Genomic DNA, 72089 nt, shown 5'->3' with positions numbered 1-72089 from the left:
TAAAATCATATAATTTCCTCAAAAATGCTATTTGATTTTGATTAAAACTCTGAAAAGTCAAAAGTCAATTTATCAATGCTAATTGAATTAGGAATGAAAAGAACCTTCTAAAAGATTCTAGAAAACTAAAACCATTCCTAATTGAATTAGGAATGATAAATCATATTAGGCCCTCCCCTAGATCATTGGGCCGTATATAAAGCTCAAATCGGGCCCAGTTTAGTAAATTGGCCATAACTTCCTCAATATTCATCGGAATTGGGCTTATAATATATCGTTGGAAAGGTCTTTGCAAGCCCCATCCAACTACACTACTATTGGACCCATATCATGGACCAACCAAACTGGATTGGCTGTTTTCTTAAAATAAGTTTTCAAAAACAGAGAGAAGAGAAAAGAAATAAAACTTTCCGCAACACTAGACTTTCCACACTTTCACTTCATTCGATTATGATTCGACGTGAAAGGTATTCATCACTGGGTTTGGTTTTGGGGAGACACAAATGGGTTTCAACAACGAGGTGAAGGTTACACCCCTTAACGATCCAAGAGATCGTCAACTTCAATAGAGACTAGTAGTTCAGGGATGAAGGTAGAAACCCAACCTAAAAGAGATTGAACCTGCCCCAAAAAATAGGCCTCTACTTTATTCTTCTCATATTCATGTCCGCTTTCTGACTAACATACAATCAATAAGTTAATCCTAAACCTTTTTAAACTATATTGGTTGAATATTAATGCACAAACAAATCTATTATTGGCGATTACGTGAATTATAATCATGTTAGCCAAAACAAGATTATTAATTATCTTATTAAGCGTGATTACAAGTACAAATTCCCTTTAAATATGAATAAAAGGTCTCTTCAAGCAATAACAATAATAATAATATATCAAGCAACATAACAACAATCATCATCATCATAATATTCTCAATCTGATGAAAGCATAATAATATTAGCAAGATCCTAGGCATGATACTAATAAGATTAATAACAAATCCTAGTATGTCACTAAGCAATAAAAATCAAAGCTTTAGCCTTAACATGATACTAACATGATATTAGAAAGAAATAAATAATAAGAAGCACCCTAAACATGATACTAGAAAGCAATAAAAAACATCCTAACATGACACTAGGAATTAATAAAATAATCTAAGCATGATTTTTATATCAAAAGAATAATTAGAGTAATTACTTACTTCGATGCCTCATATCTATAACAAAGTACACACATTAGTAACTTCAAGGAAAATATTAAATCAAACAATTAAATTAAATAATTGAAATAGGGATTTGGGACCAAACCCTCATAAATTATCAACCTTTCACGTCTAGGGCGAAGGCAACTTCGAACTTGGCTAGGTGTGTCTAGAACTTGTGAATGAGGAATTTTGTAAAAGGGAAGGTTTAGAAAAAGAATAGAGAGAGAATAAGCTTCTAGCTTTTAGAGAGAGAATAGATGATTGTTAATGATTGTTGATTGTTGGTGAATAAAAACGGGGAAATATGACCCCTATTTATAATAAAATAGTCCGAACTTGATAGAAATAAATCAGAATTTGGATCGGAATAAACTGTTCCCTGTTGCGAGTGACAGAGTCTATCGCCATGCGAAAGGAATCACGCATGGCGACAAGCTCTGTCGTTTGGCGACAAGCTTGTCGTTTTGTGACAATTAAAAGATAAAATGTTGTTTTAGCACGAAATCCTTTTCTTAATATAATTAAGCAATTAAAACTCCGTTTTAATCAATTTTAATACATATTTTATTATAATAAAACACTTGTTTAATTTCAAACCAAATTCATTATTTTTCTAAGATATTAATTATGAATCCTAATGCTATTAGAACTCAAAATAACCTTCTAGACTATTCTAGAAGACTATAATCAACCCTAATAATTTTAGGAATAATAATTAATAGGCCCTCCACTAGATCATTGAGCCATAAATCCATTTCAGACCCAAATTAGTATTTGGATAATAACTTCTGCATTATTCATCGGAATTGTGCTTATAATATATAATTAGAAAGCTCTTTACGAGCCCGACTCAACTTCACTATTAATGGACCCTTATCACGGACTAATTAAATGTGACTGACTATTTTCATAAATAGAGAAGATTTTCGAAAACAGAAAGAAAGATTTTTATTACAACTAACACATCACAAGATCTTTCACACTTTCACTTCATTCGATAATTAAGCAACGTGGAAAGTATTCATCACTGGGTTTGGTTTTTGGGGAGACACAATTGGGTGTCTACAGAAGCCCCCACTTTGATTGAGTTTGGAGAAACTAATAAAATAATCTAAGCATGAATTCTATATCAAAAGAATAATTAGAGTAATTGCTTACTTCGATGCCTCGTCTCTATAACAAAATACTCACGTTAGTAACTTCAAGTAAAATATTAAACCAAAAAATTAAATTAAATAATTTATATAGGGATTTGGGACAAAACCCTCATAAATTATCAACCTTTCACGTCTAGGGAGAAGGTAACTTCGAACTTGGCTAGGTGTGTCTAGAACTTGTGAATGAGGAATTTGTAAAAGGGAAGGTTTAGAAAAAGAATAGAGAGAGAATAAACTTCTAGCTTTTAGAGAGAGAATAGATGATTGTTAATGATGGTTGATTGTTGGTGAACAAAAACGAAGAAATACGACCCTATTTATAAGAAAATAGTCCAGAATCGATAGAAACAAATCAGAATTTGGATCGGAATAAAACTGTTCCCTGTCGCGAGCGACAGAGTTTGTCTTTATGCGACAGGAATCACGCATGGTGACAAGCTCTGTCGTTTGGCGACAGGCTTATCGTTTTGCGACAATTAAAAGATAAAGCGCGTTTATAGTACGGAATTCTTTTCTTAATATAATTAGGCAATTAAAACTCTGTTTAAATCAATTTTAATACTGATTTTATCATAAGAAAACACTTGTTTTATTTCAAACCAAATTCTCTATTTTTCTAAAATATTAATCATCAATCCTAATGCTATTAGAATTCAAAATAACCTTTTAGACTAATGCTATTAGAACTCAAAATAACCTTCTAGACTATTTTAGAAGACTATAATTAATCCTAATAAATTTAGGAATAATAATTAATAGGCCCTCCACTAGATCATTGGGCCATAAAACCATTTCAGACCCAAATTAGTATTTGGACCATAAGTTCCTCATTATTCATCGGAATTGGGCTTATAATATATCATTAGAAAGCTCTTTACGAGCCCGACCCAACTACACTATTTAATGGACCCTTATCACAGACTATATTAAATTGGACTTGCTATTTTCATTAATAGAGATGATTTTCTAAAATAGAAAGAAAGGTTTTTATTAAAACTAACACATCACAAGACTTTTCATACTTTCACTTCATTCGATAATCAAGCGACGTGAAAAGTATTCATCAGTGGGTTTGGTCTTGGGGAGACACAATTGGGTGTCTGCACAAACCAAACCAAACATAAACCAAACCAAACCAATCCATACAAACAAAATTAAACAAGTCTTAACCTTATTTCACCACCCCTAACCCAGATCCGCACCCACCCTAACCCACAACAACCATCAACCCACCTTATTTCACCACCCTTCATCTCTTCCAGTCTTCCACCCAAACTCTAACCTTAGATTAATCCAAAAATACCTACCACCACTACAATTCAATCACACACCACCATAAAAATAAATTAGAATAAAAACCTCAAACCAAATTAAAAGAAAGAAAAAGAGGGCATACCTCACATTCCCCCGAAAAACCTCAAATTTGGGTTTTAAAAGTCAAATTCGACCATGAAAACTCTAGATATAGTGTTTTCATGGTTGAATTTGACATGAAAAGCCTTTAGTTGATGGTTTTTGAAATAAAATTTCATTTAGCTATTTAGTTGATGGCGTTTGAAAAACCTCGATCGAAAGGTTCATTGATGGTGATGCAGGCTGGTGGGGAAAAGAGGAGAGGAGAGGAGAGTGAAAGTGGAGAAGAGATCAAAGAGGAGAGACAAAGGGCAGAGTAGACAAGAGGAAAGGAGATAGAGTGAGAACTGAGAAGTGGAGAGAGAAAGGGCGGAGAAGAGAAGAGGAAAGGAGAGGTGAGAGGAGGAAGTTAGGTTAGGGTTTTTTTAATTTTATTTAAATTTTTTTTTATTTATATACTTTGGCTAAAACTAGAGTTGGGCTAGGGTTAATAGGGGTTTGGACTGAAAATTTGGTTTGGTTTTGGTTTTTTAATTCCTTTTTTAAACCGCACCAAAACCGCACTTAAGGAAAAAAAGGGAACCACATTTCTAATATGGTTCGGTTTTAAACCAAATTAGTTTCACCCCTAAGCACGAAGCCCATATATTTGATTATTAAAAAACCACATAAAAACTTTTTTAAATCTACTAACTCAATGGAAAAGGTAGTTCACAAAAAAAAAAAACTGTACAATGATGTGTGCTTAAAATCTTATGTGGAGTATATTGTATCTAAAGGTGAGTAACTTTTAAAAATTCATTAGTTTTAATTTTTCATTTTTGATAACAATATGATGATGACAAGTAAATCAATGTTTACCAAAAAAAAAAAATGATTATAGTGGTCTAGACTTTAAAGCAACACATTAAGTGGTAAATAATAGACGTTTTTGGAATATAAGTAGGTCTAATATCACTTGGCAAATTAAGTGGTAAATTCCTTACATCACTTGGCACTACAATAGGAAAAACTAAATAACATTTTATTTTAGGATAGTCAAATAACCCTAGATATAAAAGGGGTTATTTCATTATTTTATAATTGGAGGATGTATATGTACTTGTCTCATTTCAGCATAGTTTAATTATCAATTTTTTTTTTGACAACGGATACAAACAGGCTATTTATTACTATTAAAGCTAATAAAGTCAACCGACGCTTCCCCAGCTATTTGATGAGCTTTATGAACCCGGTGGCGGTTCGCCTTGTGCATGCAACAATAACGAAAGGTAGAGCAAAGCAGAATAATCTTGCGAATGAGCCAAAGGTAAGCAATGTTACCATGACCATCCCCCGGAAGAAGGGAAACAAGATTATAGGAGTCAGTGAAAATTGTTAAAGATTGAAAACCCCGATCCACAGCCCACTGTAACCCATACATGCACGCTAGTGCCTCCGCATGTAAAGCAGAGGTACAAACCCCAAAATTACTTCCACCAAAGATCCGATCATCAAACGGGTCATCATTATCCACGCACCAACCCGTCCCTGCTTGTAGAGAGTCTTTAAACCAAGAGCCATCAATTTGTAGAGAAAGCGCATTTGGCCCTTGAGTACCCTGACCCAACTGAGCCATGTAAAACCCAAGCGGAGGAGTGACAGGGTAAAGTCGTATCCCCTAATCGAAAGTAATTCCTAAATCCTCTAACTAATGTAGATAGGGAAGTAGGGTCGAATCCACAGAGAAACAAGTCTTTCTATTCCTAATTAATTAAAGTAATCTAAATTATAGAGTAACCAATATGTAAATTTGGATAATAAATTAAACTACGGAGATTAAGAATAAGGAGAAAACAATATATAAAAGGATTTAGGGCATAGGTTCATCAATAAATAATATTCCAGGGTAAAACATAATAATCAATCATCAATGCATACATTAATCAGATCATAAAGGGCTTTCGCTACGTATTACAATCACACAATTAATTTACCGGTATTAAATCTCATCTTTCGAATCTCGACTTAACCATTTATAAATTAATCTGCCTATTGAAACTAGACCTAAACATCAATTCTCATCTGTCGAATCTCGAATCAATATTGTTAAACTCATGCATAAAAGATCTGCGCAAATCTAGTCACTAAACATTAAATCAATCAATAGGAAATTAATCTAGCATTTAAAATTAACAACAATAAATTACCCCTTCATATTATTTATGGATCCCCACAAACCCTAGAAATAAAACTACTCACACATAATTAAAACTAAACAAATCAAATTAATAAAACAAAACATGGTCAAAGGAATAAAATAAATAACTAAGATTAAGAGAAGATAAATCGTTACCAAAATAAATCTGGAATTAAGAATAGAGTTAAGAACAAAGTATAAGAGAGAGAAACTAATCTAAAAGCTAAGTAAAGAGAGAAAATCTAAGAAAAAATTAAGAGAGAGTAAAGAAGAGTACAAAAATCGTTTTACAGAGAAGTATTTATACTCCGTAAGAATCCTAAACTAAAACAAACTTAAACGACGCTTATCGTCTCCTAAAAATGACACGCGCCCGATCGGGCGAGGCACCGCCCGATCGGGCGCGCCTTTTTCTTCTCAAGGTTGAATCTCGCGCCCGGTCAAGCGCGACTTCGGGCGCCAGCCTTGCTTCCCTCGCCCAGCCGGGCGCGCTTCCGGGCACCAGCATCTTTAGCCGGGCGGCTCTCTTGGGCCACTATTTGGATTACGATTGGCTCTAATTCTTCGGGCCAATCTGGATTTCCTCTTCGGGTCTTGAATACTTGGTCCAAATGCCCCGGTATCACATATACCGAGCCCTTAATCACCGGTTCGATGGCTCTAACCGGCCCTGGGCTATAAAATTTGGTCTTGCTTCTCCAATGCTCGTAATTTCTCCATAATATCTCAGGAAAATGCTCCAAAAGTGCAAATCCCTGCAAAAGTCGACCAAATCTACGAAAACACTAGAAAACACCAATTAGTAATAAAAGTGGCTCTAAAGAGCCAAAAACACTACTAATTATGACCAAGGGACGGGGGTAAAACACTATATAAATCGGGCATATCAAGGAGAGGCACCCCCACCGCCCCCCGCTGCGTAGGGGGTGCATACAGGAGCATCCGTGCTGACAAAGATTGCATGAGCATTCATAACGTCCGTGAATTGTAAAGAAAATGGCCGGCTAGCAGTAGACTCCTGAAAGATTCTGGAGTTTCGACATAACCACAAACTCCAAAGCGTACCGACGAAGGTACCAAAGCGAGTACTGGATGGCCCATCCTGACTAATAAAAAGTCGGATATACTCTAGGATCTAATCTGAGAGAGAAAGGTCTCCATTAAATTCTGAGCGAATGCCGAGGCATTCACCCCTCCAAACCGTTCGTGCATTAAAACACATTCTAAAGAGATGTTGCAAGCTTTCTGGTTCTGAACTACAAAGGTCACAGAAAACATCTTGAATCGAAACCCCTCTATGACTAAGTTCCACCTTGACTGCAAGCGCGCGATGTAGAAGTTTCCATAAGAACAACTTCCATTTTTGTTGTAACTAGAGAGACCAAAGCACTTTCCAAAAGGAACCCATAAGCGAATTCGTTAAAACGGGAGAGAGTTGTTGTTGTAGCATCGCATAACCAGTTTTCACTGAGTACCAGCCCGACAGGGTACCAGTCCAGTACCGAAAATCCTCCTGCATAGTATCAGGTAACTCCATAGCTAAAATTGTTGTCGCATCCGATGGGACAAACCAATCAACAACTTTATCCGTGTCCCACCCCAGTGTTTAAGGTTGAATGAAGAAACTGACTGTTTGGGTTGCAGAGTTTTGTAAGGAAATCCCAGGCTTGAACTCAGGAATGCTGCCATTGACCCAAGTAGTTGACCCAGCTAGAATCGAGCACCCATTACCAACCTTCCAACTGCAACCTTGTTGTAGAAGAGTATTTGCTTTAAGTAAACCCCGAAGGCCATACGAAGTACGACCAGACACCCGTGGCCGAACCTGAGGGTTGCTGGAAAGAAAGGTCGTACGCGCACCGTAAACTTTCGACACGAGCAAATGGGGGTTAGTAAACAGACACCAAACTTGCTTCATAAGTAACGCCTTATTTAAGGAAGACAAGCAGCGAATGCCCAAGCCACCTAAGCCACGAGGAAGATGCATGATATCCTTATTAACCCAATGCATACATTTAGAATTAGAATGCGCCCAAAAGAAGAGCATGAATAAGGAATCAATTTTCCTTGTTATAGAGGCCGGTAACTCGTGGCAAGCAAGAACATGAGAAGCCATAGCAACCAGAATCGAGTTAATGAAGATTAACTTCTGCGATTGAGAGAGGCGGATAACGTTTAAACAATTAATTCTGCCGATAATTTTGTCGATAATGAACTGAAAATGGTCCTTTTTCCCGATGAAATCTATTGGAGCTCCTAGATGATGATAAAAAAATATGAACTTGCTTCATTTGTAAAATTGATTTAAAGGTAGCCTGAAAAGCGGCACCAATATTAGGGATAAACTTTATCAAAGACTTTGACAAATTTAGCTCTTCACCTTAAATTTTAGTAAACCGATTGATGATCTGCAAAATGTTAGTACAGGACTTTGTGGTAGCCCTAAAAAAGATAATTGCGTCATCCGCAAAGAACAAATGCGAGATAGAAGGACTCCTCCGTGATAACTTAATTCCATGAATTAAATTAATATCCTGTCCAAGGTGCAACATCCTCGAGAAAATATCCATACAGAACAAAAAGAGGTACGGTGAAAGAGGATCACCTTGACGGAGACCACAGTGCGGATGAAAGGGGTCCGACGTCGTACCATTGATTAGAGATTTGTACGAGACCGTGGAAAGACATTGCTGGATCATTTGCAACCAACGAGAAGGAAAGCCGTAAGCCTTCAAAACCTGTAAAAGAAAGCTCCATTGAACACGATCATAGGCTTTGCTCATGTCCGCGGCTAACCAGTTAGTACCAGATTTAGAGATGTTAATTTTTTCCATCAACTCATGACTCAACAAATTGTCATCCGTCATGACTCTACCTTAAACAAAGGCATGTTGAGAATATAAGATAAGAAGAGGGAGATACCGACGCAGTCTAGAAACCAAGCACTTCGAAGCACATTTGTATATCGTATTGCAGAGGCTAATCGGTCGCAGATGTCGTATCTCCGTTGGGGTGCCAATCTTCGGGATCATAATAAGGAGAGATTGATCCCACTCCTACAGAAGGTACCTTGTTTGAAAGAAACTTTGAATGGAAATGATAACCGAATCTCCAACAATCTCCCAGTGAGTTTTAAAAACTCAGCTGTAATCCCATCCGGGCCAGGAGACTTACAATTACCTAAAGCAAACATGCCATCTCGAATTTCCTTAGCCAAAAAAATGCGTTCCAAATTATTGATTTGAGAACAAGTGAACCGTGGAAGATCTAGTTCCCTCAAGACAATGTCGATTTTTGGATCATAAGGAGGCATTACATCACTCTTAAAAGTCTGTTTTAGAGCAGAGACGACAATACCTTGAACATCTGGCTGACCATGCTAAAGAACGCCATGACTATCAAGTAAGGATGTAATCACATTCTTCTTCTGGCGACTCTTGGCTTTCGAGAACAAAATCTTTGAGGGGCAATCTCCTTCGAGTATCCAGTTTTTCTTACACCGTTGCCTCCAGAATTGAAGTTGGAGTAAAATAGTGTCTTTCGAGGTAACAGTATCCAACATATACTGGACCGCCTCAGGAATTGACTGTATTGATTCTCCTTGAGTGGAAAGATCCTTTGAAAAAATTTTCCAATCAACTCCCTAGAATTTCTTATTGTTAAGACACCACTTTCGAATTAATTGCTTTACGTGTTCTAATTTTTTCGAAAGAGTAAACGTTGGAGAGCCCATAGTATGCCTTAGCCATGCATCCCGAACGAAATCATGTACCTGAATATAGTTAAGGCACCAATTATCCAACTGATAAGGACGGTTTGACGTGTGGTTGAAGGGAGAGTTGTCAAACACAATAGCAATATGATCAGAAACAAGGATCGGTTGATTGAGTAAGCGACTATCAGGATAGTTATGAAACCAATCAGAGGTCATGTAGGAGCGATCCAACCGTTGTAAAATGAGTTTGTATGCCTCCTGGTTGTTGGTCCACATGTAAGGGGGGCCTTTGAAAGGAGTTGAAAGTAGGCTTGATTGTAATCTAAAATCAATAAAGGAATCCCAACCCTTAATTATAGTAGAACCACCCAACCTATCATGATGATGCTCTATTTGATTAATATCCCCGATAATCAAACAATTAGGAGCAATAGCAAGTAAACCTAAAATCAAACTCCAAACTTGGGGTATATCTTCTACTACAGGGGCACCGTAAACAAACATCACACACCTACTTATTTCATTATGTACTTTTATGTTATAGAGTACAACGTTTGAACAACAAAAAACACAAGAAACATCTTCTGAACCAAACCCAAAACCGCTAAACCCCCACTACTACCATCCGAGTCAACCCCAAAAACCGAGGTAGGATTAGAACTACTAAGTAAGCTAGTGACCGCTGAAACAGAAACTTTGGTTTCACAAAGAAACAAAAAATTAGGAACCAAAGAGTGAAGTAACCAAAACACATAAGGGATCTTGGGGGAGTTATTGTCATTAAGACCCCGATAATTCCATGATGTTACAATCATGGACACCTTGGGATATGTGAAGGGCCAGCTGCCGAGCCAAAAGGTGCACACCTAACAGAAGATGAAGTAGCAGAAGTAGCATTCACACAGGGGGTGCTCCTTGTACCAAAGGAACTAGCAATAACATCCACCTTTTGATGTTTTAGAGTAGAAGTAACCCAGCGATCCGTTAGCTTCCTTTTGCGTTGAACATGACCTGTATCAGTCTTGTTAAACTCGGCATTCAAAAACGCGGAAGCTGAGGAGCCATGAAAACCCAAATCTGCAGCAATATCAACATCGGAGTAACATTTTTCCCGAGCAAGATGAGCAGGAGGCGAAGGAGGGGTATATGCAAAGCCCCCTTTGCTGTATAAGTCGAGGTTTTTGATTTTTCGACGCTTTTGATACCAATCAGAACCAGCATACCCAAAGAAAGGGGCTTGGTCATAGGACTTGCAGCGCGTGAATGGGCCTTGCAAGCTTCGCTTCTTTGGGAAGCTTCTATTAGACGCAGGAGCAGAAGGATTGACTTGCGAATTGGCATTAGAATACTGGCCATTTAAACCATTCGGGTTAGAAGCATGTTGGGGTTTGGTGAGTCCGACCCAAAGAACCACTCGCAATTAATAAAACTATAAAGCATAACAAATAAACATAAAAGGATAAAATCGGAATTTACCTTTGAAGCGTGCTTTGCGCTCGAAGTCGGGCTCTTACTTGAAAGCTTAAGCTCCGAAAATACGCAAGCCTCCTACGAAAATCCACCCGCAAAAACTACTAGCGACTTTTAGGTCCGTTACCTCGAGGTTAGCGAGGTCCGACCAAAACCCGAGTATTATATGAGTTTAAGAGTTTTTGCTAATGCAATGCTCTATTGAATTCCTACTCAAGCAAGGAATTCTCATGCCATGCTTTGGCTATTTATAAGGAAGGCTAGCTTGTGAATTCCACTCATCTTTAAATGTGGGACTTTTCACAAAAAGATCCCACATGGAAAGATTGATGAATTCAATTCTTAGCTAAATAAACAAGGGAACAAGTAACAAGTGTCACATGGTTAGGTGAGGACCACTTTCCCACTTGGTCCCCAAGGAATTTCACATGCAATGTGAACTAACCATGTGTCACCCAACCTTGAGCCCCAAGTTGGGTTCGGTTGGGCCATTTTATTTTGACCCGTGTCCATGACCCATCGCCCCGGGTCCACGGCCCTTGCCACATGTGTCGCCACAGTGGCGCGCTGCCACCATGGCTCGCTACCACGTGGCACGCTGCCACTAGGTGGCTGCCACGTGTGCTGCCACATGGCTTTTTCCATGTGTGCTGCCACGTGGCACGCTCCTATTGGGCGCGCTTTCCTAGCCTTTTGAGTGGCTAGGGATTTACCTGTTACTTAAAGCATTTTCCCGTCTCACCAAATCCTAATTTTGGCTCGACAATTGAGATTCTCCGACGCTCGGTTTTGACGCTCCAAGCTCGAATTACCGACGTCTAAATATTTAATACTCGGGCGACAAATTAATTTCTTCCTAATTAATTTGTCGAGTCGGTTCGTTTACTGTTAAGGGTGTGACCCGAAGGGTTCAGTCAAGATTAAGCTGTAATATTAATTATGCATTAATATTACTGATCGGAAGCGACCTCCACCTAGGCATTTCGATCACTTGACTTTAATGAATATATTAACTTTCTAATAATTCTGAACCCACTAACGGAATAGTACACTTCTTCGAAGGACACCTTTCCTTTCAATCTCCCACTTGTACTTCCGGACAAGTGCGCATTTAGTGTACATCCTTTTTCCTATGTCTCTTAATGTCTCTTCATGAACTATAAGGTAAGATTATTTTGTCATCCTTATTACGTCCAGAAGTGTTTCTCGATTCCGAGTCCGACTGTCAATAATCAAATGATTTCTAAAATCCATCCGAGCACGGCCATGCATTTTCACAGTCTCGCTCTACGAGAGGCCTTGTATACAACAAAGACATCTTCCCTATTTTAGTAGGGGGACATTCCCAGTCTTGTAATGTAGCTCCTCTTACTGAGAGGACCTAGCCGCCTGAGTGTTGCCGTTATAATCCCCTATTACGGCAGACGTTTGACAACATCAAAGCGGACTAGTACTCAAACAAGAGAACTCACAATACTCATGGTTGAGGAAATAGGTTTCGATAGACATAATGAGAAGTATACTTATGACGATTTTTAATCTCTTAAAGTATTCTCATAGGTCGATCCAGTATGGTTCTAAACTAATACCTGTGCAAATGATTTATGACATTCATGTCCTCGTAGCACAATAAATGGTGCTATAAATCAGACTATACACTAATCTCAATTGGTCATTATTCGTCCATTGTTTAAATGACCTCGATTAGGGATAATTTTTGATTATAATATTCAACGTTCACTTAATAGGTGTTTCCTTACCAAGACTGGTCTTGATACCTGTAGGGAATAATTTCAAGCCTTTAAAATTCAACTAGCTTGAACCCCACTGTGATCATACACTAAAGTACGGTGGCGTCCAAAAGGGAAGAAAATAGAGCAAAAGAGTCGCCAACAAGTTTTTAAGGAACTTGTAAACCGTTCACGAGGTGAAGGTTACACCCCTTAACGATCCAAGAGATCGTCAACTCCATAAGGTCTAGAACCATATAAGGGTTCGGGGATGAAGGTACAAATCCAACCTAAAAGAGATTGAACCTGCCCTAATAATAGGCCTCTACTTTATTCTGATCGTATTCATGTGCGCTTTCTGACTAACATGCAATCAATAGGATTAACCCTAAGCATGTTTAATCTACGTTGGTTGAATATTAATGCACAAATAAATCTATTATTGGCGATCACTTGAATTATAATCATATTAACCCTAAACAAGATTATTAAATATCTTATTAAGCGTGATTACAAGTACCAAATTCCCTTTAAGCATGCATAAAAGGTGTGATCAAGCAATAAATATATATAATCAAGCAACACAATAAATAATCAATATCATGAATAATAATTATAATAATAATAATATCATCATAAATAAAATAATTATCATCAAAATAATAATAATAATAATAATAATAATAATAATAATAATAATAATAATAATAATAATAATAATAATAATATTCATAATCATAAATTATAACGATTATAATCATAATCATGTTCATGTTAATATTAAAGCATAACAAGCGTAGCAAGATCCTAGGCATGATACTAACAAGATTAATAACAAACCCTAGCATGTCACTAAGCAATAAAAATCAAACCTTTAACCCTAACATGATACTAACAATCATAAATATTAGGAAGAACATAGGAAGCATCGTAACAATCATATTTAATATTAAAATTACCGTAGACATGATACTAGGCATATCATAATAACAATGTAAACATGATTTCTACATCATAACATCAATAAATCAATTAAAGCACTTACTTTGATGCCTCGTACCTCTTTCTAATAACAAAATACACACGTTAGTAACTTCAAGGAAAATAATAAACAAACAATTAAATTAAATAATTGAAAGAGAGATTTGGGACCAAACCCTCATAAATTAAACCTTTCACGTCTAGGGCGAAGGCAACTTCGAATATGGCTAGGTGTATCTAAGTCTTGCGAATGCGGAATTTTGTATGAAAAACAAGGTAAGAAAGAGATGAATGAAAGAATGCTAAAGAATTAATGATTGTTGATGAAAGCTAATTAAAACTAATTGTTGATGAGAATTCGTGAATGAAAACGGAGTTTTTGATACGATATTTATAGAGAAAATCAGCCAAAAAAGATAATTTAACAAAACAGAGTCTGACGCTCAGGAAACAAGGTTGGCGCCAACCCTGGCTAGCTGGTGCCAGGCACTAGTGGCTAGCGCCAGGCGCCAATGGCTAGCGCCTGGCGCCAAGCCTGGTTCCAGGCGCCAAGGCCTGGGGTTGGACGCCAGTCTTGATTCTAACGCGTTTTCGAAAATCCGATAAGTTTACCGTACTGGAAGATAAAATAATATAATTTCTTCGAAAATGCTATTTGATTTTGACTAAAACTCTGAAAAGTCAACAAAGTCAACTTATCAATGTTAATTGAATTAGGAATGAAAAGAACCTTCTAGAAGAATCTAGAATACTAAAACCATTCCTAATTGCATTAGGAATGATAAATCATATTAGGCCCTCCCCTAGATCATTGGGCCGTTCATAAAGCTCAAACCGGGCCCAGTTTAGTAAATTGGCCATAATTTCCTCAATATTCATCGGAATTGGGCTTATAATATATCGTTGGAAAGGTCTTTGCAAGCCCCATCCAACTACACTATTATTGGACCCATATCATGGACCAACCAAACTGGATTGACTGTTTTCTTAAAATAAAGTTTTCCAAAACAGAGAGAAGAGAAAAGAAATAAAAACTTTCCGCAACACTAGACCTTTCCACACTTTCGTTTCATTCGATTATGATTCGACGTGAAAGGTACTCATCACTGGGTTTGGTTTTGGGGAGACACAAATGGGTGTCTACAATACCCTATTTTGAATATTCCAAGAATCGAATGGACTCATTATTTAATTCTAAATCACAATTAAATAGCAAACGGAGTGATAAAATTGCATGATATTTTAAATTACTCAAAAACCTGAATGGTTCATCTTATGATAAATGGTTTTTCCGAATGTTTTAAGAGTATCACTCTTTATAAAACATTATAGAAATCACACCCATATCTAATATGCTTGATTTCTTTCATGTAGTTGTGAATGTTGTCGTCCACTCATTGCATAGGTTTAGTTATAATTACTTTGCTAATCTTAGCATCTTCATTACTGATCACTTTAATAATAAGATGATAAAATTTGAGATTGTCATGGATTATATGTGATTTAGGATTTATTGAAGTGATGGCTCCCACTCATTTTCATGATTGAGACCTTCAACTTGACGACCTACAATCAATAACGTTCAGCAACGAACTTTCCATAGAACATCTTCTTTATTGTCGCTATTAAGGCAACAATATTCTCAACATATATTTTAGTAGACTTCCTGATGATTCTTTGCTTGGTATTCATTCCAAACAGCTTACAATGATTTGGGAAACCATAATCACTTGTGATCATGGAAATTTTCCTTAAATTCCTGCACATTACACATGGATCCACGTCCATGTTACCATTCTCAAGCCATGACTTATTGTTAGTTTGTGCTTATAAACGGCTTCCTTGTTAAGGATCTAATCCTTGTTAAGGTTTGTGCTTGCAACATCAATTCTCAAATCGTATTTGTTTCCACAAGTCAAGAACTCATCCTGTTACTTATCCAAGTACTTTGGATGTTCTCGGCCATAATCTAACGATCTATTACATAAATTCAGGTTGATTGGTACTACATACATACTTCAGATGCTCTAAGCAATTAAGTTGTGCGACGATTCCATATCACAGCGTACATGATGGATTAAATTGCAGAGTAATTCTTAATCTTATTCCATCAGTTTGTCATTTTAGCTCATTCAGTTTCACTGAGTCTTTGCTAAACAGTTTGCTGTGTGACATGGTTGAAAGTCTCTATTAGAGTGTTTCATGTTTGATTTAGTATTTAGCCTAGCTTATACTTAGTTCAAACATTTACTTAGTTTTATACATACGGGTCGAAAGTCTTTCAAAGTCCTTTAATTCATGTTTAACACGGTAAACTCCTTTACACGTTCAAACATTTTATTAAGTCTATACAATAGAACTTAATACCCAATACGTACTAAGTATCGTCTTTTGCTTGGTCCATTGTCGAAAATACTTTCAAATCTAAGCATTTAGCATTTGATAGTTATTTCACAATAGAGTTCGTAAACTTCTCGTTGGACCTTTACTTTTGCTCCCACTAAACTTCTTATTCATGAGAATTTCTATGTTTCTCCATAAGTCAATCCTCTTATTAACTTTATGAGAAAACACGTTCCAATTCCTATATGCAATGCTTCCATTAATCCCATGACGGATTCCTTAAGCTTGCTTTTAAATCTAGCATTTATTTAGATTTTCAAAACCCTTAGACTATTCCGTAGTCACTTCCAAGATCCTATTTTGGGAAGGCGGTTTTGGTATCTATTTTGCCATATTTCATATGAGCAATTTTGCTAAAACAATCACGAAAAGACTTTAGCATTCCGATTGGTGAATAGGTTTTTATTAAAATCATCTCCGTGAATTTAATTGTATCATTTTCAACCAATCTAGCTATGTATGCATATACATTTCCACATTTGTTAGTTTTCTACTTGAAAACTTATTTGCAATCGATGGTCTTTCACCTTTTATGTAAATTAATCAAGTTTCAAACATGATTTTCAAACACGGGGTTTGTTTCGGATTTTCATGGCCTCTAACCATTATTTGGAATTTGGATTTGTCGTAGCTATCTTACAAGACATTATTCCTTTACTATTTAATAGTAAATAGTATGCTTGTAAGTCTTAGGTTTATTTCTAACTTAATAGAAATTTATAGGATTCAATCCAAGCCTTTGGTGAAATCTGTACCTATACGGGGCAATTGCATCAACCACTGAGTTTCAAGGCGCTTCCAAAGCCCTTTTATTATGTTGATCTTACTCCAACATTTCTGATGTTTTGTGAGTAATGAATTCTCTTTTAAGGCACTTGTAAAGTCCTTTTGAGTATTTTTGATCAAGCATTCTCAAGAAACCCTTTTAAGGTCTTCCGAGATTCTCAATTCTAGTTTGTTGCTAAGCTAGATTGTCATCGAGTTCATTTTCCTCCCACTTGTCATTTTGGAAACGTGTTACTTTCCAGAAAGACACCACTTAGAGCAACAAACACTATGTTCTCAATTAGGTTGTGGAGGTAATGCCCATGGTCTCACTTGAATGCTTACAAAGAGACATGTATATTGCCTTTGGGTAAAAGTTCGGTGTAAAACAAACAGTTAGCTCCCACTTGAGCTATCTTAGCCTTTAATGAGCCATTAAGCTCCCACTCAACCACCTAGCTATTGCTAATTAAGCCGGTGAGCTCCCACTGAGTCACTTATCTCCCACTGAGCCAGTGAACTCCCACTATGGATAAGAGTTTTAGACATATACTTGAAAAGACATTTAGAAGATAATTCTATCCATAATTGAATATGGCGTCCTTTCTTAGCTTCGACATTTTGTTTAGTGTAACATTAGTCCTTCGTGAAAATCTTAAGAACTTTATAGGAAGGGATGTGATCCATCATTGTTCGAGTCATTTTAAAATGGCATTGAGGTCTCCGTGAAGACACACTATGTTCTTTGTGGAGTTATTTATGAAAATTTCAATTTCATAACTTTGTGATGGTCACGCTTGGCTCAAGCAAACATCGCTCGATCTAATCTAGACGTTTTGATATCTTGCCAAGTCGATTCTGTACTTCACTGAACTCTTGAACTATTCAAGGTCAAGTTTGTTCACATTTGATGAATATAGCCATATTCTTTCAAATTCTTTGTGAAACGTTGAAGTAAATGAATCCTCTTTAGCTTTCGAAGTCAATTGTCTATACCAAGAACAATAGCTCTTTACTTTGTCGGTTTCAACAAGTAAGACTTGCTTGTCTTAGAACGAATCCGAATCGATCAACTATCAAGAGCCTATCTAATAAAGCCTTGAGTATGTTGACATTTCTAAAGATGTTTGGAACGCAAATCAAGCCCATGACTTTGAGCCTATGCCAGTTTATCATGTTAAGAAGATGTTTGTATATAATCAAGCATTCTTGCTTGACTCATGGTTTAGACAACCATGCCATTCAAATAAATTTGCAACTATTGCTCATTGCTTTGAATGTGAGTCTTTCCGTGTGTAAACGGATCAATTGCTGATTATGGAACACAATAACCACTTATTTGTTCCAGCCTTAGCTTAAAAGGTCTTTAAACAAAGCATACGACCTTACAACTGATGTAGCACCACTTGCTTCATTCTAAGCTTGTAAGTCGATAACTTAGCTTATCTTCAATAGTTTGAGGTCACTTTCAAAGTGGAACACTCAAGCAGTATCCGATACTTTGTGAAGATACTGAGTTGCTAAGTTAACTTCAATAACATGAATTCTTTAGTAAAATGGAATCTCATTCCTTTTCTTTGTTCCTCGTTTCCTATATTTCTTATCATACTTTATCTCATAATCTTTAAGAATGAACCATTTCTTTAAGAGTCTTTGACTTTTATACTTTGTTAGGCATAATTAAGCATCTAATGCGCCGTAAAACAAAGTTCCATATTTTCTTTTAATTCACGCTCGAATTACTACATCAATGAGTCCTACTCATCTATGTATTAAGTGAAAAGATATGTTGGTTGTCAACATTGACAATTTGAGTTTGTAACTCAATACTTCATGTTTTATCAAAACTACCTAGTATTTTGAATACATGATGTCCAACCGTCCTTTCGGAATTTGTTATAAAAGTCATTTATGAGAATTGTATTTTAGAAATGCTTTACTTTTCTTTGAGAACCATTCAAAGATTTCCTTTACCAATCATGGAAAGCAATACAGTTTGATTTGGAATTCTACAAATATAAGTGCAAAGTATAACCATTTATCAAGTAAATTACATAATAAGTTTGAAAATTAAAAGGTATTCATGCAAATCTTCAATCTTATTAAACGTCTTATCCACGCATTATAATTGTCCCCATTTGGCGAGAATAAGTCGATTCCAAGATCCAAAGAAACAAAGAGTGGTTAAGCATGCTTTGACTTGTCTTAACACTCAATCTCCTAAGGTAAGCAACGTTTTGCTAATGGCTCCAAGCCACTCTTGGTTGAATAAATCGTCGCATCTAATGCTCTCTCAACAATTTATTCACTTTGCCACGACATGTTAGGACTCCATCACTCATATCGTTGAGTACAACCAAAACCAACTTGCATACCCGGTATGTCTTACGCTCCTTGGAGAGGTAGTGATGCCTCGCTTTGGCGTAGCCCATCACTACCCTCGTTCAGTTGGTAAGTGTTGTCTTGGAATGACAAGTTTTACTCAATATTTAAGGACCTAGGGTTTCTATGTTGGTTGATTTAAGTGAACTTAATTAATCATCACAACATTCGAAATCCTAAACATGCATCTAAGATATAATTCATATACATAAACACACACACACACACACACACACACACACACACACACACATATATATATATATAAAGAGATGCATTTGCACTACTGCAAAAACACCCTATGAAGTCGCCCTTTTGGAGTCGCCTCAAATTAATAGGTGATGCGTATAGTTTTAGAGTCGCCTCTTACAAAGCATGTGACACATAAAGCTTGATAAAAGACACATAAAAAAAAAATTGACAGGCATAGACATCACCTACGCTATAATAGGCGACACATAAACTATATACGTCCCATCTTTCTTTATGTGTGACACATAAAGTATTACTTTACAAGTCGCCTCTAATCCTCCACTATCATAGGCGATACCTTTGCCAAATTTAAAAACAAACTAAAGCAGCTTAAAACAAAAACCCTAGAATTATTTTTTTTTCCTTAGTCTTTTTTTTTTCTTTCCTTTCCTCGACTCCCTCATTCATTCCTTCATCGCCTCTCACCGACCATGAATAAAACTACTTATCTCCATTTTCAGATATCCGCCAATCAATATCTCATCTTTGATCCCTCAACTCCATTGTTTTCTCTCTTTAATTCATCTTCAGTTTCTCTCTTTGTGATTTTCCCTTTTATGGTATTAGTTTAATTTGTTAATTTCTAGGTTTTGTTAGATCCCCAATTCCCTTTACCCATCATGCGTTTCCTCGTTCTAATAGCAAACTCTAACCTCAAAGCCTCAAATTACTCTCTCTTCCAAATCGAGCTCATTCAACGTCTCCAATGTCATTTTGTAAATGTGGGTGGTATTCTCGGCTTCTTGTCCAGCCGGTGGTGTAAGTCAAGTTCTCGACTTCCCGTCCGTCCTTGTTGAGTTGTTGACGGAGTCGGACGGTAGCAGCCTAGCCGTTTGTGATTCTCGGAAGGCAACATCCCAGTTAAGGTATATTAAGCTTTTGATTCATTTACTTATATTAGATTAGTGAATTAGTTGGTCTGGTTATTTAAATAACACAATTGATTTGTTAGTTTTGTTTAATTGCTTGTAATTACCGACTTAATCACATATATGATAGGTTTACCTCAATTGTTGTCTGATAATTATATTAAAATGGCTTATTAGTAAGTAGGGTTTTATTCAATAGATTAAGATTAGAATATTTGTAACATCATGGCTGAATTCTAGTAAGTTGGATTTTTCTCTAATACTATATAATTAGGTGTCTGATGTTCAACTATAAATGTAGAAAGGAGTTTTGTTGTTGTATTTTAATGCTTAATTGTAAGATAATCAATTAGTGGGTTTATTCTCAATGCTTTGTTTTTCGTTGTTCTATACAAATTATAAAAAAAATTCTTATTTTTTCATTAATTGCTAAATTTAAGGTTCCTGTATTTGTTTATTTTCATTCAATGTTTATTGAATGATGGGTTTGTTTGATTTTTGAATTTTGGTTTTGTTAATGGTGTGTATGATGAATATAAATTTATGAATTTTTTTATTGTTTGTTGTGATTTAAGTTAAAATTTAGGGTACTTGAGTATGAGTTGTAGCCGTAAGTGTGGCAATTGGCTTTCTATGTGTAGCAGTTGAGGTAGATATACCGTGGTGGATCTTGCAGCTGAGTAATTGATTTGGTGGCTAGTTTGTAAGGTATACATTTTCCCTCATCTTTGTGTATTGCTTGTTTTTGGATTTTTTTTCTTGGTATTGTGTCAGAGTATGAATCCTTCTTGTTAATTGCTTGCATTATGGTAGCTTGTATTAGTTTATGAAAGACTATATTTAGATATTAATGTGGCCATATAATTGTAATGTGATGATATCTATGGCTGGCCTTCGCCTTCTTCAAGTCATGTGCCATTTTGCCTATTTTCTCTACCTCATCTAGTTTCTAGGGGTAATGCTGTTATGTTTAGAGTTTTTGAAAGGAAAATTTGTGTTGAACATTGACTGGTGATATCCAACTCTCATCATACCAAGGAAAGGGATTAGTTTTAAGATGGGGGATGTGGAGGGAGTTAATTCAACCTTCAGGCAGGTTGGGAAACTTGATTTGCCTGATGCAATATACTTCATATATCTCTTATTTTAATTTTATGCTCTTCTTGAAAGAAATTATTACATTGATTTCACTGTTGGTTTTCTTGATGTTGTTTCATCATATTTTTATAATCAGTTTATTACTTTCAAAGGTTATTATGAAAGGTGAAGTACTACTTTTGTCATTTCTTTATAAGTTACTCATTAGGGTCTTTAGTACGTACATGGTAATTAGTTTTCAATTTTAGTTCTATTATTTTTTTCAAATTATAATTAGTTTTTAAATTATAGGATGATAGTGGTTATTAGCCCAAAGTTAAAGATTTAATTATTAAATGATGTGTTCTGTCACTTATGTGGTCTACACAAGATACATAGACAAGGATAACTTTTCAAATTCTATTTTTGTAATATGCTGGGAAACAGAAGATATAAAGGATGGAAATATAGTATCTTGATGTATCGGGATTAGAATACATTGAAATTGATTAATGAAAATATTTTATGCTTAATCAAAATAACATTACCCTTTGTTACTACTGCAAATTTAAGATAACTCATTTTTTCTTGTAGCTTTTTGGTAAGGTGAATATGAATATCAATATAAGTGTTATGCTTATGAGTTTCAGTTTATTTTGATGAAGCTAGGGTTTGATTTGGTGTTTTTTGTCTTTTAATTGTGCTATGTAGATGGAGTTACCTTGCTAGAACGAAAGTTCAAGAAACTCGCACTATATGCCCCTGATTGGATTATATAAGAACTAGTAAGTTCTGTTCCTAGGGAGCTTTGTTGTCATGTCTAATGTGCAACATTATATGAATTGTTTACCATAAAGTGACCTGTGCAGATCTTATGATGGAAATGCATGTCTGAAAGGTAGATCTACCCATTTATGTGTACTCCCTTCTTTGTTAGTATAATGTAACTCAATTTGTTTGTAGATTGGTGATGCTTTTTGAAAATATTGTAGTATCTTGAAATTACAATCAATTTATTCGTTTAACAGTAATGAAGTCTTATCAAAGGTATAATGGGTACAATTCTCTGCAATTGTTGGTGCATGATGGTCAAAGCTTATTGTCACTTTTCTTTGCTATTCTAGGATGTCTATGTTTATGTTGATACTTCTAATGTTAGTGTTACAGAAGTTTAGCCATAGAAGTTTTTCCATAGAAGTTTTCAAAAGCCTATTAGCTCAAATGGTAGAGCAATGTGCTATTGCACATAGATGTAGGTTCAAGTCCTACATTGGTTGTAATTATAGCAGCAAGTGTGAATTTTAATGAGGAAAAAAGAAAAAAAATGTATTTTGGGCATCGCTATTGAAGAATTATTGTAGACACCCATTTGTGTCTCCCCAAAACCAAACCCAGTGATGAGTACCTTTCGTGTCGAATCATAATCGAATGAAGTGAAAGTGTGGAAAGTTTAGTGTTGCGGATAGTTTTAATTTCTTTTCTCTTCTCCCTGTTTTTGAAAACTTATTTTAAGAAAACAGCCAATCCAGTTTGGTTGGTCCATGATATGGGTCCAATAGTAGTGTAGTTGGATGGGGTTTGACAAGAGCTTTCCAACGATATATTATAAGCCCAATTCCGATGAATATTGAGGAAGTTATGGCCAATTTACCAAACTGGGCCCGGTTTGAGCTTTATATACGGCCCAATGATCTTGGGGAGGGCCTAATATGATTTATCATTCCTAATGCAATTAGGAATGGTTTTAGTGTTCTAGAATCTTCTAGAAGGTTCTTTTCATTCCTAATTCAATTAGCATTGATAAATTGACTTTTGACTTTTCAGAGTTTTAATTAAAATCAAATAGCATTTTCGAGGAAATTATATGATTTTATCCTCCAGTACGGTAAATTTATCTGATTTTCGAAAACGCGTTGGAAGCAGGCTTGGCGCCTAACCCCAGGCCTTGGCGCTAGCCATTGGCGCCTGGCGCTAGTGTTGGTGCCTGGTGCTAGTGTTGGTGCCTGGCGCCAGTTAGCCAAGGGTGGCGCTAGCTCTGTTTTCTGTGCGTCAGACTCTATTTTGTTTATTTTATCTTTTTGGCTAATTTTCTCTATAAATATCGTATTAAAAACTCTGTTTTCATTCATCTACGATCATTCACCAATTTACATTAATTCTCTAATTCTCTTAATCATTCACCAATTCTCCTCATTCACAAGTTTTCTTGATTATTTCATCTTTTTCATTCAACTCTTTCTTTCTCTTATCTAAACTTTGTTTTTATATACAAAATTCCGCGTTCGCAAGACTTAGATACACCTAGCCATATTCGAAGTTGCCTTCGCCCTAGACGTGAAAGGTTTAATTTCTGAGGGTTTGGTCCCAAATCTCTCTTTCAATTATTTAATTTAATTGTTTTGATTTATTATTTTCCTCGAAGTTAATAACGTGTGTATTTTGTAATTAGAAAGAGGTACGAGGCATCAAAGTAAGTGTTTTAATTGATTTATTGATATTATGATGTAGAAATCATGTTTAAATTGTTGTTATGATATTCCTAGTATCATGTCTATGGTAACTTTAATATTAATTATGATTGTTACGATGCTTCCTATGTTCTTCCTAATATTTATTCATGTTAGTATCATGTTAGGACTAAAGATTTGATTTTTAATGCTTAGTGACATGCTAGGGTTTGTTATTAATCTTGTTCGTATCATGCCTAGGATCTTGCTATTATTATGCTTTAACATGATTATGATTATAATTCTTATAATTTATGATTATTATGAATGTTATTATTATTATAATTATTATTCATGATATTGATTATTATTATGTTGCTTGATGCTTATTTATTGTTATTGCTTGATCACGCCTTTTATGCATGTTTAAAGGGAATTGGTACTTGTAATCACGCTTAATAAGATATTAAGAATCTTGTTAGGGTTAATATGATTATACATTCAAGTGATTGCCAATAATAGTTTTATTTGTGCATTAAATTCAACCAACATAGATAAACAGGTTTAGGGTTAATCCTATTGATTGCATGTTAATTAAAAAGCGCACATGAATACGATCAGAATAAAGTAGAGGCCTATTATTAGGGCAGGTTCAATCTCTTTTAGGTTGGATTTGTACCTTCATCCCCGAACCCTTATTTGGTTCAAGACTTTATGGAGTTGACGATCTCTTGGATCGTTAAGGGGTGTAACCTTCATCCTATGAACGGTTTACAAGTTCCTAAAACTTGTTGGCGACTCTTTTACTCTATCTTCTTCCCTTTTGGACGCCACCGTACTTTAGTGTATGATCACAGTGGGGTTCAAGCTACTGGGATTAAAGCTTGAAATTATTCCCTACAGTTTTTGGCGACTCCACTGGGAAGGATTTCTATTTTAATTCCTGAATTTGTTTTGGCAATGATTTAGAATGAGTCGATGAGACTCGAAACGTTCTAAGTATTTCATGTGCGTAATTTTGATTAACATTATTGTCATATGCATAAAAAAGATCTCATTGGAAAGACCATCCGTAATGAGTTAAAAACATAGGATTTTACACGTAGGAAATTTGAGAAATATCTTTCACAACTAGGACCGAAATAACACCGCGCGAAACTGGAAAATTTTATCGAGCACAGAAAGCTGCCGAGGCATGTGGGAAGTAGCGTCAGGGGCCAGAGCTTGGCGACAGCATTTTAGTCGTAGCGCTTGGCGCTACAGTTAAAAGCTGGCGCCAGTCTCTGATTGCTGGCGCCAATTTCCCCCAATATCGAGCCAGAAATATGCGTTCTAATTTCGACCGGTTTTTCGTATTGTTTGTTCGATCCTACTTCCTGATTGAATTTTTTCTCACTTTTCTGAAACCCATATCTGTTCTACATATGGACATAAACCTCTGGGAATTCATGCTCCATCTACCCGATTGAACGCTCCGTGCAACAAAGGGTACATCCGAGATGTTGAATTCACCAAACCATGGAAGCGAGTTTTTTCTAAAGCTCGTGGTGTCCCATCCACTCGCGCCAACCCTTCACGGTTAGGCTTCCGCGCGGTGCATCCGGAAAATTAACCATGGACCCTCTATTGACTAAACCATATCCCGAACTTTAGAGAACTAGAGCCATGGTTAGGTTGCAAACTCATTGCATCATATTGTGTCTACTTGACTAATTGTGCATTATTTGTTGCGCATACTCTATGTGATTTTTCTTAACCATTTGTTTGACTTGTGTTAAGACTAAATAAACTGATTAATGACTAAAGGAATTTGTTTAATTAATTAATTAATTAATTTGAGCTAATAAATAAACATAAAATCGAGTCATAGTTCCTTTAAGTCAACCCGGATTTTTATTCCCGTATACTGCACAAGCGTCAACTTGTTTTGGTCATAGCCGGAGTTCTAGGAAGAACTACGAGTCGTATAACCTATGGATCTGTAGCCCCGAGTTTTATCTTTAATTTGGCGTTGGTTTCATCCCAATCAGAGTCACAGATAAAAAGTTATGACTAAAATACCACATTTTGTCCAGTTTAATGCATATACGTGAAGTCTTAACTTAGTCTTTAATCGAGTCTAGTCCCATAGTCTAGCCACATGGTCATGACACAAGTCTTAACATCTCACATACACTCACTAGTCATAGCACACACTTTTTATATGTCACCATGACCATGTCCTAGGTTCATGCATGAGTCGGTCTTTTCCGTCATTTGAATTGGGGGGTACCTTCTATTCCTAATTCTCCATATCCCTCCATCTACATCTAAATATTCTTCACATTCCATTCCATCTTTCTTCACTTCCTCCATCCATTGCATGTTGAATAAAGTTTGAGTCAAATAATTAACAATAGATATCCCCAAATTCCTTTTCCACAGTACTTGGTTGAGGAAAGAAGGGCGATTAATCAAGGACAACCTCTTTGTTCAAGTCTCACTTTTTGATAAACCGATTCGTCAAAAGAGGAAGGCTAAGAAGATAATGGCAACTCAAGAGGAAGTTAATGAACTTCGGAGTCAATTGACTAATGTGATTGAGACACTGAAGCTACTCACACTCAAGATCGATGATCCCGTGAAGCAACAACAAATGAACCTCATGCAATAAAGCTTGAGAAAGCTATCTAGTGACTATAAATTTCAGGGCATGAGTTCGCAAGGGGTCTCGCTGGACAAGGAACTTCTTCCACATAAGTTCAACGCCACTGACATCCCTAAATTCAAGGCAACAGATAACCCTTACTTCCATCTAAGAGCTTTTGAAACCATAATGAACATTAAGAGTATCGATAAGAAGGTTTTCCCCTCTCTGTTTTCACTATCTCTTGAAACCGTTTGCCAACAATGGTACTTCTCCCTTGACAAAGAGAAAACCTCTACCTGGGAATCGATAGTAAACGCTTTCATTGATAGATACAAGTGCAATATTCAAGTTGAAACCGATCATAGACAACTTGAGATGCTAAGACAAAAAGAGAATGAAGGCTTTACTTCTTTCTTTTATAAATGGAAGGAAACTTCCGCCAAGATGATTGAGGTCCCCACCGAAAAGGAGTCTGTGAGGATGTTTATCAAGAATCTCCAAGAAAAGTATTCAAAGCACTTAAAATATCAACACAACTTGAATACTTTCAAGGCCGTTTATGACATCGGAATTGAAATCGAAGACGACCTCGCAAAGCAAAAAGCTACTAACAATAGTAACCACGGTGGCTGGAAAGGAAAGAAGAACGACAATCCTTCTTCTTCCGAAAACGCCCACTCTAGTAACAATGTTAGTACCATTGATCTCAGTGAAGTTTTAGCCATGGATAACCAAGGATCTAAAAAGCAACTAAGGAAAGACTTCACCCCCATTGGGATGAGCCACGATACTGCCTTCGATCGACTCCATGCCAAAGGACTCATTACTCCCATTGGACCTATTCAAGATCTCGCACCTGAAAAGAGATTGCCTAGTTGGAATCCAGACGAACACTGCAAGTACCATCAAGGTATGGGTCATACTACTGAGAGCTATTGGAAGCTAAAGGAGGCTATCCAACATTTGATTGATAATAACAAGCTTCCCATGCCTCCAGTTAACAAGAAGAGCGAGTGATGATAAAGGAAACAACACAAGACAAGAGGCGAGCTTCAACGACAAGATTTCGTGACCTCTTTTTCTATTTCTTTTTCATTTTTTTTCTTTCCCCAATAAGTCTAGCATAGGCACCTTTTCCTTTCCTTAGATTAATTTTGTAGATTCTTTATTTTCTTTTAATAAAAATGAGCATTTATTTCCTTACATATGATCATTTCATTATATTGCATTAAAAAAAAAAAAAAAAAAAAAAAAAAAAAAAAAAAAAACAATGTCGAATTAAACACAAGGTATACCAATGATTTAAGGCAACCCTTGTAGCCACATCATGCATATCTCCTTTCACTTTTCAAATATGCAATCCTTTCTTCATAAACCACTTTGAGCCTCGTCTAGCAAAAATGAAAATTTAAACAAGTCTAACTTAAATAAAAAAATCATCCAAGTGCATGTAACCAAAATTATTTCCAAGAACCATTCTTTAATAAAATTGGTTTAACTTGGTGCAACAAAAAAAAAGAGGGCAATTACTCACTATCAATTTAATTAATTTAAATTAATCTTGAGTTTTTGACAAAATAAAAGGGAGTTGGAAAAATATGAACTTTAATGTTCAAATGAAAAATCCAACTACTAACATTTGTGAATCCTTGAAAAATTATATCTTCCAATATGAAGATAAACAAATTTCTATCACAAAGTTTCAAACTTTATGATTCTAATCAACTCAAAAATGATTAAATCAACAAAGTTCAACAAAAATTCATGGAATTTAGTAACTTAAAGTTTCAATCACTTAACATAATTAAAGATTGAATCTTTAGTACTTAGAAGCCTCAAAGAACAACAATTTCACACTTAATGCAATTAATTTGCAATTATGTGAAAAATAAAACCAAGCTTTCAAACATAAATTACCACCAAGTAATCATGCCTAAAGAGGTTTAAAATTGCATATAAAATATGTATTGAGCCAATTACATAACCACCATAAATATGCAATTAATTTTCCAGGTTAGAAAGACTTAAAATTTTTCGTTAAAACGAAAAACCCCTTGAAAAATGCATTTCTGGTCGTTTTTGGGCTAAAATTCCAAGTCCTAAAAGAGTAAAACCATTTTCAAAACGCCTTTTCCACCCAAAATTAACTATTTTTGGGTCGAAATCTGGGTTCGGGAGCTGAAGACAGCTCTAATACGAGGTTAAAATAGATAAAACAAGCTACTAATCTAATTAGCAACTTAATACCAGAAAAATTAAGCCATAAAAATACCTTGAAAAATATTATGCTTTTAAAAATAAACGAGCGAGGCTCTGATACTGCTGTTGGGGTTTGGTTAGTCCGACTCACCGCGGAAACAACCCTAACCCAAAGAACCACTCGCGATTAATAAAACCATAAAGCATAACAAATAAACATAAAAGGATAAAATCGGAATTTACCTTTGAAGCGTGCTTCGCCCTCAAAGTCGGGCTTTTACTTGAAAGCTTAAGTTCCGAAAATACGCGAGCCTCCTACGGAAATCCACCTGCAAAAACTACTAGCGACTTTTAGGTCTGTTACCTCGAGGTTAGCAAGGTCCGACCAAAACCCGAGTATTATATGAGTTTAAGAGTTTTTGCTAATGCGATGCTCTATTGAACTCCTACTCAAGCAAGGAATTCTCATGCCATCCTTTGGCTATTTATAAGGAAGGCTAGCTTTTGAATTCCACTCATCTTTCAATGTGGGACTTTTCACAAAAAGATCCCACATGGAAAGATTGATGAATTCAATCCTTAGCTAAATAAACAAGGGAATAAGTAACAAGTGTCACATGGTTAGGTGAGGACCACTTTCCTACTTGGTCCCTAAGGAATTTCACATGCAATGTGAACTAACCAAGTGTCACCCAACCTTGAGCCCCAAGTTGGGTTCAGTTAAGCCATTTTATTTTGGCCCGTGTCCATGACCCATCGCCCCGAGTCCACGGCCCTTGCCACATGTGTCGCCACAGTGGCGCACTGCCACGTGGCACGCTGCCTACGTGGCGGCTGCCAACATGGCTGCCACGTGTGCTGCCACATGGCGTTTTTCCATGTGTGCTTCCACGTGGCACGCTCTTATTGGGCGCGCTTTCCTAGCCTTTCGAGTGGCTAGGATTTTACTTGTTACTTGAAGCATATTCCCGTCTCGCCAAATCCTAAATTTTGGCTCGACATTTGAGATTCTCCAACGCTCGGTTTCGACGCTCCAAGCTCGAATTATCGATGTCTAAATATTTAGTACTCGGGCGACGAATTAATTTCTTCCTAATTAATTCGTCGAGTCGGTTCATTTATTGCTAAGGGTATGACCCGAAGGGTTCAGTCAAGATTAACCTGTAATATTAATTATGCATTAATATTACTGATCGGAAGCGGCCTCCACCTAGGCATTCCGATCACTTGACCTTACTGAATATATTAGCTTTCTAATAATTCTGAACCCAATAGTACACTTTTTCGAAGGACACCATTCCTTTCAAAGCAGCCTTGTGTAGGGAATATTTCAAGCATTATTCCAAACTTGAACCCCACTGTGATCATACACTTAAGCATGGTGGCATCCAAAGGGAAGAAAGCTAGAGCAAAAGAGTCACCAACAATTTTAAGGAACTTGTAAACCGTTCACAAGATGAAGGGTACACCCCTTAACGATCCAAGAGATCGTCAACTCCAATAGGTCTGGAACCATGACTGGTAGTTCGGGGATGAAGGTACAAATCCAACCTAAAAGAGATTGAACCTGCTCTAATAATAGGCCTCTACTTTATTCTGATCGTATTCATGTGCGCTTTCTGACTAACATACAATCATTAGGTTTACCCGAAACCTGTTTATCTATGTTGGTTGAATATTAATGCACAAATAAAACTATTATTGGCGATCACTTGAATTATAATCATATTATCCCTAAACAAGATTATCAATTATCTTATTAAGCGTGATTACAAGTACAAATTCCCTTTAAACATGCATAAAAGGCGTGATCAAGCAATAACAATAAATATAATCAACATAATAATAATAATAATAATAATAATAATAATAATAATAATAATAATAATAATAATAATAATAATAATAATAATAATAATAATAATAATAATAATAATCATAAAAATAATCATAATAATGACAAATAATAATCATAAAACACAAAAAAAAATCATAATCATGTTAAAGCATAATAATAGCAAGATTCTAGGTATGATACTAACAAGATTAATAACAAACCCTAGCATGTCATTAAACAATAAAAATCAAAGCTTTAACCCTAACATGATACTAACAGGAATATTAGGAAAAAAAAAATAGGGAGCATTACAAGAATCACAATTGTCATATTTGATATTAAAAATTATAGTTGTTACCTTAAACATGATACTAGGAAGATCAAAACACCCTAACATGACATTAGGAATCAGAATAACAACCTAGACATGATTTCAACATCATAATATCAATAAATCAATTAACGCACTTACTTGGATGCCTCGTATCTCTTTCTTATAACAAAATACACGCGTTAGTAACTTCAATGAAAATAATAATCAAACAATTAAATTAAATTAAATAATTGAAAGAGAGATTTGGGACCAAACCCTCAGAAATATCAAACCTTTCACGTCTAGGGCGAAAGCAACTTCGAACAATGCTAGGTGTGTCTAGATCTTGTGAATGCGGAATTTTGTAGAGAAAAGCTAGGAGAGAGAGAGAAAGAGCTTTAGCTTAGAGAGAATTAGAAAACTAGAGAGTTGATGGGAATTGATGATAATTGATGATTTTTTATGAGAATTGATAATGGAAAACAGAGGTTTTAGGAGGCTATTTATAGAGAAAATCAGCCGGATGGATAGAATAACAAATCAGAGTTTCAACGAGAATAAAATAGCATTGGCGCTAGACGCTGGACATTAGCGCCAAGCGCTGAAGGTTAGCTCCAGGCGCTAAGCCTTAGTGACAGGCGCTAATGCTTGTCGTCAGGCGCTAATAATTAGTTTCACGCGTTTTCTTAATTTTGATAAAATTTAGCCGTATAGAAGGGCAAAATCGTATTTTCCTCAAAAACACTTCTTTTATTCTGATTAAAACTATAAAAAGTCAACCAAAGTTAATTTATCAATGCTAATTAAATTAGGAATGAAAAGAACCTTCTAGAAGAATCGAGAAGACTAAAATCAATTCTAATTGCATTAGGAATGATAAATCAACATTAGGCCCTCCTCTAGATCATTGGGCCGTACATAAAGATCAAACCAGGCCTAGTTTAGTATTTTGGCCATAACTTCCTCATTATTCATCGGAATTGGGCTTATAATATATCGTTGGAAAGCTCTTTTCAAACCCCATCCAACTTCACTATTATCGGACCCTTGCCATGGACCAAACCAAACTGGATTGGATGTTTTCTTAAAAATAGGTTTTCAAAAAGGGAGAGAAAGAAAAGAATTAAAAACTATCCGCAACACTAGACTTTCCACACTTTCACCTCATTCGATTATGATTCAACGTGAAAGGTACTCATTACTGGGTTTGGTTTTGGAGAGACACAAATGGGTGTCTACACCTTGTCATCTGATAGCGAAAGCGAAGCGAACAATGAAGGAACAATATGGTCGTTCATAGCTGACTAATCAGGTAATTCAGCAGAGTGAATTAAGACTTGTGACGCTCCATTAGTCACTGTATCAGGGAGAAAACCCGAGGCAGCAGCATTGTGTTGTTCAGAAAAAATACTTTCTTGAGGGTCAGAGTTTGAATTATCAGTTAAATAACTCTCCTCAAGCGCATCACTTATACTAAATCCCCCTCCAGTAAAAGAAGAAATAAAGCGAGTAGTAGTGAAGGGAGCATAAGGGTCACCAAATGGTATATCAGCCCTATTTTCATCTATGAACCTTGTTGAACTGGGGTTGTGATATGACTCGGGTGTCATTGGATATGTTTCGGAAGAGGAATTGCTTGAATTCCCCTGATCAGAGGCAGAGCCGTATACAGAGCTGTCCACTAATGAGGCAGTATGGTGAAGAGACAAATAACCATTTTGATACACCCCATTTATGGGAATAAAATCTGGTTCGATGTTTTCGTTGTTATCCCCATCCGGATCAGCAACTTCAGCATGACAATTTGGCAAATGATTCTCCCCCTGCACCTCCAGAGGAATTGGAATCAGCATCCGAATTTGCTCCACCATTTTGGTCACTGCCCTCACTATTCTAATCATCATCAAGGGGTTCCTGATCATCTTCATTATCATCATCAGCTTCATTATCATCATCAGCTTCATTATCATCATCATCTTCATTATCATCATTGGCATCCGGATTATCATCAGCTTGGTTATTACCCGAGTTATCATTATCATCAGTCCCATTATCATCATTATTGTCCGAATCACCAGAACTATCATCATTAAATTTAAAGTCTTGCGCTAAAACAATAAGATTAACTCGTGTGTTCCGAGTGTTGAAATTTTCTTGAGACCCTTCCACCATATTCGAATAAAAAGCTCGGTTATTTGGATCATACATTATTGTCCTCCCTTGAGACTTGAAGGTCTCCATCCGAGCATGAATACGCCGTGAAGCTACATAATCCGAATACATACAGAATTCCCTGAAGTGACCCACGCCACCACACTTCTTACAAAATCTAAACACTCCCCCATACCTTAAATAAATCCAAATTGGACCAAACTCATCAGGGATGTAACACCCTAGAATTAGAGGTTTTGAAAGGTCTAACAAAACCTGGCCACGAAATTCTGGCTCCTCCGGCAGTCCATCCCCGTCATAATCTAAAGTTTCCACCAACCCTACAAGTTCTAGGGTTTTAACAGCCCACTCCGGATCAATAAACCCAAGGGGAAGCCCATAAACTCTAATCCAGAGCCTAGTCATATCAAAATTAACGTTTGTAGGAACAGTGTAACGATTACACCTTCGAACATTGCAAATTCTACCATCTAAAATGAAAGTGTGTTGCTCAAGTAAAGCCTCTACGTCCGTGGGGTGCTCACATGCAAAAATAAAATAACAACCAGTACGATGAGCAACAATATTACCTCGTGTGAGCCATTGAGAATCGGCCATCTGTTGAACAATCGTGCGGCTAGGATAATTGGGCCCAAAGAACCGACCAATTACCGCTTTATTCCAATCGATGTTTGTAATATAATGCTCCAAAGGCTCAGTTAAGTACACCCTCATACGATACACGGTCCAATAATTGTGATTAGCCATTATTGAAGAGACAACAAGGACAAACAGCAATAAAGAAGAGGAGTTATACTTGCTTAGAAAGAACAGAGTCAAGAACAGAGAAAAAGGGAAAGAAGTAAAGTTTTACTTCGTTGAAAGGTAAAATTAAATCAAGGATTAATCCTCAAAGGTGAGCCACCAAGCCAATTTGCATGCCTTCCGCGTGTATTTAAGGGGAGCAAAGTGTGTTAACAACCTTTAAAAAGGAGGTTAGTCAAGAACAAACCTGCTTGGACACTACGGAAAGCTTCAAAAACCAAAGAATATAAAAAAAAAACCTTGAAAAGCCTTGATTGGTTTGGAATAACGGCTCCTAGGTAGTAAGGGAATTAAGAATCCAATAGAAAGGGACACAAAGATTGAGATATTGATGAAAGAAGTTAAGGAACTTCAAGAACAAGGGAAAACCCTAAGCATCGACTCAAATAATTGAGAGAAAAATTCACATTCTCAATTTTCTTAATTAAACAAATTATACAGCTCTATTCTTTATTTATTTATAAACATTTTTGGTTAGAATGTTTAAAATATACTCTTATTTATCAAACCATTTATTTACTCATACTTTTTTTTTCTAACAATCATAATAGTCGCACTATTACATGCCCCTTCTTTTCTCTTAAATTCTTGTAATGAAAACAAAAGGTACATATATTTTGTAGTAGATGTAGTATACAATAGAATATTAATTTGAGCACTTGCACTTTAGATTAGACTATTAGAGGCCATCAACATTGATCCGACCCGCTAACCTGACTCGATCCAGCCTGAAATAGGATGGGTTTGGACAAGCTTAAAAACACATTTTTAGTTAAAAACCTGAATCTGGCCCGAAAAAAGCCTAAAATTATGTTAAGGCCTGACTCGGCCCAATTTTTTCGATCACCTCTACTTCAGATGATTATTTCTTTGAATTCAAATAAGCACTTAAAAAGATACGAAGTATTTATTATAGCTCCCATTACATTCACCCTTAGAAGTCATTATTATCATCTAAGTTCGTAGGGTCGTTGTTCATTATGAGTACTCGACTTTTCGGGTACAAGAAGGAGAGGGTACCCACTTCTACGGGTAGTTAAAATTAAAAGTCGGTCCATGACTTGACCCACAAAAATTTGGTGCCCGCAATTTTGTGGGTCAGGTCATGGATTCCCCGATTATTATTTATTTATTTACTTTTATTGTTTTAAATTTCTCCTAACACACATATATGTCCAACAAATGTACATAACGTATGCAATTAAATTGAAAAATAAAGAATAACTCTGAAAATCTATTCAAGTCATACCAAAACAGTTGTCCTAATATACATCAATTATAGCTTACAAACAATTTTAGTAGTACTAATGATTCAAAAATTTGAAAATTACTAGTAAATTTCATCACTTTCTAAAACATTAACAAATTTATACATCCAAAAAAAAAAAATAACCACATAGGGTTTGTTTGGTTGACAAACAAATTCATGGAAATTTTTTTTTTATTGACATGAAATAGGATTTCATTGATAAAAATATAGCCAAATGACACTTTAGAATGCAAATAATTCTTAAGAAATCTAAACCCCCAACACAAAAATATATCCTCATAAAACAAAATACCATGTAGATTCGATCAACAATAGCCTTGATAAAAACTTCTCCCGAAGCAATACTGTGGGGAATATTTCAAGCGTTAATCCCCTAGCTTGAACCCCACTGTGATCATACACTAAAGTACGGTGGCGTCTAAAGGGAAAGAAGATAGAGCAAAAGAGTCACCAACAAGTTTTGTAGGAACTTGTAAACCATTCACGAGGTGAAGGTTACACCCCTTAACGATCCAAGAGATCGTCAACTCCATAAGGTCTTGAACCAAATAGGGTTCGGGGATGAAGGTACAAATCCAACCTAAAAGAGATTGAACCTGCCCTAAAAATAGGCCTCTACTTTATTCAGATCGTATTCATGTGCGCTTTCTGACTAACATACAAGCAATAGGATTAATTAACCCTAAACTTGTTTATCTATGTTGGTTGAATATTAATGCACAAATAAATCTATTATTGGCGATCACTTGAATTATAATCAAATTAACCCTAAACAAGATTATTAATTATCTTATATAAGCGTGATTACAAGTACAAATTCCCTTTAAACATGCATAAAAGGCGTGATCAAGCAATAACAATAAATATCAAGCAACATAATAATCAATATAAAAATAACAATAATCATAATAATAATCAAAACCATAATCACCATAATAATAATTATAACAATCAAAATCATATTAAAGCATAATATTAATAGCAAGATCCTAGGCATGATACTAATAAGATTAATAACAAACCCTAGCATGTCACTAACAATAAAAATCAAATCTTTAACCCTAACATGATACTAACAATCATAAATATTATGAAGAACATAAAAGGCATCATAACAATCATATTTAGTATTAAAGTTACCCTAGACATGATACTATGAATATCATAATAACAACTTAAACATGATTTCTACATCATAACATCAATAAAAATCATTAAAATACTTACTTTGATGTCTCGTACCTCTTTCTAATAACAAAATACACACGTTAGTAACTTCAAGGAAAATAATAAACAAAACAATTAAATTAAATAATGGAAAGAGAGATTTGGGACCAAACCCTCAGAAATTAAACCTTTCACGTCTAGGGCGAAGGCAACTTCGAATATGGCTAGGTGTATCTAGATCTAATGAATGCGGAATTTTGTATATGAGAAAAGGCTAGTTTAGAAAAGAGAGAGAGTAATCAAGAAAATCTTGATGAGAGTTGGTGAGAAGAAAGAATTAGAAAGAATAAGAATTGATGAGAATTGATGAATGAAAATTGGTTATCGAAAACGGAGTTTTTTAGCACGTTATTTATAGAGAAAATCAGCAAAAAAAAAAAAAAAATATCAAAACAGAGTTCTGGCGCACATAAAACGATGTTGGCGCCAACGCTGGCTATTGGCGCCAGACGCCAACATTAGCGCCAGGCGCCAATGCTAGCCACAGGCGCCAAGCGTAGCGCCAGGCGCTACAGCTGGCGTTTGGCGCTGATTCAGAAATTCACGCGTTTTCTTAAAATCAGATAGAAATTGTCGTACAGGAGGATAAAATCGTATCTTTCCTCAAAAAATGTTCTTTGATTTTAATTAAAACTCTGAAAAGTCAACAAAAGTCAATTTATCAATGCTAATTGAATTAGGAATGAAAAGAACCTACTAGAAGAATCTAGAAGACTAAAATCATTCCTAATTGCATTAGGAATGATAAATCTATATTAGGCCCTCCTCTAGATCATTGGGCCGCATATAAGGCTCAAACCGGGCCTAGTTCAGTAAATTGGCCATAACTTCCTCAATATTCATCGGAATTGGGCTTATAATATATCGTTGGAAAGCTCTTGTCAAGCCCCATCCAACTACACTACTATTGGACCCATGTCATGGACCAACCAAACTGGATTGGCTGTTTTCTTAAAATAAGTTTTCAAAAACAGAGAGAAGAGAAAAGAAATTAAAACTATCTGCAACACTAAACCTTCCACACTTTCACTTCATTCGATTATGATTCGACGTGAAAGGTACTCATCACCGGGTTTGGTTTTGGGGAGACACAAATGGGTGTCTACAAAAATAATATGTGATTTAGCACTAACTCGGTTTAAGACCCACTAATGAATAGTCATAAGATTGAAAATACTTGTGTGGTATTCTAGATACTTAGATTATGAAACCTTAAATCTTCATTCCTTGCCGGGCGAACAATCACAAAAACTAATCTTCCAAGCAAACTGCAACTACCCAATTCTAATCTTCCATAAGAGAAGAAAAGAAAATTATACTCCAACCTCTCACAAACGGAGAGAACAAGTTTAAAAATTGGGGACAAAACTCTTACAAAGAGAGAGAAAGGAGGATTATTAATAACTAAACAATTAAAAACTAAGGAATCAAAGGAAATTTTGGGGCTTACCATCATCAAAGGGATGATGGCAGCCCCTTACGGCTAGAGAAAGAGTTAGGGGTTTTTAGGTTCTTTTTAGAGAGAAGATGAGAAGTGTTTGTTGCTTTTTTGGGGGAAGTTTGATTTCTTAGAAAATGAACATATGCATACTTGTTTGGTTGACAATAGTGTAGGAATTGAGACTTTCTTAGAAGTTCTACTTTCCACAAGACCTTACTCTCTAATATTTAATTAGTTTAAAATAAAGAGAGAGTATTAAAATATGAACTAAGTATATATTAAAAATATTCCTGTAACACCCTAGAAATTCCTTTATTTTAAAATACATGTTTTGCCCTGTATAAAACTTTAAATAGGAATATCTAAGACATTACCGCCACCGTGAAAACGGCTAAGGCAACTATCAAAGATACACAGCGGAAGACTTGAAAACCAAAACTATTTAAATAACCCAATTTAAAAACCAAACCAACGAAAGTAAAGTTGAAAATCAACAAACCCAAAGTCAAATAAAATCCACTACAACTTGGAACCATTTAAGGCCCTTATTCAAAACCGAAACAACCAAACCTTTGTGTTAGTCCATAAAGTAATATAATAAAATATTCAATGCATAAAACACATCATATCCTAATGGAAGCTGGCATGATTCTCTCTTCACTCATGCCCCGTCATTAACATGCTTCAATACCTGAAAAGTGTATCTCTACTTGCCCCCACTACTCCCCATTAAAATGGATCATCGTAGGGCCAAAATAAAGACATGGCCAGACACAAACAACACACACAATAAGCAAAGCTGAGTACATAAGCGTAATTAAACACACTAACATGCATTCTCATATCATCACACACACTTACCTCATTGCACCTGTTTACAAGCACACACAACAATCAACAAGACACTCTAACTAGACACTAAATAATTCATTTAGCGTTGATTACGCATCGAACGGGTTTCCAACTATACCTATCCCAAATAATTTGGGGTTAACTGACACGGGAGCTAACCGTGCCAGCAACAAACCTGTGCCACACATAGGTGGCGGAATTCCAGCGCATAATAATAAAAAGGAATATACAGCATCATGTACTCCGTTAGAAGTTATGATCAAATATAAAGTCACATAACTCCCCCCATATGTTCATACTCAAGGTATATACGTTCCAAGAGTTTTGGTGCGTAATCTCTTTCACTTTACGTTATTTACACATTATTAGACTTGGTGATGACTCTCAAGGCATAATAAGTCAATCAACAATAATTATTCAATCAAACAAATATACCAATTTAATTCTTGAATCATTAGTGACCACATAATATTTAATGTTGAACCCTTTTTAATTCTACCTCAGTGTCGAAGACACCTTAAACGCATAAAGCGCCAACAATCCTATACCTCGGTGTTAAAACACCTTAAGTGCACAAAGACACCAACATACAATTTATTCCTTGTGTACATAGACACTTATATAGCTCCTTTCTCATGCTTAAAGCATCAATAAAAATTATATGAACCATAATAAAATTTCTTTTCAATATTCCAAACATAATTAAACAATTAGTTTAATTAAACATGCTCTCTATTATGCCATAAATAAATATGTAGTCCATATAATCATGCCAAAATATAATTTTTCCAATCCATAAACCTTCACAAATAATTCATGCTTCACAATTCAATCACCAACACCAATAATTCACGATTCAATACATAAACCTTAGCATGATACTACTTGTAATTGATTGAAATTAAACCTAGCATGATTCTACATCATCAAAATATGCTAAGTACGCGAACGTACCTCAAATAAGCTCTTAAAATAATCGAGTACTCTACAACAATTCTCGAACCAAGTCTCCTACATAAAGGGACAATAATACTATATTAATTACCCTTGTATACACAATTTCCAGCAACTTAAACTCACTTTAAATAACTTATAATAATCTGAAAAATATTTAAAAACCCCTAATTAAACTCCTTTTTAATGGATAATCACACCCTTTTATTAAAAATCACAATTATACTACTTTAAATAAAATTCCAACATTTTAAACTAATCAAAAATCCTTTAAAACTTCATCAAAATACATCTTTATACTTAAATTATCCATAGAAACATTAAATTATGTATAGAAACATTAAATTATCTCTTACCCCTTTTAAACTCAAAGATTAAATTTAAAGCATAAAAAAAAACTTCGTTAAAAATCAAAAACTGCTCGAAAATCGTATTTAGAGGCTGAATTTGGCCACGAGAGGTTGGTGCTCACTACCAAAGGTAGTGATTCTTTCTTAAAACGTTGTTTCTACTCGAAAAACACTACTATTTTATCAAAATCGGAGGAGTTTAAAACCTGATCGGGATTAAAACGAGATTAATATTAACGAACGGAAATCTAATTATTGAAATATGAATTTTGCGTGTTCAAAATAAATCTGGAATTAATTTAAAATAATAAGTAGTTATAATCACTAAAATTTCAAAACATCATTATTATAAAAGCCCTAAATCAATTATTCATAAAAACCCTAAAATCATGATTTTCAATAATTAAAAAGCCTAGGTTATAAAATTTACAAAATCTGAAAATTATAAAGTTCAATCATCAAAATACAATTTAATAAAATCAAAACCCATAAATCAATAATTATAATTACACAAATTAATAAAACAAAGGAGAGAGAAAATAAGACTAACCTTTTTGTGTGGGAAATTTTTGGGGATTCATGGGGTATTTATAGAGTAAAAAGTGTAGGGTTAAGTTTGGGCTTATAAAAATGTGGGCTTGAGTTATGGAATAGGGCTTAAGTTATGGGTTTTGGAATGAGTTATCCCAATAAGAGTATGTAGGAATAATTTACATTGCCCAATAATTAATAAACGTTTGGCCCAAAACTTATTTTACTTTTATAAAACTTTATATTTAAAATACTTTCACCCTTTAAAATATTTAATTAAGCCCTTGACAATACATTTTATTAATACTTAAATACTTTATAAAAATACATAAAAATACGGGGTATTACAATTCCCTCCATATTCTAATGTAATAATTTTCTTAAAAGTACAATACCTTTAATCTTTATATATTTTATACTAGCACTCTTTTCACTTAACCTTAATTTTTATGAATTGAAATTATTTTTGCTAAAGTGAATCTATTTTTAATGTTTTAAGGTGAAAAAAAAGCCTTAATTTACATCATTTATTAAAATATGGAGTAACTTTTTTAATTACTCCCTCCGTCCCATAATATAGTTCCTGTTTTCTTATTTTGGAGAACCAAAATATTATTCTTGTTTCTATTTTTGAACAATTAGTAAAGATCATTATATACCCTCACTTTTTTTTTCTTTATTCATTGTACTTCTTATTTACCCTTGAAATTTGTAGATGCCTTCTACTTTATTCTACTTTATCTCTATAACTTTTGACTGTAGTTGTACTTTTCACTTTTTATTAATGTACTTTATCCACTTTTTACTCCTATTTCTTAAATACCATGAAAAAATACAAACAAGAACTATATTTTAGGATGGAGGGAGTACAATATTTATTATTGCGGTTATTATGAAATAAACGGGGCGTTTGGATTGTGGGAATGGGAGTTTGGGGATTAAAAGGTGGGAATGAGATTGATTTGGGAATTAATTGATGGGAATACATGAAAATATGCCAATATCTTGTTTGGATAGTGAGTGGGAATATATAGGAAATAAATAACATTTTACAAAAATACCCTTACTAAGATTATTATTTTATTCTTTTCATTAATGGAAAAATGTCATTTTCCCTCTATTTCCATTCTCATCCATTTATTACCTAACCTCCCTAAATAATAAAATGGTGGAAATTCACCCATAAATAATCTCATTCCCATACCCCTTTTTATTCCCATTCCCACCAAACAAAAAGGCTTATTTTTTCAATTGGGATTAAAATTCCCAATCCCACTTGCCAAACACCCCGAAAGGTACTATTACAAAGATATAGTTGTATCTATCTCAAATTCTCAATAGCCAAGATGAGGTCATTTCCCAAAATTACCAAATCAGTTTAGGACTGATAAAATTATAATCAATCTGCGTTCTGCAACATAGCTAACATCTGTCATCTTTACTTTCATTCACCTAAAGTTTTTTTCTGTTTCTTACACTCCCTCCCTTCTTCTTCTTCTTCTTCTTCTTCTTTCTCCAGCAATTTTATTTTTACTCTTTGATACTTCTTCAAATTTAGGGCAACACAGAAAATAAACAACAACAACAAAATGTTCAAATCCAAATTACAAGAGTATTGTCAATCAAAAAAATGGAATCTTCCAGAATACTCGACTACAAGAGAAGGGCTTGATCATTGCCCTCAGTTTCAGGCTACTGTAACAGTAAATGGCTCAACTTTTACTACTCCAAATCCCTCCAAATCTTCTAAAGAAGCCCACAATTTGGTTGCTAACATTGCTTACCAACATCTTACTGGTAATTTTTGCTTCATTTTTTTGTTGTTGTTGATTTTTGGGGTTTTTCAATATTTGGTTAGTTATCTCCAGGTTGGTTTGAATGTTTGATTATGTTTTGGATTGATTTTCTGCTTTAAATTGTCTGAAATATCATGTTTGGGGAAATTATACTTTTTTTGGATTATATCGAGGTGGGTTGGTTTTTGGGTTATATTTGTGATTTTGTATCAATAATTTTTAATGGTTATGTAATTATAAGAATTTAGAGCAACTACAATGGTTGGCTAATTTATTTAATAGCTTGACATGCCACATCATCTTCGGCTATAACAATTCAAGCTATTTGTTGCTCCAATGGTTAAGCTAGTAGTAAATTAATTTATTTATAAATTAATAATATTTTTTATCTAATAAATATTTTCCAAGCTAATTAGCTCTACAAAGCTAATTTGCTTGCCAAAGCTAATCAACAAGATGTGCAACAATGGTGTAACTAATAGCTTAAGATTTTTAATATTTGCAAGCTAGTCCATTTTTCCAACCATTGGAGTTGCTCTTATAATGAATGTTTGCACTTATGAGCTGAAAAATTGAATGGAAATTATTATATTAGAACAGACTACTCCCTCCGTCCCTAAATTACATTTCTATTTTTAGCATTTATTCCTCACATAATAAAAAGGAGGAATATAATTTAGGACGGAAGGAGTAGTAACTATTACGGAGTACGAGTACTTGTTTATTCAAAAAAAAAAAAAAAACTTTTTGAAAGAAAGATAGAGCATATATTAATAAAACTTTACTTGTATATATATACAAAGTATATAATTATTTTCATTTGGTTCATTTTACGTTATTTTTGCTGAATTGAAATTATATTACTAAAACTTAAATTGTTCTTACTAAACGGAAATTAGTTTAACTGATTTTTAATTATATTTATTCTTTAAAGTCATTGATTTTTATTTAAATGAAATTATTTATACTTAAATGAAACTATATATACCAAATATTTTATTTTTAAGGTAGAGTGAACAGAGCCTGCATTTGAATTACACACTTTAGAAAAAAAATTTGGTATTTGAATCACAGTAGCGGTTGTGATTTTTCTTACTTGTCATCAATTGTGAAGTATTGTGAGAAACAGTTGATATCAACTAGTTTGTTTTTGCTGGAAATGACAGTTTAGGATAAGGCTTTGCATGATACAGAAAGGGTTGATTTTATATATTTCTGAGATCTGAACTCTGAAATTCTGTTTGGATGCCCAAAATAATCTAGTAATGGTTGAGTGAATTTTGGCATACATTTGATTAAACATGATTGTACATCTCATACCATGACTTTTCCTGTGGGCGAGGAAGGGTATGTGTGTCCTGTAGTTCTGATATCTTCTAGAAGTAGTGAAGGGTAGGAGGAAGAGTTAGCAATAATAAAAAGGAGATTAACTAGTTCTTCAAAAAAAAAAAAAAAAAAAAGGAGACTAACTAGGAAGAAGGGTAAAACTGAAAGATGTTCAAGTGCCCTTTAGATTGCAGCTGGAACTGGATGCAAATCTGGTGGGTTAAGGATAATCTGAAAGATGGGTTCAGAAATGATGCTTGGCTTGCTAATCCTAAGGGTTACTCAGTTGCTAGTGGTTATGCTTGGTCAACTCAGGATTCTAGTACAGTTGACTGGTGTAACTGGGTTTTGAATAGGTTTAATGTTCCTAAACACAGATTCATTTGCTGGTTGGTCATGTGGAGAAGGATTAAAGTTAAATCTTAGCTTGCAAAGTGGGGCATTATGAGTGATGATCTTTGTCCTCTTTGTAATCTTGAGCTGAGACTATTGATCATCTATTTTTTTTTTATTGCTAGTACAGCAGGAAGTGTTATTCTCAGTTGCCTAATGAGATTAGGGTCCAAGTTAATCTTGTGCGTATTGAGGATTGTAATTCTAAGCTGGATCAGGTTTCAGGGAGGTTCAGAAGGAGAGTCATTCAGAGCTGTTTTGCTGGCTTATTTACTGCATTTGGCAGCAGAGGAACAAGGTGGTTTGGGATAAGTGTCTGAGATGTCTAGAAGCTGTGACCAAGGACTTGATATTTGTAGTTTTTCAGAAAATCAGCTTTGTTACTTTGTTACTCCTGTTAAAACAAGCAGGAATAACATAAACTGATTTAGGAGTATTTTGTTCCTGGGTAGGACTGGATGAGTTGTTTGATCTGCTTTAGGAGCAGATTTGTAAAGATTGTTTGTTTTGGTGATTAATAATATTCTTTTTGCTTTTTCAAAAAAAAAAAAAAAACAACTAAGAGGAAGAGTTAGCATTATTCATATATATATATATATTTTTATTACTATGCAATTAAAGAACAAAGATATTCGCAACAATATATGGAAATTAACACTTTTATTCTGAATATTTTTGGTTTGATTCTGAAATAATGTTGAAAAGAACAAGTCCTCCCAAATGGGTTTACCTGGCATATTTCATCCATAATAAGTTTAAAATTTGTAATCAATAGTGATATGCTTTATGCTTTTTTTTTTTTTTTTTTAGTTGTATTTAATTTTAATTTTTAACTCTATATTTTGGAGTTTCATGATTATAGATTTTCTACTAAGGCATGAATTTAAATTTTATATTTTTGGTTATCTAGAAAGACTCTCAATTAAGGTAAGGGGCTTGCTCCCTAGTCCCTAATTGTCTCCTTACTAGTGCTTGCAAAATTGCTACAAAGGCATTTGTAAATCAATGGGGAGAGGATTTTCATACCCTGTTTCATAGTCTTAAAGTGCTTTTGTAGAGAAAAGACAAATCCTGATGGCATGTGTTGCTAAAGAATAGTTTGATGTGGCTTGTCCAAAAGGCGTTAAGGTGGTGGTTTCCAAGCTAGATTTTGAGAAGGCATATTTTAAGTGAGTCGAAATTTTCTTGATGTAGCTCGAGTGCAAGGGATTCGGTAAACTGTGGAAGCATTGGAGTTGTGGATGTTTGTCTAAATGTCTATTTTCCAGTTATTGTCATTGGTACCTCTGGAGAGTAGATTTTGACAGCTTGAGGGTTACAATAGGGGGTTTCTTATTTCTGCTTTTCTTTTCACTTAAGTAATTGATTTTCTTGGGAGAATGTTAGAGAGAGGGTGATAGAGAATGAGATAAGAGGTATAAATATGGGGAGTGATAAGGTACATATTTAACATTTGCATGTGCGATGACTCTATATTGTTTTTGGCAGCTGATTTTGACAATCTCAATCAAGTCCTCACAAGGGATACAAAATTTTTGAGGTGATATTAGGATATAAATATTAGCATCTCTAAGTTAGTATAGCAAGGATTTAGCTTGTGCATCCTGATCTTCAGTATAGTTGGGTATTAGATTGAGTGGTGGACTCTTAGTTATTTGGGTTTGTCTCTTGGAGGCAAATTGGAAAACCAAAAAATGGAATCCTTTTGTGGATTCCAACGAGAAATAATGGGTGGAAAAAGGTCTACTTTTCTCCGCGTGGGTTCAATCATGTTTGTCTATTATCCTTCTCTACTATTTATTCAAAGTTTTGGATTTGGTTTTGATTGCAATGTTTGCAAGTAAGATGAGAATAAGGCGATGGACCTTTTTGGCTTTGGTCTTGTGATGTGCACATACAGTGAGTTGGGATTTGGTGTGTCGTACTAAGGACGAGGGAGAATTAGGATTTAGGGTATATTGGTGTCAGGAGATGAGATATTGCTGTTCTTGAAATATGGTTATCGCGTTTTCTTGCAATTTTGATTTCTTTCAGAATAGAGTTATCAAGGGCAAATACGGGTTGCATTAGTAGCTGTGAGAGTGACACATGCGTTCACATTTGTGCCCTTAAAAGTTCATTTCACATGTATCACCCACTTACCCTTTCTTCTCAGTTTAAACGAGGTTCAAAATAGGGTGGGTTCTCGCTTTGTCTTTGGCAAGATTTTGGTGAGATCAACCTTTTTGTATTTGCTTCCCATGTTTATTCCAATTTTCTTCTACATAATGCACCAGGTGTCATGCTTTTAATGCAATGATGCTTGGGATATGCATGACAGGGAATTGGAGGAGCATTTTTCCTTAATGGAAATTTTGGGCTTTCAATTATCTGCAATGGAGACTCTAGGGTGTGGATGGGGCAACTTCTCAAGCCCTATTTACTTGTAAATTGTTTCTAAGCTACTTGATTTAATCCCCTCAGTCCCTCACTATCCAGCCTCTTCGACAACAAAATTTATTTGGAAGGTGAGCTCTTAGTGTGAGGGCCTTTGCATGGACTTTGGCAGTGGGCTGTAATAATACTGTCAACATGCTCTAAAAGAGAAGGCCGGGTTTGGTGATTTCACCAGAAATTTTTATGCTTTGGGGATCTGCTAGTAATCCTTGTTCACATGTATCTCTACATTTGATGTGCCAAGATATCTTTGGAGGGGGCCGTTTTCTTTGTATGAGGAATTGGTTTTCCCTTTAGAGGTTGTGGATTGGTGAGTTTTGGAGGGTTTGGTATGGGTAAGTAATTGTTAAGGAGAAGAAGTTGTGGCACAATGCTTCTGTAGAAATCTTGTGGTATGATTGGTAGGAGCCTACTTCAAGGTTCTTTTCAGAAGTCTTATGTCTTGTCAATTATAACGGGACAAATGATTTGAATAGCATTGTTATGGGCAAGGGGGCTGGGATTTTTGAGAGGTTCTCAATTGTTGAGGTTCAAAGAAACCGGCTTAATATGAAAATTGGTTTCCTTTTAGAAGATTTGTCCTCATTGTTTTGTACTCTTTATTTCATCTGATCAATACACTTTCTTTTTTCCTTTTAAAAAATAAAACATGCCATCAGGCTGGTGCATATTTTTAACTCAAACGTAAAGTTTGTGTTGCGCCTTTAAACTCTATGAAAGTCGAAGCTTGATTTGGCATTGTAGTTGCTCACATAACTTATAGTGGTAATTTATAGGATCTTTTATGTTTTTTTTTTATTTTTTATTATTTTTTTTTACAAACCAGCTTGGTCTACACTGGAATAAATGTACATTGATATATCACAGAAGATTACGACAGCTTAGAACTATTTCACTTTGATTCGCAATTTGCTTCTCATATAGTATTTGCTGGCTGCTGCCAACAAACAGGATTTTTCTTCTGTACTTCACTGCTGGATTCTGAGCTGGGAGTAATTTTGAAATTTTTTTGCAGGTTCTCCTAGTGCAAACAATGCTTTACAAGTTTCACCAACTTATGTTGATGCCCAGCAACCCAAAATGAATGAACCTTTGCAAGCTGCTGCTGGTAGTGATGTAAACTTCTCAAGTCGGGATGATAAGAAATTTAAAGGTGATGCAAAATGTGTGTTTAATCTTTATTATTCTGAATGCTTCTATTTGTTCCGTTTATAATTGAAATTAAACTAAAAACAGATTTATTACATCTTAATTTAAGTCTCTTGTCCCTCCTTTTTCCAAGTGTTTATCGATTGGTCTTAAACATCTCTGATGGTGATTTTAGAACACCTCCACAGTTCTTTACTGAAAGGTGCCTTAGTAAATTCTTTCCTCAATGATTGTTAATTAAAGATACTGCAGAGTACTGTATTTTTGGTTATAATATGTGAAGTATGGTCCATACTGATTGTCTAATAGGAGTTGATTTGTAGTCTTTGATAGTTGCATATACTTGTAAAGGCTGTCTTTGAAGTTATTTAGCAACATTGTCTACTGGTCTTGGCAAAGATTGATGTTGAAGTGTCAGGACATGTATGTCTCTATCAAATGGTAAACAATATGGAAACAATTAGAAATAGACAAATACATAACAAATTAACAATGGTGGGCCGTGGCACAATAATCTATAAGGAAGGAGGAATCGTCCTCCCAAACTTTAATCATCTATCAAACCTGTTATCAATAAGAAATCATTTGTACATTTGGTGTTTCTCCCTTGAGTCACCCTAACTTTGGTATCTCGCACTTGAGCAATCCTAATAACAATATCTCTCCCTAGAGACATTCCATGTTATCTTGAGACCTCCTCTCAATATTTCACACTATAACTCATAGCTTAGTTTTAAAAGGCGCAAGGCACACCAAGGCGCAAGGCGAAGGCGCGCGCCTTTTGTATACAAGGCGCATGTATTTATATGTTTATTTCAAATTAATTTTTACTTTGATTGTACTTAATACCAATTAAAAAGATTCATAATAAATTAAATAATCATATATGTAAATCTAAGGTAGTCTGAATTTGAAAAATGTCTATCATTCTTCAATTTATAACTTAAATCTTAGTTATTTTCCTTGAGGTGCAAAGGCGCGCCTTATCAAAGGCGCTTTGAGGCGCTCGCCTTCCGTAGGTGACTGAGCCTCGCCTAGCTAAAGCTCATTTCCCAGATGGGAGTTAGGCGCAGCTTTTTAAAACCAAGACTCATAGTATATTTATCCCATGTTTACAGGCTAACAATCACGTAGTTCAACTAGAACTAGAATTTCCAACATAATTAAGAAAACTATCTTTTCCTACTTATAGTCAATATATTGTTTACTAACTACTACCGAACTCTTATTGTAAAGCAAAAATAACATTTCTATTTTCTAATACAATACAAGCAACTTATGTTTATCCTATCCTTATACAATTGACTGGAAGAAATTAATTGCTGGACCCTTTACATGACATGGGCCATGTACATGACTCTCTATCCAACATCAAACCCTTCTTCCACCATATTCCATTCCAAACTTCCCTCTTAGTCTCACCCATGCGTTGCTTGTTTGCATCCCTACCTTGCAAACCTACTATCATATGAGATTTGTTGGGCTCCACCCCCCCCTTCTCTTTCCAACAATAAGAAGGAATCTTTTGATTACTATAGCAGGCATTTACATTTTCATTCATACCATACTATTGCAGGCCATACACTGACGCACATTTATCTCACCAGAACTTCCACATGCAGTGTTTGAATATAGAAGTATCACTCTGCCTAATGTCCCTGTTTTTCTTAAATTTAATCTAATTTAATTTTAAATTGATGTATGAAGTGTTTCTTTTTAAGCTGAGTAGTATCTTTGTTCAGTCCACTTGCAATTAATTCAAAGTTTGATATAGCTGTTTATATAAAATTGCAATCTTGCATGCTGGTCTTTCATTTTTTCTTTATTAAATGAAAAGATACAAGAGTATCAAAACACTGTGTCGCAGCATCTAGAATAGAAAAGCCACCCGTTCTTTAAAAATACCATGAGTACGGAAATTGGTGCCTAATGTGGCTTAGTCAAAAAAATTAAACAAACTCAAAAAGTATAAAAGTGCAAAACAAAAATTTGAGTTTGCTTGAGAAGTGAGAATTACTTTCCTTTGACTAAAAAAAAAATAACACAGGTGTTTTACCTAGCTTCGAAGTGGATCCTGGTAAATTTCATTGAAGCAGAAAGCTTCTAAAAGTTGTCTTCTGTTAGAGAAATGGAAATTTAGACATCAAATAGGAGGGAGAAGCCCATTGATTTTTGCAGTGTTTGAGACCTCATATTTCTTGCCCCTTCAAATTGCAGTAATAGACAAATTACCTCATTTTTCCTAAAAGGGTTTTTGCTTGTGGACATGAAGTTTTTTTCTTCCGATGTTTTAAATGATCCTTCTATTGGCTGTTATGAGGCTTCCATTCTTATTCCTCACAGGTTTTGAAGGCCTTGGATTAACTTAGTTGGACATGTCTGTAGGGTTATTATGCCATTTTGGTTTCTGCAAGGACATTGTAATTAGCATTTCTCGTGTTTTCGTTTGCTTTCTTCAAAAAAGGAATTTGAAGAAAGTTTCCTTTCTCCCTTTTTGGAATAAATTTAAGAAGAATAAAAAATTTCATTGCTTAGACATCTCGTTGAGATTATTATTACTATTTTATATTTTATAATATAATGCCTACAGCTAGGAAATGAAAACACTAATCATCATTGACACACCATTTCTAATTTTCTTCATGTGCATAATCATTGGCGAAACATGGCTTGCTAAATTACCTTGTATTATGGAGCATAATTTCAGAGCACTAAAAGTGATGCTTATTACGCTGTACTTACTAGCTACTTACATTTGTGTTCCTTATTTCTATCTAGGAGACTTCAATCTCTTTGGTTGGGATTCGGATGGATATTTGAGCTACTTCATGCTGAATCTAGGCTCAGTACAAAACCTGAAATAGATCTAAGGCATTATGTTCTTTTCAGCACTAAAGTGGGTAGCATCCACACTAAATCTATAGATCTTCCTTTGAATATGCTAGGAGAGCCACATTGCGTGAATTGTGTCATGGGGTGTCAGCTGACGCTCCAAATGGTAAAACTGCGATAGATTGTTGTCTTGGCTTGATTTCCATTTTTATTTGCTGCCCTGCGAACCACAAAAGGTATACTGAGTTACTGTCAAATTGAAAACGTACCATCCTCTTCTATCCCTCTGTGTCATTCTCTTGTTTCCCAAAACCCAAACTTCTGATATCCTGTGATGGATCCGAATTTGGGTCAGCCCATTAAGGTCTATACTCGAAGGGCCAAGATGGGTCAAGTTCACAAAACGGGTCAAGTCCACAAGCAAGTCAAAAGCAACGGTAACCCAGGGGAAGCAGAAACAGAATTAGAGGAACAAGAGGAGCAGTAGCTTTTGGCAAGGAAGTCAATTCGGGAAAGAGGCAAGATTGAAAAGGAAGATACACCACTTTAGTAACCATAGCAAAAAGATTGTTGTTCCCTAAGCTTTGGAGGTCAACCATTATTTGTTTTAGGTTATGTTTGTGCTTGAGTATAAATTGTAATGTAGAGAGTACTAGCCGTTTATCCAGAAATTTGTTGTGAGAATCCTCATGAGAGTAGTAGCCTAAAGCTACCCTGAGACTAATAGCCTAAAGCTATTACTATCATTGTAACCTTTCGATTTCCAGTATTAATCAAATTACTCAAGCTTACCTTCGATTAGTATTAATTAATCTTAGTTATTGTGTGTGTGAAACCCGGTCTTTGACATATCCTCTTCCTTACTACTTATCTGCTGCATAATGCTGTAGTTCCGGACTTCCGGGTATTGTTGGGATTCTTCTGTGGGATGCTTGGGACTTATATGATAAGACCATGGACCACCTCATGACCGAGAGAGAACTCACTCCAATGTGTGGCCTTTTCCAAATAAGTTAATGTACACGGATGATTCTGGAGTGTGATTGGTTGATGTGTTAGGGGTTCTTTAAATCCTTCCTTGTTTGAATTGCCCCATATATACTCACTCTATCCTCATCAACTATGATAGGAAATTCTTGTATGCTTCAGGCTGCTATTATCTAGTAGGTATATTTATCTTTTCTTTCTTTGATTGTGAAATTGCAACCACCAATTTGTCAGTATTGACTATGTGTGATTATGAATTACTGCAGGAGTATAATTGATTGTAAACTACATAGTACTCCCATGTTCTTTTTTGTTCAACTCACCGTCTCACTTACCGTTTAATTTTCTTCTTTGTTGTTCTACTCTCTTTGCTTTATTCTATTTTTTGGCCTAGCCCTTTACCATCAAAACCCTTCAACCCCACAATTATTACACCTTTCCACACTGTCTCTTACTTTATTCACCTTTCTTATACAAACCCACTTTTTACATTTTCTTTCTTAATTTATCCTACTTTATCTTACACTCATTTACATTCTTAATTTTTCCTTAGCGCTTATTTATAGTAACCGAGTTGAATATTAAAGAATTGAGAGGGAGTATATTTTTATTTGATGACTGGTTGGATACTACCATTTATGATTGAATACATATGTTTATCTGATGAATATGATTGATTACATATTGATGAATGTTTTCTTCTAGATTGATCTAGTAAATTTTAATTATACGCTCAAATTTTTTTGTTAGCAGATATGGCACATTTATATAAGAATCAACTGCAGATCTATGCTCAAAAGAAAAATATCAATCTCCCTGTATACATATCCGAGCGAGAGGGCCCTCCTCATGCTTGTCGTTTTAAATCGAAGGTCATGCTAGAAGGGAAGACTTATGAAAGTTTTGAATTTTTTAGCACTATTAAAGATGCTGAAAATGCTGCTGCAAAAGCTGCGTTATCGTCAGTATCATCTGATGAAACTGAAGAGGTTGGTTATAAACCTATAGGCACTGTGTGGTCATCTACATTCATATTTTCATGATTGATTAACACAATAAACTTGTATTTTGTCCCAATTTGCAGGAAGATCCAGGTTTCTTCAAAAATCTTCTACAAGAATTAGCTCAGAAAGAATACTCTTGTTTACCAGCATATGTTACAACCCGGTCTGGCCCTTCTCATAACCCAATTTTTTCTTCAACTGTTGAAATAAATGAGCAGTCCTTTACTGGACAAGAAGCAAAGGCTAAAAAGTTGGCAGAAATGAATGCAGCGAAGGTTGCCTATATTGCTATGAAAGAACGTAAGATACTTTGAAATTGACCATTTTGATTACTTGTTTACGCATTTTTTTTTTATCATAAAATCTACACCATAGGGTTTAATTTGCTATTAGAGATGATATTCTGGTGAAGGTTGATATTGATTTATCTGGGCTTAAAAGAATCGACATGACGACATGTGGTAGATATGTAATGGGGATAAAATTCCATATTTGATTTATGCTTGCCTGCGCTTTTATGATTTGTCAACACTAAATACCATTGTCTGATTCCCTTCTGTCTTTTGTTCATTTTATTTATAAGATTTTCGATTGCAAAGGTTTGGACTGTGAGGCCGGATTCAGAAGAGGGTACACCTACTGGTTAGATAGAGTTCAACTTACTCTCTCTATCAAGCAAATGCCCAAATTCAGCTAACAGACTGTTCATTTACATCTACTTTTTGACAAACTTCATAGGAAAACATGGGAGCCCACCTTTGACCTCAAATTCAACTGCATCTAGCCACCAACAATGGTGGAGGTTGGAAGAGTGCCATCTTCTATCTCATATAACCTACTAGCCATTAACAATAAAGTTGGAGGTTTTGATCCAGCACATAATCTTCTGTTGCTATTTTAGTAACAAATTGACACCCAAAGAAGATTGTAAACAAAATGGCAGTAGACTGAAAGTTTTTGAAGTCTTGTGATATGATACAGCTAGAATTAGTTAAATAGAGCTAATTCAATAATAATCACAAGTTTTGTAATAAAGAGAGTTTGTTACAAGTTGTTAGAAAGTGGAATAGTTAGTTAATTTCTTTTAGTGGAAATATGACGTGGAAATCCACTATATAAAGATTGTAATACTGTAGCTCAATTCAATTAATACAGAAAATCAATTCTTCTTCCCTATTTCTTCTCTGTTTCTCTCTCTTCTTTCTCTCTCTAAAAATACCCTCATTTCCGCCATTGGAGAAGCTTCAAGCTACCTCCACTATCATGATATATAACTATCTGTTCTTCATAATCTCTCTTCAATGAAGCTTATAGAACATTAAGTCTGTAAGTTTTTGCAATGGCTTACGTCCGGAGTGCACAAGAAGGCCCATCTCCCTTCTGATTTTTATTAAGGGGGTGTTTGGTTCAAGCATCTAAGGTATGAGGTATGGGTTTAGAATGAGTGAAACCCATACCTATTGTTTGATTTTATAAATTTTAATTTTGAAACTCATACCTCAAACCTCCAAGGTATGGGGTTTTGAAACCCAAGGGGGGAGGTGGGTATGAGCCATACACATACCTTTAGCTTCAAATTAAAGAAAAAATATCATTCCCAACTCAAAACCAAACAAATGGAATTAAGTATCAAGTTCCAAACCCATACCACCCTGGTTTCATTCCTCATTCCAAACCAATACCATTATTTGAACCAAACGCACCCTAAAGGGAATCTAGTTGTTATCCTGATTAATATTTGTTTTGCTCGATTGAAACTGATCTTAACTGTTTTTTGGTTTTTTGTTTTTTTACCTATTTTTTTAATCTTTGTTAAATGAGGTTCTTGATATCTACTGATTACACTTGATTTTTACTGGTTGCAACTGACTATTACCTTTTACTTACTAACTGAATTACGCTGGCTATTAAATTTTTGGGTTGGAAAGAATGGGGACGAAATGGTGTCCAGTAGTTTTTCTACGTCTGAAGTCAACTGTCAGCATCATGGATAGACTTGATTTTTTGACTGAACTTACAGTCTTTGCTGGTGTCAGCTACAATTCATGTTGGAAAGGTGCTAATAGTAGTATAAGTTATTGCTCATCAGAAATGTGATCTGTGCTAAGTTTTAACCGAAGAGAATCTTGTCTAATTAGTCAAAAACCCCAATATGCTTGCACCAGCTGCAAGATCCAGAAGCTGAAGTTTGTCAACTCAAAACCATTGTTCTATCTAGATTGACAAAGCAGCTTGCACTAAAAATGAGGTGATTACATCTCTTCAAGAACTTACTGCAAATTTGGATCTAGTTGATCGTTTGGGATATTATATACAGTAAAACAAACCCCTGAATGGAGAAAAGAACAACTAATGAGCCAGAACCTTCCTCAATTCCTTAATGAGTTTGTGTGTGTGTGTGCCCAAATTTGATCTGGTTGATTGGTTGGGATATTACATACAGTAGCACATACACCTGAATGGAGAAAGGACAACTAATGAACCATCCCAAGTTTGTGTGTGTGTGTGTGTGTTGTGTTGTGTGTGTGTGTGTGTGTATGTGTGTGTGTGATCCATCCAAAACATTATCTGTAAAGCTAAGTGATTTTCATGGCATCACTCTGGGTTTCGTTTGCATATTTTTCTAGTATACTCTTCTCTTGGATTTGGCTGTGTGAGTTTATTTTATCATCCAACACATTATCTGTGAAGCTAAGTGATTTTCATGGCATCACTCTGGGTTTCGTTTGCATTTTTTCTAGTATACTCTTCTCTTGGATTTGGCTGTGTGAGTTTATTTTATCTATTCTCTTTTCAGAATTGAGATGTAATATTTTGCTCAAATTAATTCTGTTAACGCATAGAGCAAATTTTTTTTTTTTTTTGTAGGTAAAGGGAAACCAAACTTGAAACCTGATTCACTGAGCTACCATGTCAATGATGCACCTCCCAAGTCACAATTTGTTCCCATTGCTGAATTATCTGACAAACACATTTCTGCTCCAGATTCCATATCCAATAGAGCTCATAAGGACCTAGTTAGTTGCAACAAAGGTAATCTGTATTATCCTTAATCATAATCATACTCATGACTTTAAATTTGCAGTGTATGTTAATATAAATGTCTGATAGTGAAATGTTATTGATGATTGGATAATGGAACATTTATATGCATCACTTTTGTGAATGGAGCTGCATGTGGAATTAGGTTTAGAAACTTTTGACTGGATATAAATCCATCAAATTAAATTTATGGGAAGGAGAAAAGGGGAAAGTAGGAGTATCTTTATGTATGCTGTATTATATATTTAAATGCTCAAATTCTTTTGGAACTTCAGAACAAGTTTGCTAAGAATTTCGGCTGCAAAAGAAGTTTATGCGCTGGTGATGAGAAGGTGGGAATCTTGAGTGTTGTTAGTTTTTCTGGTAGTTTGCACTTAGCCGTAAAAGGGTTCATAAGTAGGCTATTTTAATTTTTAATTTTTAATTTCTAGCCATTGGGTGCTAAGAGCAACTCCAACAGCAAGCTAATTGCCAAATTAGCTTGCCATGCCACATAGGATTGCAAAGCTATTCTTCCTTCTAGCTAATTTATGCCACAATGGTTAAGCTAATTAGCATTTAGATTTTTCAGCTTTGTTTTTTAAATAATTAGTATTTTATTAGAGACAATTAATTTTTAAGCTAATTAGCTTAGCTAAGCTAATTTGCTTGGCATTAGCTTGGCCAAGCTAATTATTAAACTATCCTCCAATGGTTTGGCTATTAGCTTGAAAATTATTAAAATTGCAAGCTAGTCCCTAAAAGCAACCATTGGAGTTGCTCTAAGAGTTTTTGAGAACTTGTGAGTGATAGATATTATACAGTGTTATGAATCAGGCCTCATATACTACACTGAGTAAGTCCAATATATTCAAGGTCATTTCTGTGTGAACCCTATATAAGACTGATGGATCAGTTGGGGCCCATGTATTATATCTTATGGCCCCCTTAAAATTAGAATATATGGTATTCAAGACACATAAATAACAATAATTATACCTTATCATGTTGGTTGATAATGTTTCATTTTCCCATTTCTGGGTTTGGGTTTTGATAATAACGCCCAGGTTAAATCATGAAATCAAAACACTAGATTTTCTTAGAGATGTTTTGGTTGTATACATAGAAAAATAGATTGTTGTAGATTTTAGTGTTGAATCTTTGATTGATGATTTTGCTACTATGAAAAACCTTCGAGTACGATTTAACTATTTTTTTTGTGACAATAAAACATTAGTACATTTTAATTTTTTCCACCAATCTATTGACTAATAAATCCGGCCCCACGACTTGAAAATCCTGGTTTAGCCCCTGTCTAGGGTCAATTGGTTCCTATATCATTTGTGAAAACTATTGAACTTTTTGATGTTAAAATTGCTCAAACTTTCGTAACCAGCTGTCGTCTTAAGTGATTCTTTAGCTGAAGGGTATTTTTCTTCTCTTCATGCCTAGTATGCATAGCTCCCAAATCAGGGGAAGAGGTTTCTGTCTCTCTTTTTAGGTCTCCTTATAATCTGACCCCTTCATATCTTTCTATTGCATAATTTTTTGTTACCCCCTGCCCCCCAAATAGAAGGGGAAAAAAGAGAGAGATTTGAGCTTCAATTAAAGGTTCCACACTGTAGTTTATTTGATATATCTCTCTTTGTACCGACATAGCTCTCGAACATGTGCCTAATACTCTATTGACAGATTATATTCTTGCTTGCACTCTGAGCAACAGCATAATTAAAAACCAAGGACCAAATGATGCCACAAATTACTTTGTAACAGAAAATTAGGACAATTTTCTGAAAAGGAGTTATATTATATATCATTAGACACATTGTAGGGAATAAATTTCAAGCCTTAAATCCCACTAGCTTGAACCCCACTGTGATCATACACTAAAGTACGGTGGCGTCCAAAAGGGAAGAAGATAGAGCAAAAGAGTCGCCAACAAGTTTTTAGGAACTTGTAAACCGTTCATAGGATGAAGGTTACACCCCTTAACGATCTAAGAGATCGTCAACTCCACAAGGTCTAAAACCAAATAAGGGTTCGGGGATGATGATACAAATCCAACCTAAAAGAGATTGAACCTGCCCTAATAATAGGCCTCTACTTTATTCTGATCGTATTCATGTGCGCTTTCTGATTAACATGCAATCAATAGGTTTAACCCTAAACCTGTTTAATCTATGTTGGTTGAATTTAATGCACAAATAAACTATTATTGGCGATCACTTGAAATTATAATCACAATAATCCTAAACAAGATTATTAATTATCTTATTAAGCATGATTACAAGTACCAATTCTCTTTTAAACATGCATAAAAGGTGTGATCAAGCAATAACAATAAATAATCAAGCAACATAATAAATAATAAAAAATAATAATTATAATCATGAATAAAATAATCATCATCAAAATAATAATAATAATATTCATAATCATCATAAATTATAACAATTATAATCATAATCATGTTCATGTTAATATTAAAGCATAATAAAAATAGCAAGATCATAGGCATAATACTAACAAGATTAATAACAAACCCTAGCATGTCACTAAGCAATAAAAATCAAATCTTTAACCCTAACATGATACTAACAATCATAAATATTAGGAAGAACATAGGAAGCATTACAACAATCATATTTAATATTAAAAATACCCTAGACATGATACTAGGAATATCATAATAACAATGTAAACATGATTTCTACATCATAAATCAATTAAAGCACTTACTTTGATGCTTCGTACCTCTTTCTAATAACAAAATACACACGTTAGTAACTTCAAGGAAAATAATAAAACAACAATTAAATTAAGTAATTGAAATAGAGATTTGGGATCAATCCCTCAGAAATTAAACCTTTCACGTCTAGGGCGAAGGCAACTTCGAATATGGCTAGGTATTTCTAGATCTTGCGAATGCGGAATTTTGTATGAGAAAACAAAGTTTAGAAAAAGAAAAAGATGAATGATTTGGAGAATGCTAAAGAATTAATGACTTGCGAATGAAAACTGATTGTTGATGAGAATTGGTGAAAATTGGTGAACGTTGGTGAATGTTGGTGAAGATTGGTGAATGAAAACGGAGTTTTCAATACGATATTTATAGAGAAAATCAGCCAAAAAGATAAAATAAACAAAACAGAGTATGACGCACAAAAAACAGAGTTGGCGCCAACCCTGGCTACTGGCGCCAACCTTGGCTAACTGGCGCCAGGCACCAACACTAGCGCCAGGCGCCTGGTTCTAGGCGCCAAAGCCTGGGTCAGGCGCCAAGCCTATTTTCAACGCGTTTTCAAAAATTAGATAAGTTTGCCGTACTGGAGGATAAAATCATATAATTCCCTCAAAATGCTATTTGATTTTAATTAAAACTCTGAAAAGTCGAAAGTCAATTTATCAATGCTAATTGAATTAGGAATGAAAAGAACCTTCTAGAAAATTCTAGAAGACTAAAACCATTCCTAATTGCATTAGGAATGATAAATCATATTAGGCCCTCCCCTAGATCATTGGGTCGTATATAAAGCTCAAACCGGCCCAGTTTAGTAAATTGGCCATAACTTCCTCAATATTCATCGGAATTGGGCTTATAATATATCGTTGGAAAGGTCTTGTCAAGCCCCATCCAACTACACTACTATTGGACCCATATCATGGACCAACCAAACTGGATTGGCTGTTTTCTTAAAATAAGTTTTCAAAAACAGAGAGAAGAGAAAAGCAAACTTTCCGCAACACTAGACTTTCCACACTTTCACTTCATTCGATTATGATTCGTTGTGAAAGGTACTCATCACTGGGTTTGGTTTTAGGGAGACACAAATGGGTGTCTACACACATGCTTTGATCTAATTTCATAACCTGGTTTTCCTTTGGAAACAGGTCTTGATGATCTTAATGATCAAAACGAAGTAATTATTTACTGTCCAGAAGGACAACGGATTAAAAGGAACCCTGATCTGACAGGTTTGTGCATAGATCTGTTGAAAGTCTTGAAACTCCACAACATCCTTCCTTTTAAAGGCCTAAAATTTGTGAGATAAATGGAAACCATGAAAGAAATGACAGTGTATTACAGGTGTATTAGAAAAATGAAAAATTAAAATAAATAAATAAATATCGTACTCAAAGGTAACTGCTGATGTCGGTAATATTGCTTTTCTTTCCTTCTTCAGTTGTCCTGTTTTAATATGAGGGAGGAAGGCATTCTACATAAAAGGGAATACATAAAGAAACAGACTGAGCTTTCAGATTTTGAGCTCGTGTACTAACTTGAGAAGTCTAAATCTCTGATTTGATCTCCTATGCATTTGTTCAAATCCATGCATTTACACCACTGGTCATGTTGCATCACATACAACTCTACGTTCAACGTAATTGATGTCCAAAGAAAGCATTTTCCCTTTGTTAGTATATAAATATGTCAAGTAGGGCTCTATTTGTACATAGAGCCCTACTTGACATATTTGTACATAGATCATGACCTATTTGTACATAGATCATGGTATAATATTGGCATATTTATATACTAACACCTTGATTTCTTCAGAAAGGGACTCTTTTTAGTGTTAGTTGACCTAGGTAATATGCTCAAATAGGTTAAATCCTTTTATGTAGATGACAATTATACACATAGAAATTGTTCAGCCCCATTCACAAATAATAGCTTCACTGATATAATCCCCCAGATCTTGGTTAGTCATCTCTACCTTAATTGACAGAAGTATTTATTCTTTTCTGGTGGGAACACAGAAGTTTTATTGTGCCTATGGGAAGCTTTTCAATTAACTTCACAACAGCCATGTTTAGGATGGGAATGATCACAATGATACTTCTAAATAGGCCAAAGATATTTTAACAGTGACAGAAGTGTCAGATTAAACGAAAGGCCAAGAGCTTTCTCAATATTAGGTCTTTATTTATTGACTAAACAAAAAGATGTACAGAATATCTCAAGTCTCACCATTTTTCAGTTGCCTGCTCATTCACGAGCAGGGAACTGTGCTAACAACATCCTATATTGTACTGTTGACTTATAATTTCATTGAACAAACAGTTACCGAATTATTTCTTTCTCAGGTTATATTTGAAGGGAAATGCCCTCACAGACCTAATGGCTGAATCTTTGACTTGCTTTTGTACCTGGGGGTCAAGTTCCCAGAAAATTTGTTGATAGAAGATAAATGAAGTTGCATGTATATTTTCTTTTAATATATTCTATAATATACATACTTGTTTTTTTTTTAATTTTTTTTTTAATAACAGTATTAGGATAATAGAATGACATTTTTCATTTTCTGTCCTCGCAGGAGCATATCACCAGGTTATTATAGCTGAACAGACTGGGGGGAAATCTGAAGTCCACACTAACTTGGATCAAAATAATTGTGGACTGAAGTTGGACACTTCCTCTGGGCCAAACTCATCAAGTGCTCCCATTCAGTCCCCTTCAAGATCAGGGGTCCGCCAGATTGATCAGCCATCACCCAGTTCTGGTGTTATGTCATCACACAAAAAGATCAAAGTTTACCCTGTGACACCCAATATGACATTACCTACAGGAGCCACCATCATGCATAGAGATGAGAAATGGGTTGCAGTGTCCATGGATTCAATCCATGGAAATGTATGAGAGTAATTTATATAGCTGTTTAGTACCCCCCCCCCCCCTCCCTACTGATTTAGGCAGAAAGATGATGTTACATTATACTACATCCTTTTATATATTTGAGCTCCTGCACACATGGATTAAACTTGGTGTGTGTTTCTTTTGTATGTAAAGGATGGATATGTATTGCTTGTAACCTTATTTATGACAAGGAATATAGTCATAGGAACTCTTTTATACATTCCGGTGTTATTTAAATGATATACTACAGGGGGGCGAATTGTAGTATGTTCCAAGTGCCTAATTTTCACGGAATAAAATACCGATTGCTTTTAGTTAGGAACTTAGACAATGCAAAGAGGATTTTACGAGGAAACCATCCCAGGCCTAATTGGAAGTAAAACCTCAACCCTCTAAGAGATTTCAAACCAAATCAATCTACTATAATAGGCCAAAAACTCCAATTAGACCTTTATCACAAGTTCCTACCCGAAAACTTACTACTCGATAGGACCCTATCCTACCCAACCTAGGTCTCGGAATTAGATTCTCACAGCACTCCTAGATTACTATTCACTTGGCTTCACCCTAGAAGCTCACACTTTGCACTCATACAATTATGATAACGAGACTCTTCACGAATTCTCACACCCCAATACATAAAACACTCAAAACCCTTTTTCCCAATAACAAGATCTCAAAGAATAACTCTAAGGGGCCGTTTGGTTGGGGTTAATAATCAAAGGGAAAGGGAATGAACATGTCTCATTCCCTTTGTTGTTGTTTGTTTGTCAATTTTTTCATTCTCATTACCCTTTTTTATTGTTAAGTTTACCCAAAATCAGTCCACATTGATTCCCCACCCCCTCCTAGACTTTTCCATTCCCTTTCCTAAGCCACCACTACACCGCCATACATACACAAGCAATTAGTTACCCCCACTACCCAGCCACCTAGCCGGAACTCCCTATCCTTCGCCGGAATTCATGCGGCTTCCCCACTTTTCGCCGAAATTTGCCGCGGCTTCCCAAATCCTCACCGGAATTCGCCGCAACTACCCCACTCCTCGCCGAGACTTGCAGCAGCTCCTCATCCCTCGCCGTTATTCGCCTAGACCCTGAAATCGAACCTCAAGACACTCGCATCTTTGACTTCGCCGGAATTCGCAGCAGCTCCCCTCACCTGAACACCCTCGCATCTTCGACTAGACCCAGAAATCGAACCTCAAGACAAAGCAAGATTGAGTTTTCTCGGCACTTGGTGGCTAGGGGAAGGGACAACCGGAGATTTTAGAGGGAGGAGATCATTTTCTAGGGTTTCGCGTGGGCGGGGAAAAGTTTTGCGTGGAGGAGTGGGGTGGGGGAGGATCGACGACGGGCGGAAAAGGGTGGGGGAGGATCGACGACGGGCGGCAAGGGGTGGGGGAGGTCGTGGCTGGGCGGTGGAGTGGCTAAAGAAGTAGGAACTAGGAAGATGGGTTGTTGGATGGTGGTGGTGATTTTTGTAAACCAAACAACATACCATATGGAAAGGGTTTCATTCCATTCTCCTTCATTCCCTTTGTTCATTCCATTACGATTACCCCGTGCGAACCAAACGACCCCTAAATATATATCAATGAATAAAGAGATAAAACTAATATGTTGGACACTCAAAATTTGTCTGGAACTGACTAGACAAACTGAAACCGAACCCTAATTGAAACTTTGACCTGGAGGTTTGACTTGGTTTTTTGGTGAAAGTTTAAACCATTATAAGCACGACCACTGCACTTTGAATGAATACATATGAGCATAATTATAGTACACCCAAATTATTCTTTTCGTAAAAAGTTAGTTTTACCTAAAGATATGTTTAAAAGATATTTTCCAAAAGTAAGGGCCTGTTCATATTTACTTATTTTCAGTTCAGTTCAGCTCCAATCAGTTCAGTTCAGTTCAGCTCCAATCAGTTCAGTTCAGTTCAGCTCTTAATTTCCCTCTCTCATAAAATATTCATTTCAGCTTAGTTCAGTTCAGTTCAGTTCAGTTCAGTTCAACTCCAATCAGTTCAGTTCAGTTCAGTTCAGCTCAGTAAATATGAACAGGCCCTAAGTTTTCAAAAAAAAAAAAAAAAATTTTTGTTAAGAATATATTCTGTCAATAATAATAAGATATATTTACCATGAAATTAGATTTTATTTCAAATTTATATTTTCCAAATATACTAGCTTATCTTTTTTCAAAAGATATATTTATCATAAAAATTAGATTTTATTAAAAACTTATTTTTGCTGAAAGTATTTTCCAAAAATAATTGATCTTCTTCCAAAAGGGATTTATTAGAAAATAAATATCTTTATTCTTTAAAACCAAATTCCTAAAAGATATGCATGTATTAGGTAAATATATATATCATTAAAATCGACTTTTAACGACGAGCAAACTTAAGTTTCGATTAGGTTTCAGAACTCTGACAGTTTGAGTTCTTGATAAGTAAGTAAATCCCTAATTTCATTGACTATCAAGAGTTCACCTTGGTTTTAAAGACTTGTTCCCACTTTTATGTCCAACATACTTATATGAATCTTAGAGCGATATACTTTGATCACTCCATCTTCATGTTGTTTCTTTGATACTCTTGTTCTGGAATCTTGTAGTATTGATGTATTCTGAATCTTGGGGCAATATTCCACATCTGAAACCGCAGTCCAAGTTCCTAATTGAAACTTGATGTCACCTTCGCAGTCCAAGCTTCACTCTTTAGCTTGTTGTCATGCTTCTGTTACGAAGCTCCTTGTGTGTACATGTTAGGGAACATGCTCCGGTTCTCGTGGGAAAGCCTGCCAATTAAAGGTTCCTTCTGAGTCTCGTTGGAGAATATCTTCAGGTTCCTTTGTGGTTTTGTTCTCGTGGGAGAACCTACTTTAGTCTCATTCATTCTCTCTTGCTCCTCTTGAATTCTTCTAAGTTCCAACTCATTGACTTCACCTAAGGCGGTTCCTGTCTTCACATAAACACTTATGAGAATATTACATTGAAGTTTGTTTGTCATAAACAAACTTCAAGTGAGAGAACTAATTAAAATTAAAGCAATATAAATACTCATACACATATACTACTCATGTATGCATAAAGTATTTACCTCATGAAGCTAACATATGCAAACACCTACTTACATATATAGTTATCTTCATGGTTCCTTTGCAATCATCATGCTTATCAACCATAACACTCATCATTGTTCTTGTTCTCCTATTGCTTATCCTAAATTGCTCAAGTTCCTTTTATATATACTCATCATTGTTCTTGTTCTCCTATTGCTTATCCTAAATTACTCAAGTTCCTTTTATATATATATATATATATATATATATACACTTGTTAATACTCTGGTTCTTTGTATCTCGTTCTAAGCATAATTTGTTCTTTCTATGCACAACTTAACAAACACGTTAAATAGATAATCATCATTAGTTTACAATCATCAAAACCTAATTACTCAACATCCGGTCTCTACTAACCTGTAAGACGGGACTCATGGTATAGCTGTGTACGGCTTAGGTGTTGACATGAAACTTGAGGCAAGCAAGCCACAAGATGCTGCGATTCATGGAAACAAGGGCTCAGTTTGTGTTAGGTGGTTTTGATGTTTGGTTACTCTAATGAATTTAGATTAAGATTTTCTTAAATATCATGCGAATAACCAGCCTTCTCCATCAGCGTAATGGTGTTTTGATGCAAGTTCTTCGTCATTCAGAAAATGGCGGGGCACTGCCATTAAAAGCATATAGGTTGTTGGCTTTGGCTACATCAGCCCTTATGTTGTGGGCATAAAATTGTACATTGACGAAAAGAATATTTTGTACAAGTTTTCTAATTGTTCAAATATTTTATCAGATGGTTTAAAAAAAATATTTTATCAGATTTTTACTGCTGTTATTTTATTTTTTAAGCCATTTAACTAACAAAAACTTTTGTATATATCCGATGCACACCGAGGTAACTTTTGTTGAATTTAGGGTAATTTTTTTCAGTAAAATTTTAATAACTTTTATTTATATTAGGATAATTTATTTATACTGGACAACTATTATTCACTATAGGTAACTTTTGATCATTTTAAGGTAATTTTAAAGATGTACAATATTTTATTGTACATCCAATTTTTTTAAATATTTGTCATAATTAATACGCTAAGAGCAACTCCAATGGTTATAGTTAGGGAGTTGCTTGCAATATTAAATAATACCTAGCTGCTAGCTTGACCATTGGAGCAAAAAAATGCAATTAGCTTTGTCAAGCTAATTTGCTTGGAAAAGAACTTGCCAAAATACAATAAATTAGAATAAATATTTTGTAATATAAAAACGTAAATTAAGGAGGTGGGTTAGTTATAAATAGTAAGCTAATTGTTAGCCATTGGAGCTCAAAGTAGCTAAAATGACAATTAGCTTAAAAGTTAATAAAATTAGCTTGTCATTGGAGTTGATCTAAGGAACCAAATGATATCTTTAGATAGAATAATTGAGTGGGATAAAATTGTAAATAATTACTATAAATAAAACACGTTTAAGAAGTACATAAGGGTTTCCTAAAAAAAAAAAAAGTACATAAGGGAATACACATTTAAATGATTCTATCATATATTTTTATTTATTATATATATAAAACAATTGTACATTTATTTCGAATTTCCCATGTACTAGCTAGTCTACTACTCTATAAAGTACCTACTTCCCTAGAACAATAATACGATCAACAACGTAACAACAACAAAAAATTTAGAGCTTACACTAAAGATTGATTAGAGGTTAGAAAAGAAAAACAATGGAAGACAACAACAAAAGCAAGAATGTTCGTCAAAGTTTGTTTGGAGACCCAAAAATAACCGAAGAACTATTATCAATCGTGATCGAAAAGGAAATCAAACGATCTCATGGTGGCACAAATTTGTTTTGGGAGGCAATATTTCGTGCCAATAGTTCCAAGAAAAAGCAAATTAATGGTGCAACTAGAGCAAAAATAACTGAGACTTCTATCAACCGATGTGGTGCGCGCAAGAAACGGATTAAATTGATCGGGTTTATGTGCCGGTGTGGTGGCGTTTATTGTGGGTTGCACCGCTACCCCGAGGTACACTCTTGTGGGTTTGATCACAAAAGTCTTGGACGTCAAGCTCTCTCCAAAACGTTGCGTGCTTGTGCATTTAAGGCTCCTAAATTGAATAATTTTAGCTAGACTTTAGATGTTTTTTTTTTTTTTTTAATTATTATTATTATTATTATTATTTTTTTTTTTTTTTAAAAAAAATCTACTGTAAGAAATTAACAAGATTATGCAAAGTATTTTGTAAGTCTGCAATTTAGAAGTAATTTTTAGTATACTTTGATGTAATATTCTATCTTGATGTATGTAAGAAGGAAATTGTTTGGAAGTCGTTTTATATATATATATATACTACCTCCGGTTCATTTTAGTCGCAACAAAGGACATGTTTGCGGAAACCAAGACAAAAGATTGAAAACTTGATTATGGGCAAATTAGGGTATATGCTTAACTATTAATTCAACCCCAAAAAAAAAAACAAATTTAACCTTAATTAAACTAAGAAACCCACCACCAATCATCACCCAAACCACCCACCACCACCCAGTACCAAACCCATCACCGTCGACGCACCACCACCACCCCACGCACCCAACAACCCGCCAGCCCACCACCACCTCATGTACTCAGCAACCCAGCAACCCCCGAACCCAGCCACCCGCCAGCCCACCACCACCTCACGCACTCAGCAACCTATGAACCTAGCCACCCACCACCACCGCCCCTCACGCACCCAACAACCCACGAATCCAGCACCCACGAACCCACACGTTGCCGATCTTCAACCACGAAACCCACACATCGTCGATCTTCAACCACGAAACCCATCACCACCAACCCACCAAACCAACGACACCTACCCACGAAACCAACCCACGAAACCCGACAATCAGAAACCACGAAACCCACCCATAAAACCAAACCCACGCCGTCGATCTACAACCCCCACCGCTCTTAACACCATGAAGCCACCATGAAAAGGGGGTTGGAGGAGGAGAATGAAAATTAAAGGGGTGAAAGTTTAGTTAATTAAGCTTGGGGGGTTTAATTTAATGAAATCAGATTTGTAATTTAATAAGAGTGTTTAAGAGAAAAAGTAAGGATATATATGTCATTTTACAGGCCCAAAGTTACCAAATAAGGAAATTTTTTTTTTGTTGCAAGTAATTTGAACCACCCCAAAATGGAAATTGTTGCAACTAAATTGAACCGGAGGTAGTATATATATATATATATATGAGAGGGATCCGGTACAAACCCCTACTTATATAAGAACTCTAGTTATATAGGAACCAATCTCAACCATAAGATTAAGTTATTTTGAACGGTTAAGATTAAGACAATAACCCTCGACCGACCGTCCAAAACTTTCTTTCTCCTTATTAGAACTTCCAAACCTCTTTAATTTCTCTCTCCTCAAACCCCAAAATCGAACACAAATTGTTGCAAAATTGAAGTGTTTTTGTTCAAATTTCGCATAAACAACCTAAATCGTTCAAATCAGGTACATTTTTTTTTTCCGATTTTGTTCAAATTTTGCATGAGTTCAAGTCGATTATATTTTTGCGATTTTTCTGATTTTTTCTTCGGAATTGCATCTATTTCTACGCGATTTTTCTGAATTTTGACTTCAATTTTTAGATTTCTTAGTTTTTTTTTGTTTATTTTCGATTTGTTTGTTTTTTACCAGGCGATTTCTGTGCGATTTTTGTTCCATTTTTTTTTTATTGTTTTGTTGTTTCAATTTTTTTGTTTCATCTTGCGATTTCTATTCGATTATTTTGTACGATTATTAAGTCCTATTATTCAGTTCGAATTCTGCTCGTATTTACTGTTTGATTTTTTTTTTTTTTGCTTCATTTTACCAGTTTTTCCGATAATTTTTGGATTATATTTTTTTTTGATGATTTTGCTACCTCTGTATTCGATTTCTTTTTTGAATATGTGATTTGTCTATTATGTTTTGCAACTGATTATGTAATTTCAGAATTTCTAAATGAATGAAATGACTTCTGTGAATTGTAAATTGGCTTAGCATGTTGTAAACTATTTTCAGCATGTTCTAAATTCTTCTTCAGAATGTTTTAAGTTAGTGATACTTGTTGTTGCGTTCTTAATTGTTAGTAATAGCATTATTCATGGATCTATTGGTTGGTCGGTTGGTCGGTGACTCTTGATTGTACTCTTGATTTTTCAACCAAATTGTAACTCAATTTTGTAATCTAGTTGACGTTGTATTGTTCTACATTTTAAAATGCTGGCCTCCATGAACCTAGTATAGCAAGAAGCAATATGTACTTTTCAGTTGCTTAGTGCCATAGGCTGTTAAGTAGTGTTTTTTGTTACTAGTTGAAGTTTTTTTCTTTTTCTTTTTCCTTATTATTTTATCTTCCTTGTAATTTTGTAAACATTCACAAGAACCAATTCTCACATAGTGACATAGACTATAAATTGACATCGTTAGTGGCTTAATAATCTGATCTCGTAAGTATGCCATAAATTTTTAGGCTGAAATTTTGGAGGCTATGGCTGCTAAACACTCTTTGTACATTACTCTTGAAGTTGGAATCAACAAGATTGTGTTGGATACGAAAAATATGTAGCCTCTTAGAACTAGAAAGAGGGACATATTGCATTTTGGTTCAATTGTAATCGATATTTTATCTCTGCCATTAGCAGAGTATGATGAGATGATGGTATGGATCGAGGAAGTTTCCATAGGTGCTAGTACTACTATGTATCTTGATGCTTTAAGTGAATAATGAATAAGATCTCTACCACATCCATACTCCATTTTATATCCTATTATTTGCTTTCCACCTTTTGTTTTGGTAGTCTGAAGTATGGGTCCTAACATAGACAAGTTTGATTATTTTACTTATTTAGGATGTGGGTGTAGTGATTAATCTTATGTACTTATGGGCATATTCTAGGATAGACTTATGCAGCTATGCTGATTGTATATTGTAGACACCTAAAAATGTCTCCCCAAAACCAAACCCGATGATGAACTACCTTTCACCGCCATTATTGGTCGGGTTGAGTATTTAATCTTGGAGTGCTTAAATACATATTTTCATTTCATAATACCAATCCAACTCCTATCCCATTTCCCCAAACTATAATTTATTTTCCTCTTTTCGTGCCTTTAAACCCAAAATAATTCATTTCGTGTCCTTTAAAATCATTCATGTCGTGTTCTTTTTATAAAAACATTTAGACCAGTTTATTTTGGTCCATTATATGGGTTCAATGATTGAGTAGTTGGATGGGATTTTAAAAGAGCTTTCCAACGATATATTATAAGCCCAAATCCGAGTTATAATGAATAAGTTAATACCAAAATATTAAACTGAGCCCAAACCGAACCTAAGGCCACCTTACCTACGACCCAATGATCATATGGAGGGTCCAAAAGCTTTAATCCCATTCCTAAACCAATTAGGATTAATTGGAAGCTTCTATAAGTTTCTAAAAGATCTTAATTATCCTTTTTGAAAAGATAAGATTAAAGAGTTTGAAATTGAATAAAACTTTTCTTTTTGAAAATCCTATTTCTATCCGAATTGAAAGACATTCAAAGATAGTCAAATATGATTTTCGTGCCTCATATTTTATATACAAATTTTACATGGTTGGATAGCCCTTGAAATTATCTTTCCAATGATATATTATAATATCAATTCCGAGCTATAACGGAAAAGATATGAATAAAATGTCAAACTCTATCCAAAACTGACACCGTCTCACTATTTCAGCCATATTTTTTATTCTACAAAATATTTTAATCTGATTCTAATTGGTTTAGAAAGTAGACTTCAAGAGCTTTCCAACGATATCTTATTTATCTTATTCCGATATGTGGATAAAAAAATATGATAAACACAAAAACCGCAAAAACTGCAGTTTATCGAGTTTTATTCCGATTTAATTCGGATCTTATCTTGTTTTCTTCAACCCTTCTTTTTTCTCTATAAATAGAGGTCATATCTCCTCTTTTTTCAATCATCAACAAGCATGATCATCAAATCATTCTCTCTTTCTCTCTTTTACACCAAAAATCATTCTCTTCTCCCTCTTTAGCCTAAACACTAGTCTCCCTATTCTTCCATAATACTTCCCCTAAGCACTCCAAGGAGTTCATACTTAACCCGAAATTCCGTCCTTAAGCCAAGGCGTGAAAGGTATAATTAATTGAGGGTTTGGGCCAAATCAACTCTACTTTTTATTTAATTTAATTGTTTCAATTCGATTTATATTTTTTTATTGAAATTACTAACAGTTTATTCATGATGTAGCAATTAAAGAAAACGCGGAAAGTGAATAATTAATCACTTACTCTTATTATTTTATATTGCTAGTTTCGTGATTAGGGTTATTATTATTATTTGATTTGACTAACGCTATTATTGTTAAATTGCTTCCAATATTAATGATAATTCTATTGTTATTTATTGATCACCATTTACATGTTAAAGGGAATATGTAATTGAAAATCATGCCTAATAAGATAATTTGGACAACCAGTTTAGGTTCCTTTTTAATCTTATTGTTTAATCAAGTCATCACGATATTTTAGAATTATGTGGTTGTAGACACTCATTTGTGTTTCCCCAAAACCAAACCCGGTGATGAGTGCCTTTCACGTCGAATCATAATCGAATGAAACGAAAGTGTGGAAAGGTCTAGTGTTGCGGAAAGTTTTATTTCTTTTCTCTTCTCCCTGATTTTGAAAACTTTATTTTAAGAGAACAGCTAATCCAGTTTGGTTGGTCCATGATATGGGTCCAATAGTGGTATAGTTGGATGGGGCTTGCAAAGGCCTTTCCAACGATATATTATAAGCCCAATTCCGATGAATATTGAGGAAGTTATGGCCAATTTACTAAACTGGACCCGGTTTGAGCTTTATATGCGGCCCAATGATCTAGGGGAGGGCCTAATATGATTTATCATTCCTAAAGCAATTAGGAATGGTTTTGGTCTTCTAGAATATTCTAGAAGGTTCTTTTCATTCCTAATTCAATTAGGACTCTTTTCAGAGTTTTAATCAAGATCAAATAGCATTTTTGAAGGAATTATATTATTTTATCTTCCAGTACGGTAAATTTATCAGATTTTCGAAAACGCGTTGAAATACAGTTTGGTGCCAACCCCAGGCCTTGGCGCCTGGAACCAGGCTTGGCGCCAGACGCTAGCCATTGGCGCCTGGCGCTAGCCATTTGTGCCTGGCGCCAGCTAGCCAGGGTTGGCGCCAATACTGTTTTGTGATCTTCAGACTCTGTTTTGTTAAATTATCTTTTTTGGATGATTTTTTCTATAAATATCGTATTTAAAACTCCGTTTTCATACACCAACTCTCTTCATCAACATCTTTCATTCACCAATTCTCTCATTCTCAAGTATTCTTTAGCATTCTTTTCTTTTTTTCTTGCTTTTTCATACAAAATTCCGCATTCACAAGATCTAGAAACACCTAGTCATATTCGAAGTTGCCTTCGCCCTAGGCGTGAAAGGTTTTTAATTTCTGAGGGTTTGGTCTCAAATCTCTCTATTTCAATTATTTAATTTAATTGTTTTGTTTATTATTTTCCTTGAAATTACTAACGTGTGTATTTTGTAATTAGAAAGAGGTATGAGGCATCCAAGTAAGTACTTTTATTGATTTTATGATGTAGATATCATGTTTATATTGTTATTATGATATTCCTAGTATCATGTCTAGGGTATTTTTAATATTAAATATGATTGTTACGATGTCTTTTATTCTCTTCCTAATATTTATGATGTTAGTATTATGTTAGGGTTAAAGATTTGATTTTTATTGCTTAGTGACATGCTAGGGTTTGTTATTAATCTGGTTAGTATCATGCCT

At 35.0% G+C, this 72089-nt stretch overlaps 2 protein-coding genes across 5 annotated transcripts; both read left to right on the top strand.

The window, feature by feature from the left end:
- The first annotated feature begins 19975 nt into the window (after nt 1-19975).
- On the top strand, nt 19976-28352 carry LOC145584323 (uncharacterized). Of its 4 annotated transcripts, none has more exons than XR_014100347.1 (3): nt 19976-20460; nt 21039-21171; nt 22252-22593. XR_014100347.1 is itself a non-coding variant. In XM_081641195.1 (3 exons), exon 3 carries the CDS (start codon nt 26680-26682, stop codon nt 27631-27633), a length of 954 nt encoding a protein of 317 aa, XP_081497321.1. In that variant the 5' UTR covers nt 19976-20460; nt 21108-21171; nt 26412-26679; the 3' UTR covers nt 27634-28352. The 4 variants fall into 4 exon arrangements, 3 of the variants coding, with proteins under 3 accessions (XP_081497321.1, XP_081497325.1, XP_081497316.1); XM_081641195.1 differs by lacking the exon at nt 22252-22593 and adding an exon at nt 26412-28352 and having other exon boundaries at nt 21108-21171; XM_081641199.1 differs by lacking the exon at nt 22252-22593 and adding an exon at nt 26412-28352 and having other exon boundaries at nt 21105-21171.
- Nucleotides 28353-41899: 13547 nt separating this feature from the next.
- On the top strand, nt 41900-61366 carry LOC145584318 (double-stranded RNA-binding protein 1-like). Its single transcript, XM_081641185.1, has 6 exons — nt 41900-42363; nt 47533-47670; nt 52239-52474; nt 52570-52789; nt 55358-55522; nt 60829-61366. The coding sequence occupies exons 1-6, from the start codon at nt 42156-42158 to the stop codon at nt 61149-61151; spliced, it is 1290 nt and encodes a 429-aa protein (XP_081497311.1). The 5' UTR covers nt 41900-42155; the 3' UTR covers nt 61152-61366.
- Nucleotides 61367-72089: the final 10723 nt, after the last annotated feature.

The sequence above is a fragment of the Chenopodium album genome, chromosome 2, assembly GCF_948465745.1.
Source record: "Chenopodium album chromosome 2, dcCheAlbu1.1, whole genome shotgun sequence".
NCBI lineage: Eukaryota > Viridiplantae > Streptophyta > Magnoliopsida > Caryophyllales > Amaranthaceae > Chenopodium > Chenopodium album.
This window is presented reverse-complemented; position numbering and strand designations above follow the sequence as displayed.

What these genes read in the sequence shown, in the direction of transcription:
- LOC145584323 (XM_081641195.1), top strand. Translation starts at nt 26,680, where the DNA reads ATGAGTTCGCAAGGGGTCTCGCTGGACAAGGAACTTCTTCCACATAAG.
- LOC145584318 (XM_081641185.1), top strand. Translation starts at nt 42,156, where the DNA reads ATGTTCAAATCCAAATTACAAGAGTATTGTCAATCAAAAAAATGGAAT. An exon ending in TGCTTACCAACATCTTACTG is followed by an intron (nt 42,364 to 47,532) that starts GTAATTTTTGCT and finishes ATTTTTTTGCAG; the next exon opens with GTTCTCCTAGTGCAAACAAT. An exon ending in CATCTGATGAAACTGAAGAG is followed by an intron (nt 52,475 to 52,569) that starts GTTGGTTATAAA and finishes CCCAATTTGCAG; the next exon opens with GAAGATCCAGGTTTCTTCAA.